This window comes from Typopeltis vanoorti, chromosome 13, assembly GCF_054136105.1.
Source record: "Typopeltis vanoorti isolate ZY-2024b chromosome 13, IOZ_Tvanoo_1.0, whole genome shotgun sequence".
Lineage (NCBI taxonomy): Eukaryota > Metazoa > Arthropoda > Arachnida > Uropygi > Thelyphonidae > Typopeltis > Typopeltis vanoorti.
The window spans coordinates 124247108-124319196 of NC_143561.1; positions in this window are offsets into that span (position 1 = coordinate 124247108).

A 72089-nucleotide genomic window follows, 5' to 3' on the forward strand; every position below is an offset into this window, starting at 1 on the left:
ATTTTCCTTCCACCTGGAAACTGGCCGATGTAATTCCTATACATAAGCCAGGCAAGGATCCTTACCTGCCTCAAAATTATCGTCCAATCAGTCTCATCTCCAACCTAGGCAAGATTGCAGAGAAGGTCATCCTCGCACGTCTTCGAGCCTTAATAAATGAACTAGACATCCTTCTTAAAGAGCAGTACGGTTTTGCCAATACCACAGTACTACTCACCAAATCCACAGAATAGTGGAATACATTACTACCAGCTACAACTGGCGTCAATACACGGGAGCTGTTTTCCTTGACCTATCCAAAACATTTGACAAAATATGGCATTTTGCATTGTTACATAAATTTATCTCAGCTAGTATCTCAATGAAATTGACACATTTAGTTAGTTCATATCTGCAAAACAGGACCATGCAGGTCAAGATTAACGGCACTACATCATCTCAGCGGACCATCTTGGCCGGAGTACCACAGGGATTACTACTGGCTCCATTTCTGTTCTCTGTATACATGTCTGATATCCCGCACAACCAGAGCCGGCGGTAGGGTCTTTGACGCCCGCATGCAATTTCTATCTAAGCGCCCCTGTAACGATCCGGGAGAATGTGGTTCTTTTACGATAATAAAAATTAAAATTATTTGAAATTTCTTAAATAAATTTTGACAGAACAGCCACACGTTGGTTCGCTAAATGTAACGAACCGGGAGTGTTGACTAGGCAGGAAAATCGTAAAAAACCTGTATATTCAAAAAATTCTCAAAAGTTAAAGCAATTTTTGATAAAGCCACTTCACTTTAATCGTTGAATATAATGATACCGGGATTATAGCCTTCTCACCGATCCGAATCGCTAACAAAATTAAAATGAATTTTAATTAAAGTTAAAATTTATTTGAACTAAAGTTTAAAAAATTCTTGCATTTTACAAGTTACTAAATTCTTAGTAACTTGTAATAATTTTTATAAGTGGAACTATCTTGTAGGAAATTAAAAGCTCAAGATAGATGAGAAAATAATAAAAGAATTCAGAAATAATTAGAACATTTAATATAAGTATTCAAAAAATGACATCTTTACAGAATAACAGAAAATAAATTAAATTACATAAATATACTTGACATTTTTTTTATTAAAATTTCAAGGTTTTTGATTTCATATTCACAAATTAGAAATAATGGTGTTAACGTTTAATTCCGCACATATATAATTTTCAATAGCTATTAAGGCCAAACTAACAAGCCTTTTTTGTGACATACTTGTTCTTAAGTAGGTTTTAATCAATTTCAACTTGGAAAAGGAACGTTCACCGCTCGCTACACTAACAGGTAAGGTTAATAGTATTCTTAAAGCAATTGAAAAGTTAGGAAAAGATAAATTATTGGACACAATAAAATTAAGAATATCGAAAGGGCTTTAGAATATTTAAATTATCCTTCTGAAAAATATCCCGGAAAGCACATAACTCGTCATATAGTTCTATTGCATTTACGTCTTTATTGTCGCAGTCCTTCAAGAGAATCTCTAAATCGTCACAATTTTTTCGTAAATCTTCGTTATTAATTTGTAGTAATCTATACAAGAAATTGAAATTATCATAATATGTTTTTATTTGTTCAAAACGTTCTATTAACGAACACATTACAACGTCTATGAGTGTATAAAACACATTCACTCTAAATTTATCTTCTGGCGATTGTGGCGTTTCGTCATGATGCTCGTAGTCAAATTGTCGTGTCTCTTTCGTCGTCGAACTTCCGTACCACTTTTAAATTCTTGTTCTCCATCCACCACTTCACTCAGTTATTTTGCCGTTTTTAGAACTTCTTTAAAATTTGTATCTGATCGATACTCTTGGAAGAATATTTTTAAGTTTTTGATAGATTCTAAAGCAAGCGTAATGTTCATATTTTTTCTTGAAGCATTTTCCTCACAGGGTTTATTCTGTTAAGTAAATCATACCAAGTTATAAGAGAGCAAATTAATTTGTAGTCCTTTATTTTAGCACATAATGTTTTTGCTTCATGCTGAGTTTCTTTATTAAATTATTTAAAATTTCAAAAAGTGCATCATAAATTTCTCCTAACTGATATCGTAGAGGGCGGATTGCATTAATTTTATTTTCCCATCGCGTATCTGAGTATCTGATGGCTGTTTCTATGTTAATTTTTTTACGAACTTTAACACGTTCATTGCCAATCACGCGATATCGCGCGATGCGAGTTCTCACCAAACGGCCAATCACGCGTTATCGCGTGGACGTCGCTAAACTAAATAAAAAAATAAAACAAATTTGCCCACCACACGAAATTCCAATTTTCAGCTTGGCAATGAAAGTGTTAAAAGGATTTTCCAACGTTTGTAAGAGAATGAAAAGAATTGTATATTTCTTGAATAACTGCAAAGAAACTAATTGCATCTGCATTCACTTTGGCTGCATCGTTAATGATTAAATTTAGAGTATGAGCAGCACATGGCACGTAAAAAGCTAGAGGATTTTTGTTCAAAAGCAAATTTTGGAACCCATATTTGCCCCATTGTCATACCCTTGACCTCGCATGTCTTCAATGGGAATGTTCCATTTTTCCAGTTGCTCCATTATTTTTGCACATAAACCATCCTGTGGAATCTGATATATCTGCAAAACCTAAATCGTTTCCCCTGATCTTGACAATTCCATTGTCACAGGAAACAAAGCGAATAATAATGGTCATGTGTTCTGTTTTACTTGCATCAGGTGTGCAGTCTAAAATTATGGAATAATATTTAGATTTTAGAATTGATAATAAAATTGTATCCCTGATTGCGTTACTTAAAGTTTCAAATATTTCATTTTGACTGTCTTTACTCAAATAGTGTACTCTATTGTTTCGTTGTAGGGCTCTTTCAACATGATTTTCCAAAACGGGATCAAACTTCCCAAACAGTTCAACTAATTTTAAAAAATTGCCGTTATTTCTTTCATATAATTTATTAGATGATCTGCGAAAAGCAAAATTTCGGCTACCAAGGAATTTTATAATTTCAATCAAGCGTTCTAAAGCACTCGTCCAATGTTTCTTTTACATTTCATACATGCTTTGAGTCTGGAAATCAACAGTAGTTTTGTTTTTTAAATTTTTATGAAGTTCCTTCCATGTTAAGAAATTTTTCATGTGAGTTAAACTAGTCTCATGTCTATGTAAAGTTGTACTTACATTTCTCCAATCGTTATAACCTTCTACGAGACTCAGTTGGTGATTCAGTTGATTCAGTAGGTGCAACAAAAGCAAAAAACAGAATTTAAAGTTTCGGAATAAATGAGCCATGTTCTTGGCACGAGCTCCTGTTTTCCATTTTTCTATTATAATACGTGCCGCCAAATTCACGACCATATGTATCTCTGGGATATATTATATTTGTATTTTGAACAGGCCCCATTTCAATTAAAATGACTTGGAATTTTTCATCAATATTTCCCCGTTCACCTGGATCTTCTAAATTCTCAGAGACTAACAATGTATTAGTTTCTTGGTCAACTACAACTAAATCTTGTTGTAGTTGACTAAATCCTAACTATTTTTCACTTAAATAATGTTCAATTATCTTGTTCAATAGTTGCAATAGTACCTTCATGCAAACTGGATGATATGCACGGTTCTTCTTCAACTCTGATTTCTGATGTATCGAGTTGGTTATAATCTGCATCAGAATATTTTAATATTTTAACAAATTTATTAAGAGTCCCAGTTTGTTTCTTAATATCTGCTTCTTTCGCAGCGTGAAGCTTATGATTTTGTGCACCGGATAACTTTTTTTTTTTAATTTTTGATTCCATTTCTATTTTATACCCACAAGAAATTATTATGCAACACGACACAGAGACAAAATAATAGTCCGCACTGAGCTACTGTCAGTAGCCTACTGAGATGCGTACCATATGACTGGTTAACTAGCAACAAATGTTTTGTACGAAAATTCGTTTCTGCGCATAAAAACTTCACCGTTTCACTTTAGATAGACTGCAGTAGACACAACATTCTGCAGGAGAGCATTTAGCCTGCTCTAGATGCAAAATTGTAAACAGCCGGCTGATCAAAGAGGCGGCAATATACATTTTTTTTTAAATTTTTATTCAGTGTATACGGCCTCATTTATTTTAATATTGATCATTCTAAGAATTTTTTTGTTTTAATGATAAAAATTTTGTTTCTTAAAAATTAACTTATGAACCATTCCCTGGCGGCGGCGCCTGCATCGTAGCGGCACCCACATGCACCGCTTGCCTGCTTCCGCCAGTCTTGCGCACAACCCAATGACATCCATCATGGCCCTGTAAGCAGATGACACAGCATTATTAGTCAGATCTCTCCGACCACATTTTGCTTTCTAAAATTAGAAAGATGGTTCTCCAAATGGAGACTGCAAGTAAATCCCCTAAAAAGTTCAGCTATTCTCGTCACAAAAAGGTTGATATCTCCTGTAGGAGACATCTTATTATTCAACAATGATATTGTTGAATAATAATTAACTTTTAACTTAATCGCTAAAGTTAACTTTTAAATTAAGTTAAAATTAACTTTTTAACCATCACATCAAGGCTACATGTACAAAGGCATCTAAAGCCATCGTTGCTCAGATCTACCCACTAATAAACAGAAGCAGCAAGCTAAACATCAGAATCAAACTGCCACACCTCCACTACAAATATTATCAAATTGCAACATGTTTCAGAGCAAATGCTTGAGAATGATCCTAAACGCCCTGTGGTTCGTCAGAAATCATCAACTTCACCGAGATACAAATATTCCTTATTTCTCCTTCCTACAAACTTTAGCTGCGAAGTTCTTCCTAAAGACGTCCACTCATCCCAATGATCTAGTTCAGCAAGCTGTAGCCTACAGATACATTCAAATACAAAAGACCAAAAGCCATTTTAACTTCCTTCAGTGATGTATAATCTCCATGCCCATTCTGGGCGAGCAAACTGCTCATAATATTTTCCCTCACTGTGACCGTAACAGACAACAGGGAATATGAAAAGCTTTTTGCTTCACCCCTTAAGTCATAAATGTCAATTGTCCTTAGTGCTGAAAGAATTTTTTTGCTCTCTTAAGTTTTCTTCTGAGTCTAGCTCCTACTGAGGGGATTAAGATTTTTGGAGGTATGGGGCCTTGTCAGTGGATGCTTTTCTCTGGAATATGAGTGGTTTTGCTCAGTGGTGAGTGCGCCTGTCACTGAGTGGAACCAACGCTGAGTTGGACGATCTTTTGGTCACTAGTAGGGAGTGGGCTGGGGGTTCGCCCAATTTTTAGAGAGAACTTTACTTAATAGTTGCCTGGTCTCTGAGGAGAACCAACCAGTTCAAAACAGCTGTCAGGCCAGTGAAGCCTTATCAAAATGGACCAATAAAAGGTGAATGCAGGGCCAATCGAGAAAAAAAAACGTATACACACTTCAGCAAAAGAAAAACCTTTATAAAAATTGTAATACTAAATTTATAGAGACATCAAGGGATGAATACAAGTTACCTTTGACTTCTACAATTATGAATATGAGTGGTTTTGCTCAGTGGTGAGGTGAGCCTGTCACTGAGTGGAACCAACGCTGTTGGACGATCTTTTGGTCACTCGTAGAGAGTGGGCTGGGGGTTCGCCCAATTTTTAGAGAGAGCTTTACTTAAATAGTTGGCTGGTCTCTGAGAAGAACCAACCAGTTCGAAACAGCTGTCAGGCCAGTGAAGCCTTATCAAAATGGGCCAATAAAAGGTGAATGGAGGGCCAATCAAGAAAAAAAAATGTATACACTTCAGCAAAAGAAAAACCTTTATAAAAATTGTAATACTAAATTTATAGAGACATCAAGGGATGAATACAAGTTACCTTTGACTTCTACAATTACACAAGGTGCTCAAAGTTGTTACCATTAGCATCCAGACACTCATTATTATGGTGAACTGCTGCTTGGGCAAAGTTGGCCAGTGTCCAGTGGGATTGCTGCACATGCCGTTTCAATTTCTTTCCAAAGGGACAGCAGTGTAGCTGGTTTTCTACGACACACATCCTTTAGATCCCCCATAGGTAGAAATTCAAGGGTGTTAAATCAGGAGAACGTGGGAAAAATTCAACTGCATCTCATTGTCCTATCCATTGTCCCTGCAAATTCTCATCAGGGTAAGCTCTCACATCTTGGTCATAGTGTGGTAGTGTGCCATTTGTTGGAAGAGAAATTGATCATTCCCATAAAGTGCATGAATGGCATTTAAAATGGATGTGTGTAGCATGTCTAGGTACACATAACCAATAACAGTACCTTCAAAGAAGAATGGTCCTATTAAACCCAAGGAAGAAGGACTTGTTGTAGTGCGAGGCCTCCCAGATCTTCCCTTGTGCACATCACACACACAGTACCATGGGTCTCCAACTTATCACAAATACATGCAGTTGTCAGGCATGTTGCAAACTGACGCCTCTATTGTCACTGAACTTCAACGATGTTCTCAAATTTGAAATACCACTTTAAAATGGTCTTGTGTTCCTTGAACAACCACCATGCCTCGGCCATTTTGTTTGTCCTACCAGTCACGTGTTGGTGCTAGTATTCATGTGAGTAATGACATCTTTTGAGAGAACAACATACTACACATTGCTACTGTAATTTGATCCACCTTAGAAAAACAACATCTGTTCAAGTATGTATACAGTTTTTTGACGGACCCTATATATGGAAGCTTGGGTAAGTGATCATGTCGTCTATAAAGTCTGCACTAGGGCAACTCGTAAATGCCGGTGAGTGTATTCCCATAAGCTCTCTAGTCAAATTTTGTATGAAACTTTCATAGTTTCTACATTCGGCTTTGAAATAATGCTGGATTTAATATCCACTTGATTTATATAATTTTATTTATTATTATTTTTTATTTATTTATTTTTATTTTTTGGAAAGTAAATAGATTTTTGCTAATAGATTTTTTAAATGTGATTTTTATCTAGGGAAAGGTTAAGCCTATCACACATTGCTATGGATACTGGGGGAGAAAGTTAAATAATCCAGAAACCTTTTTGTAGACACCAAAAAGAACTCCCCAAGCATACAGGACTCTAGTAAGCACAGGCAGTGGTCTTCTGTCAGGCAATGAAATACATCTCCCAACCATTCTTAGGCGCTTCAATAATATTATTGTTATTATTATACAGGTATCTCCATGGAGTCAAAAGACTCATCGTAGGAGATCTGTTTATTCACATATTAGCATCATTCACACAGCAACTATCATACTTCTCCTTATACTCTGATGAAGTACCCACAAGCAAAAAAACTAGTCCTAACATCCTTGCTAATAACAATTATGCAAATTCCACTGAAAAAAAGGCTTCAGTGTCAAGCCTATAAAATTCCTTTAATAACTTAAATACTTCTCTCATGTCTCTCTTTTTCATCTATCAGCTAATTTTTGAAGCCTACAGACTTTCAATCTGTTCTAAAAGGGGGCATTCCACAAACTTGCATCAATCATTGTCACTTGCCAGTGAATCCTCTCCACAACTTCATCATCACCATGCAATCCAGAAGTCCAGATCTGTGCACAGCAGTCTAAATGTGGCCTTATTAAAGCCATATATAGGGTAACAATAATGCCTCTCTCTCCTTGCTTGTGTGTTGAAAGTTTATTTTTCACTTGGTTAGAGTATAATAAATTTAGTTTCATCCTTTATCCAAGTGGGAGCAAACAAAGTTTGTGCTTGAAAGTATCTTCAGGACTGTGGTAAGGTGGTACAACACCAGGGAAACTCCTTGCAAAGGCAGAGCAAGCTACCAACACTCCTTTCTCAGTATCTCCCATAATGCAAAACACATCTCCTTGCAGATATGTCTAATGTTATGCATTAAGGGAAGGGCCACTACCCAGACTAGTTTCAACCTTTATTAAGGTCTCTTCAGTGGGAGCCAGGCCCAAGTGGAGATACCAGGCAGAAGCATTAGCAGGTCATCTCTACCTATAGGAGTTGCCAAATGGTGTGCCACCCTTTTTTAATAAATTACTCTGGATTTAGAGAAAGATGTTGAAAGTTTATTTTTCACTTGGTTAGAGTATAATAAAATTAGTTTAATCCTTTATCCAAGTGTGAGCAAATAAAGTTTGCACCTGAAAGTATCTTCAGGACTGGGGTAAGGTGGTATAACACCAGGACAACTCGTTGCAAAGGTGGAGCAAGATACCAACACTCCTATCTCAGTATCTCCTATAATGCAAAACACATCTCCTTGTGGATATGTCTAATGTTATGCATTAAGGGTTGTTCTGCTTTTCAATCTCAATTGTGAATTGTGATTGAAATTGAGAATTGATCTCAATTGTGCATTTGTGGTGTTTGTTTAGGTGGCTGAGGAAAGATTAAAAACACACAACACTTTGTAAACAAAATCAAATATGTCACACTGGAAAAAGATGATTGATTATCAGTTTTGATGTCTCTGCCCGCTTCACAAATGTCCCAATCAATGACACAATCCTTCTATTACAGGACAAATTCCCTCCCGATATCACAGCACTCTTTGTGCATGTACTATGTTCTGGCTATTTTGTGTGGCAAAACGCTTTCTACCTACAAAAAGAAGGCACAGCTTAGGGCTCACCATTACCCCCCCCCCCATTGATAACTTTTACATGGAACATTTTGAGCAATGTGCTCTAGATTCCTCTCCTTTAAAACCCAAAGTCTGGCTTAGATACGTCATTGACGATGTTTTCACGATCTGGCCCCATGGCTGCCAGACATTAGACACTTTCCTCAACCACCTAAAAAAATAACAGGACACACAAATGCATACAATTTACAACTGAGATTGAAAATCAGAACACACTTCTGTTTCTAGATACATTTTTCACAAGTCTTCCTTCTGGCAGTCTTTCCTTCACTGTTTACCAGAAACCGACTCATACTGGCCAATATATATATATATATATATATGTGTGTGTGTGTGTGTGTGTGTGTGTGTGTGTGTGTGCAAAAATTCCTACCACCACCCAACACAATAGGGGTCATTAAAAAACAGGGCTTTAAAGATTTGCTCCAATGAACAAGCACTTAATAATTAATTAAAAGTTATCAGCAATACCTTCCTAAAAAATGGTTAGCCAAAATATTATCAACAAAATTCTGTACAAGACCTCACTTAAAAACAAAAATAAACAAGACTACAATAAAACTGTAACCATTCCATACATTAAAAGGATATCAGACAAAATAAACTGAATACTATAAAAATACAACCTTAAAGCCACCTTTAAACCCTAGAAAATTAAAGAACTTACTCAACTCATCCAAGAATCCACTCCTTCTGCTGGCCCACCCTGGAGTATACCGTATTCATTGCACCTGTAATTTTCCCTATATAGGGGAAACAGGACACACAATTCCTATCAGGAAAAAGGAACATAAACGGCACATTAAATATAATAACTATGGTCAAGTCGGTCTTTCTGGTGATGCCCTGAACAGACTGAATTGACTGGAAGAGTACCTGTTGTTTACCTCACACCAAAACATGGTATGAACGTAAATTTAAGGAGGCCTGTGAGATTCTTATCAATCACACTAATCTTAACAATAATGATGGTCTGTAAATTTCAAGCATATGGAAGGCACATATTCTACCTACTTAACTTTTCTCTCTAAGAGTTAATTATAAATAGGACCATATTTAATCTAGGATCCTAAATCTAATATAGCAATTGTCACGTTAAATCAGGACATCATTTGGGAGTGTTTCAGAAATGAAGAAAAGAGTATTGTATGGTGACTTGTTAGTAAGAGGTGTGATAGATGAGAATTTGACTAAATCGTACTTACCGGGTGTGAAAATGAAGGATGTAAGTGAGAGTATTAGTGCACAGAAGCTGAGGGTGAAAAAAATGATAGGCGTAGTGGAAACGAATGATTTTAAAGGAGATAAATTTGATATGAGAGAGGACATGAAGGAATTATGAGAGGTAGCAAAAGAAAAGAGTGATAGAGTTAGGATAGTGAGTCTGTTGTTGCGGTATGACAGAGAAGAGTTTAGAAGTAGGGCCATAATCGCAAATGACTTCATGCGCAGGTTATGCAGACGGTGTGGTGTGGAGTTTGTGGATGTGTGGAGTGAGTTTGATGGGCGAAAGGATTTGTACAAGATGGATGGCTTACATTTGAATGGATTTGGTGTGCGAAGACTGGAAAAAGTGTTGCTGAGTGAGGTGAGAGTGGATGTGCAAAATCAGGGAAACTAGAACTATTAAGGAGGGCAGGAAGTGGATATGCAGACATCAGTCAGGCAGTTGAGTGTAAGAATGTTTATAATGTGCCTGAGCCAGTATGAAGGACAAGAAATCAGAATGGGATAGTTAGTATAACGCATCAAGATCAGGGTGGGACAAATGGACCTCTGCATTTCATGTATACTAATATTAGGAGTATTAGGAACAAGAAGGAAGAATTTTTGGCCTTGGTTGGCTCTTCCTGGCCACAGTTATTGGCATTAGTGAAACATGGCTGACAGAAGATGATATAGTTAGTGGGCTAGAATGTGTAGGGTATAGTGTGTTCAGGAGGGACAGAGAGAATAAAATGGGAGAAGGAGTGTTATTGATGATAGCTGATGAACTGCAACCAAGGAGAATAGAAGTTGTATTGCAAGATAGTGAAAGGAGCTCATTTGGGGCAATTTGGTGTGAGATTGAGACTAATGGAACAAAATGTACAGTTGAGTACTGCTATAGATCAGGTGATGGAATCGATGGTGGAGATAGTATGCATAGGCAAATTATTATTATTATTCAGGCCTCCATGGAGTCAAAAGACTCATCGTGGGAGGTCCTTCCTAAGAACATAAAGTCTGTCAAGACTCATCGAGGGGAGGTCCCCACTAAGAAACACAAAGTCTATCATACCACTCTTTAAACTCATTGACCGTTCTCGCTCCCACCACCCCATCAGGCAATGCATTCCACAGTTCAACCACCCTCCACACAAAGAAACAACTCCTCACCCTCTTGCTCATAGTTTCCTTTCATAACTTCCAGGGATGGCCTCTTGTCATCATCCTTCCTGCTGTTCAACCAAGCGAAAGAACTCCCCAGTGTCACCCCTGTAACCACCTCTCAACAGTTTAAAAGTCTCAATCATATCACCTCTCCTTCTTCTATCCACCAAATTCTGCAGTCCACATTCCCTCAGTCGATCCTCATAACTATCCTTGTACAGTCCTGAAACCATCTTTGTCATCCGTCTTTGTATCCTTTCAAGAGTTAATTTATCCCCTTCAAATCCTGGGGACCAAATCTGAGAACAATAGTCCAAGTGTGGTCTGATCAGAGACTTATACAACGGAATGATAACCCTATTATCTCTGCGGGTCAGTGTCCTTCTCATAATTGCAGCAATCCTCTGTGTTACCTTCACCACTTTTGCAATATGTCCCCTAAACTTCAGGTTTCTATCAATTATCAACCACAGATCTCTTGTCTCCCCTACTTCCTCCAGTATAACTCCTCCTATAGAGTATGCAGCATCCCATCGATGTTTCCCAAACCTCAAGACCTTACATTTTGCTGCATTAAACTGACACGTCCCATTCATTTGCCCATCTATCTAGCTTATTTAAATCCTCTTGCAGGGCTACCACATCTGCACTATTACTAATAATCCTTCCCAGCTTCGAATAATCTGCAAACAACTGAATATCCCCTTGCAATCCACTGGCAATGTCATCGATATAAAGGTTAAACAATATAGGTCCTAGTACTGAGCCCTGTGGGACCCCATTTGTAACCCTCTGCCTCCTTGAAACTGCTCCACCATACAGAATTCTCTGATACCTATCAGACAGCCAATCCTGAATCCAGTTGACCAATCTGACATCCAGACCCATGTGCTGCAACTTAAATATCAGCTTATCATGTGGCACCCTGTCAAATGCCTTCGCTAAGTCTAAGAAAATTGCAGTATATGCCTTTCCCTCATCTAATGTTCTTGTAACTTTATTATAAAAGACTAGCATATTGCTAAAACAAGAGCGGCCTTTCACAAATCCATGTTGACTCTCACAGATAACATTACCCTCATCTGCCCAATGCAGTCCCTCACTACTTTCTCCAAGATCTTAACAACTACTGATGACACACAAACTGGTCTATAATTAGACACTTCCAGTCTGTTACCACCCTTATGCAATGGCACTATCTTACCTTCCTTCCATTCCCTGGGCACCTTTCCCGCAGCCAGACTTTCATGGAAAAGGCCAGGTTAAAGGCACTGTCAGTTCCCTAGCACATTCTCTCAAAACTCGTGATGAAATACCATTTAGTCCCAAAGCTTTACTGACATCCAGAGTACTCAGTATCTGAAACACACTCTCCTCATGTACCTCTAAACCTCGAACCAGCCCTATCCCTCTAGCATTAAAACTGACTCCTCTAGGATGAAATACTCCAATAAAGTGTTCATTGAACAATTCCACTATGTCCTCTGCATCAGTCACTCTATTCCCATTTTTATCCCACAATATCATTCTTCCACAGTCATTTCTCCTCCTACTGGCCACATAGCTAAAAATTCCCTAGGATTTTCTTTGGATCTTAGGACCAATCTCATCTCATATTCCAGTTTCGTTTTCCTTACCACACTAGTCACTCTTCTGGCCTGCGTCTTATATACTTCATGCATCTTCTCTTCACCTGTCTCCTTATATCTCTTCCATAGCCTCTTTTTCGCATGCAATTCCTGTTTAATATTGTTTGTCATCCACTTTACTCCAAATTGTGTCCTCTTCTTCACTTGTGGTATACAACTTACCATTGCTGCTAACAAATATTCTTTCACAATTTCCCACGCACTAATGATATCCCGGCCTTCCAATTCCTCCCTCCATGAAACTTCCCGAAGTTGACGTCTAAGACTATTATAATCACCTGCATTATAATTCCACATAAGTTCCCATTTCTTTGATACTCTTGCATGACTATTCATTTTCCAAGTCAAAACCATATGGTCACTCTCTCCAACTGGTGGGAGAGATGTCAACTCAGTTATTATCAACTCTTCTGATGCTATAACCAAATCCAAAACTCTCGAACCTCTTGTTCCCTCTGTTACATGTTGCCTAAGACGTTTGTCCCTCAAGAATTCTAGAAATTCCATTCACCTATTGCTACATGCATCTTCCTCTCTCCAATTTTTACTACTATAGTTAAAATCTCCCATAACAATCATTCTTCTTGCACTTGCCAAACTTAGCTGTCTAAACATCTCCTGGTCCCCATCCTCTGTGCTCCTAGGTCTGCAGCAAGCAACACCCCACTAAATATCCTGTCTTGCCTACCTCTACCTCACACCATACACTCTCAAAATCATTTGTCTCACTTCCTTCCAAAGCCTCCACTCTTAGAGGACATAGGTCCTCTAAGAGTGGAGTCCTCTGGTTAAAATGTCTCACCATTTTCTTACACACTATTTTTAAATATGAAATCGACACCCGTGCATTAATCCTTTATTGCTAATTGCAATGTGTGAATATTGCAATTTCATCATCGTTACACTCCTTAACAATATTAGCGCAATTGTCTCAAACCATTACATGAATCTGTTAAATGTGTATATCCCACATTTGTAACATAGCAGAACACTTTTCTTAATCATATCATTTGTACTTTGGAAAATGTTGACATTTCATAACATTGTGGTTATAATTGAAAGTTGGTATCAAGCCAGTGCCCTGTGAAGCTGATGAAACTTTTGATGGTATGCTGGCAGGTCCATACATCTGATGGAAGAAAAATATATTTAGCATCTGCAATCTTGTTTTTAATAGCTACAACTAATCAGCATTAATATCTGGAAGTAGTTTTTCCATAAAGTTTTTCCAGGCATACTGTACTATGAACCAAGTTTGCTATTAGCCTAGTAAATCCTTCATCCTGAACAACTGCATACAGCATGTTATCTAAAGCAACGATTTCAGGATTCTGATTGCTTACTTGTTTTTGCATTCCAACTTATTTCAGTTTTGCTTGTTCTACAAATACATTGTTATGCTGGCTTTGAACATGATTTACCATAAAACTTGTACTAGCATTTTTGATTTTACTATCCTGAGATATTTCTGCTTGTATATTTTACATTTTGAAAATTTTGAATCTTCACATAAATCATAAAAGTTATTCTTCCAAATATTGCTTGTTTTATTATTCATGGCCAAAACTGTACTTGTTTTTAGTATTTTAAGGTTTCAGAATATAAAGTAAATTAACACGGAGAATACTAAAATAAACAACTATAGCAAACAATACAAGCTTTGGTTATGTGGTTGCACAAGATAAGGGTAAGTTTTTTCTGGATTCGTTATGTTTGTGATGACGCATGTGACATGACTTTTTTTGCTTTGGCAGGCCGAATATTTGCAAAACACAATACCGAAGCAAAAGAAAATATTCGGAACATCCTTAATAAATATTTCTGACTTCTGAAAAAAAAACTTTCAAGGAATGCACTGGTGTTTAGTGCTAAAAGAAATCTTCTGATAAATTGTACCGTGGAATGCTCATTAGCTGTGGAACCCCTTCTATTTGAACAGTCATTACACATGTTAAGGGGAGGCATTTCAAATGGGTTGTGTTTGTTATGATGCATTAACAGGAATTTTTCGGCCTCGACTGGCAGAATACCAAAGCAAAACCGAATTTTCAGCGCATCCTTAGTTAAGAGATAATTACCTGAGACAGCATATAATGGATGGGACAAGAGATTCGAGAGTACCTGGTCATAGCATCAGAGAACATATCAATAGCCAATTTAGCCACACTGTCTCCACTTGGGAAAGCAAATGTGTGGTCCTGACCTGGGAAATTGCCAGACAAGCAAAATTTTCTGTTAAGAATGGGTATATGTGTGATTATAAAGCTGGTGCTTATGACAAGTTGAGAAGTCAGCTTTCAGTACTGCCATGGTATGAGAATTTGGAAGGGAAAGAGGTTGATTAGTGCATGGGAGGTTGTTAAGAAGTATTTAAGGAAAGCAGTATTAGACTGCATACCCAGAATCAGGAGGATAAATCAAGTAGGAGTAGGATGAATGAACAATATTATTAATCAGGAGCTGCAGATAAAGAAAGGTTGTGGAGGGAGTAAAAAGAAAGTGATTAGCATGCCCACGGGCAATACAAGGCAGAGGCAAGAAGAGTGACCTGTGTGGTAAGGAAGACCAATGCTGATTATGATAGGAAGCTAGCTGATGAGTCCAATGTAAATCATAAGGAGTTCTTTCTCTACGTGGCAAATAAAAGGAGGAATGATTATGGAAGGATGCCTTTAAAAAGTGTTGACAACAACAGGGAAGTAACAGAAGCAAATCAGTAATTGAGTTACTGAGTGATATTTTGCAAAAGTGTGCCATCTTGGTTGTAATATTGCAATGCCAGATGTGTCACTGACTAATGGGAGAATAGAGATGAAAGAATTAGAGGTGCTTAGGATATCGCACAACTTTAATGTGAACATGGCCATGGGGTTAGATGGCATATTGGTCTATGTGTTACAAGAATGTGCAAAGAATTAACACTTCCTCTGACCAAGCTATTTAATTTAAGCCTGTTCTGGTAAGGTTCAAATAGTGTGGAAAGGAAAGAAAGTAATTCCCATTGCATAAAGGAGGCTGAAAGATAGAAGTAGCAAAAAAATTATAGGCCAATCAGTATATCAGGAATGGTGGTAATCTTGGTAAATCAGAATTCAAGACTAGGTGGACAGAAATATGATACTTTATAAGAGGCAACTTGGTTTTGTGAAGGGTAGGTCTTGCCTTAGTAATTTACTTACTTTCTATAATAAAGTAACAGTGGAGTTGAATAAAGGAAATGCTTTTATATGTGATTCACTAATACTGCGAGACTTTCAAATGCAAAGATTTGAAAGGATTCCACATGGAACTCTGGTGTATTAGTTGGAGCAAATAGGAACGGATCTGAAGCTTGTGATTTGGATTAAAGGGTGGCTAATGGACAGCTATCAAAGAGTGGTTTATGGAGGAGTTGAGTCTAGGAGAAGACAAGTTACTTGTGGTGTACCTCAGGGCTCTGCACTTGGTTATTATAGATGTTTAATTTGTACATTAATGATATAGGAAATAATTTGATGGGAAATATCCAGTTTGATGGAAAAAAACTGGAAGAGCCATAGTCAAGGAAGGTGATGTAGCAATATTGCAGAACGACTTAAATAAGGTGGTGGTAGTACAGGCAAAGGTAAATGGCTGCCAGTTTAACATGGCCAAGGGTGATGCACTCTTGGAGAATGAGATCACATGGTATATACTATATATGTGGAATTGAATTTCAAGAAGTTGACAAGACAAGGGACTTGGGGATGAATGCGGACAGGTAATTGAAGTTTACAGGGGGGATATTATAAAGGTGGCTAAGACATCACATAAAATTACATGGTTGTTGAAGAGCACACTGAGAAGTAGGGATAGGGAAGTTATTGTTCTACTTTATAAGGCATTAATGATGCCACATCTGGACTACTGCACACATATCTGGATGCTTGGATTCCTTGGTGATGAAAAAGTGGTAGAGAGGATTCAGAGGTGAGTGACAAAGATTGTGGTAGGTCTGTGGAATGCTTCAATGAAAATAGATTGAAAGTCTGTGGGCTCTTAAAAGTAGCTGATAGGCATAAGAGAGGGTATGATAGAAGCATATAAGTTACTGAAGTTATTTTATAGGATTGACACAGATGAATTTTTTCAGTACAGTGCAGCTGGGGAAGAATGAGAGGGTCACCAACTTCTAGTCCAAATCTAGTTCTAACAAGGATGTTAGGACTAGATTTTTTGCTTGAAGAGTAATGAATGGGTGGAATGCTTAGCTGGAGGTGGTTGTGTGCTTCTGTGAATGAGTTTAAGGAGATGTATGATCAGGTATCATGTCAGTATAGGGTCTACTGCAGTGAGTTTTCTAACTCCATAGACACTCATATAATAATAACATACCTTATAATTCCTCATAAATTCTTTCCACCTTGCAAGTCAGAACTATGTCATTATCACTAACTGGTGGCAAGTATGACATCTCAGTCACAGTGAGATTCTCTGATGCTATAAGCAAGTCCAAAACTCTTCATTCTCGTGTTTCCTCCACCATGTGCTGCCTAAGATAGTTGTCTCTCTTTCTCTCTCTCTCTCTAGTTCCAAAAATTCAGGTCGCTTAGTATTGTATGCCCAATTGATATTGCTATACTTGAAGCCCCCTTAATGATTACTTGCTTTGCACTTGCCAAACTAATTTGCCTAAACATTTCTTGCTCATCCCTATCTATATTTCCTGGTCTATAGCAACATTCCAATAAATATCTTATCGTATAATCTTCTATCTTGCACCATATACTCTCAAAGTCATTACCACCATCATTTCTGTTCTGATTCTCTACCCTGAGAGGGGTGTATTTCATTTCTTATCATGAGTATCACTTCACCACTACATTTACTTTCCTTATCCTGCAGAAATATGCTATATTTAATTATTTCTATCCCTGTCAGAACCTCTTTCTCAGTTAACCAAGTTTCAATTATATCAACCAACAATCTCTGGAGATAGTTGGTTGGAGATATTATTACTCTCCACATATTTCACCTGGCTATGCAATATAATATACATCCTCTCATTTCTCAAACTACTATCCCCACTATGTTTGGTCTTCGCCCTTACATCCCTGCTCTGACACACTCATATGTCCAGAAAACAAGCCTTTCTGTATTCAAGTGTAATCCATCTATTGCATACATCTCCTTTCTATCCTCAAACACACTCTAATCCATCTACATATTCCAGACTACTCTTCCTACACAATTCTCACTATCATCTCATTCATTATCACTGCTCATCTCCTCCATTCAGCATTATCATCTGAGGCAACATACTCTCTATCATCCTTATGACACACTTCTGCTGCATTATCTTTAATATCAATCTCAATCTCTCCGTGAATTGCCACACGATTCACGCTACCTCTCATATCATTCATGCCAACTTCACTGTCATCTCTTCTACATTTTCATCTTGCTTTATTATCATCTCCACACTATATTATTCCTCCCAGCAAGCACTTCATGCCCTGAATCATTGTCTCATTACATAACATTCTGAACAGCTTGATTCATTCTTCTCTAGTGGCATCTCTGACCTTTCTGCTACTAATCTGTGTTTTCTCAGTCCCACTTTCACTTTCTTCCTTTCCTCTTTATGCCTTGCTCCCACACTCTTTTGACCTTCTCCACTTCCCTCTATTCTCTCGCTCCTTGATCATTCACATCCTTCTCTCACACCCACTCTTTCTCCTCACAACAGCCAACTTCTCCAGACTCCCAATCTCTTTATTCACCTTCCTCAATTCAGTCTTCATTCCTTGCATCTCTGCCTCCCCTTTTCTGTAATTGTCTCTCTATCTACATCCTGCTTTCACCCTGCATTCACTCACTCAATCATGGCCATCAGACAAAACATCTTCCTCTGCCTCACTTCCCAAAGTCAAATCCATGACACATCTTTCATGTTCTCTTCACCAGCTAACGTGCTACTGGTATCCACAGGTCAACATTCACACATTTCTGAAGCACTACCTCTGCTGCTGCTAAATCTAAAGATCAAAACACTTATGTCACTTAGTGCTTCTCACTTTCCACATTTAATCATCTACTACATTTTTTTCACCCACAAAATGCATACATGCAATGTGCCTACAAAATCATTGACCATGCTATGAATAATATAGTTTTTAAATGGTGGCATGCTGGGCGATATGGTGGTGGACAACTGGTATTGATGTATGGATGAAAGCTACAGTTGTGGGCAGTAGATGGCATTAGTGTAGATCAGGGATTCTCAACCTTTTCCATGGCGTACCACTATATTTAATTCAAGATATTAGATGTACCAGTAAGGCAGTGGTATGCATACCATAGGTTGAGAATCCCTGGTGTAGATGATGATGCGGTTTCGTTGTAATTGGTGGATTGAGTGGTGGAGACGGAGAGTTGTAGAGTAGGTGCCCTCCCCTCGATGAGTCTTCAGAGTCCCTGGAAGTGTCACATAATATAATAATGTGTTAGATCTGGCCAGTACTACAATTGAATAAAAGACAGACTATAAAATCTGTAACAAAAAAAAGACACCAGTCATACGAAAAAAAAAAAAAAAAGAAGCAAACTTAAAAACCATTATCGGTTTTTAAGATTTTAAGTTATTATTATTATTATTATTATTAAATAAGACCTCACGGAGTCAAAGACTCATCTGGGAGGTCCTTTTATCACACACACATCTCATCATACCGTGTCTTAAACACACTCAAACAAACTCCTTGCACTTAACACTAATACTTTTTTATAGCCTCATGGTGACTGACTCATTTTTGAATTCAAACCTTTTTAGCAGGAGAGCAAATACAGTATCCATATGGCTAATCAGGCTAGAACCAAATATTCTCAATAAAAATTCCAATTGTGAACATATGAAAATTTATTATGGATATACACATTATTCATACATTCCAAATAAGCTTATGGTATAAGCAGTTGGATAAAGGAAATGGCCACATGATGATACTGCTGGATTTTGCAAAGGTTTGACAGGATACCACATGGAACTCTTATGCAAATTGCACTAAATAGGGATGGATATGAAAACTGGTGATATGAATAAAAGGGTGACTGATGGACAGATACCAGAAAGTAGTATATGGAGGAGCAGAATCCAGGAGAAAGTAGGTGACTAGTGGTGTGTCACAGGATTCATTGCATGGACCACACTGCTGTTTAATTTATACATAAATGATATACAAAGTAATTTGAAGGGTGATATTCAGTTGTTTGATGATGATGCAAAGTTGTGGGGTAATAGTTAATCTGTTGACAACATGCAGGATGATTTAAATAGGCTGACAGTATGGTCAAAACATAATGGATGTCAATTTAATGTGTAAAGTGATGCACTTTATGATACAAAGATTACAAGCTATGTACCATATTGAGGGAACTATAGTCCAGGAAATTGATGAATTCCAGTGATTTGGGGTGGTAGTGGAAGATAGAAAGTTTACGTTAAGAGGACATTTGCTAAAGTAGCCAGTGTAGTTCACAGGATTACTTGGTTATTGAGGAACTAACACGCTAACAAGTAGAGATAAGGGAGTTATCATTCCTCTTTACAAAGCCTTAATACAACCACATCTGAATTACTATGCTCAGGTCTGGTCACCTGGGTTTCTTGGGGATAAGGAAGTGGTGCAGAGGATTCAGAGGCAGGTGACCAAGATGATGAGTGGTCTGTGGAATAATTCCTATGAGGGTTCACCATCATCAAATTCCTGACATCTATCCTCAGAGGGTGTACAGGATAATTATGATAGTATACTTCATGAAAAAGTTACATCATTACTAACTTCTGATCAATAATTTTCCTTCAAATTAATCTGTTATCTGTCAAGACTCCAATATTTTCAGATCCTATATTTCTGTCTTTTAAAGCACTTTTTACTGTATCAATCCATCTACATCTTAGTCTTCCTCTGGGTCTTTTTTCCTGCAAACCTGGCAAAAAGCACTAGTTTTGCTCATCTTTCCTTTCCCATTCTGTTTAAGTGACCATACCAGCTTTACTAACACATTCCTGAATGCTAACAATGGTGAGTTCTTTCCTAATATCCTCATTTTTGATGTGATATTGCCATTGATGTCATCTGTTCACTCCACTAATCTTTCTCAGAACTCTCATATCAGAGGACCCTAGTCACTTTGATCAAGTGTTTTATTTTTAACCCAGCTCTCAGATCCATATAAATTTATTCAGCTGACTTCCTACCATACCAGCTTTACTAATTCTGTTGTCTATTTCCATATTTAATTGACCATCGTCACTAAGTTTTATGCCTAAATAGCTGAAATGTTTTACTTGTTGTATAGGTTCTCCATTCACAGTGCAGTTGATATTTTCAATGCTTCTGTCTATTTTCATTGTCTATGTCTTGCTGATTTTCATACCAAATTTATTACAACAGTTATTCAGTTTAGTCAGGGAATCTTGCAGACATCTGCTGGATTTATTCAGAAATGTAACATTTATTTGCATAAAGTAGGAAAACGCCAGGAGAAGACAATATAAATATAGAACTATACAAAAATGCAGGTGAAAAATTTAATGAAAGACTTTTGAAATTTTTTAATATGGTTTGGATGTCCGGAAAAACCCCTAACTCTTGGAAAAAAGCACTGGTCATCCCAATCTATAAAAAAAAAAAAGGAAATAAAGACAATTGCAATAATTATAGGGGAATTAGCCTGCTGAATACAGGATATAAAATATATGCAGGAATATTAAAAGAGAAACTAAGCAGCATTGTAGAAAACAAATTACTAGAAGAACAAAATGGCTTCTGAAAAGGCCGATCCAATTTTTACTTTAAAATTATTAATAGAGAAGAGAAGAGAAGAGAATTTCAAAAAGAAACACATGTGGCGTTTATTGATTATGAAAAAGCTTTTGACAAAATTAGTCGACAAAAATTGTTTAAAATATTAACCAATTTAAACATACCAAACCAACTTTTACAATCTATTCAAGAAATATATACAGGAAATAAAATAGCAGTTAAATTAGAACACACCTCAGAATGGAAAGATATATCAAGAGGAGTACGACAAGGATGTACCCTCTCACCTCTGCTTTTCAATATATATATAAATGAAATATTACCAATCTGGAAACAGCATAACCCATTTGGTATACAAATGACCCCGCAAATGAAGATGGATACACTACTATTTGCAGATGATCAAATAGTATTAGCTGCATCAGAAGATGACTTACAAAGATCATTAAAATCATTAAATGATATCTCAAAGCAATATAATATGACAATATCCAAAGAAAAAACAAAAATAATGGCATTCAAAGGAGAAAACCCAATAAGAAGTAAAATAGTGATAGATAATAAAATACATGAACAAGTAAACACTTTCAGATACTTGGGATGTGATCTATCATACGAAGAAGAAAAAGACATAGACACTAAAACATCAAGCTTTGTTAAAGTAAATGGCATAATAAATAGTGTTTATTATATAATGTCTTGTCAAAACTAACTCTACTATACGGAAGCGAAACATGGACCATGAAAAGGAAAGATGAAAAACGAATTCAAACAGCAGAAATGAAGTTCCTCAGAAAAATAGCTGGATATACCAAGTGGGACCACAAAACAAATGAAGAAATCTTACAATCCCTAAAAATCAAACCAATTAATTACTACATAAGACAGTATAAACAAAAATGGCTAGAACATTTAAATCGAATGGACAACAGCAGACTACCAAAAATATTATACAGATACAAAATAAGTGGAAATAGAAGAATCGGAAGACCAAGAAAGAGATGGCATGAGACCGGAACAGGCCACATGGCCTATATTCCATGTTAGGAAGAAGAAGAAGAAGATCTGCATAACGTAAAGAGCTAAGATTAACATAACCAATTTTGATATTCAATTTAAAACCACTTTCCTTCATAATGTGATCCATATAGATAATGAATAACAGTGGAGTAATATGCAACCTTGTAACACACCTGATTTTATCTCAAACTATCTTCCTGTACCTCCTTCAAGTCTAACTGCTGACTTACAGCTTAAATAGGGACTATGTATTGCTTGATATAATGTCCCGTTTATGCCATATAACTGTAGTGTTTTGAAGAGCTTTCCTCTTTGCACTTTGTCATATTCATTTTCCAGATTGACAAAACATAAATACAAGTCAATGTTATATTTCCAAGATTTCTCAAATATGTGGCCCTAAAGTGGAAATCTGATCCTGAAAATCTACTAAAGGGCTGTCTATGCTCAATAATATAGCCTCTCGCAATCAAATCATCCCCACCTTCCAGCAGTATAGCCCATTTCCAGAAAAGAGGCTCTGCCAAGCATTACAGCTGCAAATGTATATCTTCCCTAGTTGGAGGAAATGCCAACTAGACCTCTAGTTGGTAGATGTCTTTCATCATCCGGTGAAATACCATGACCTTCCTTATTAGAGATCTGAAATGGCTGCAGCTATATTTGGTTGCTAGAGCAAGGGTTCTGGTTTCTTCCCCCCGCACACACACACTCTTTCCACATGCAGTGAGAGTGATACCGTCAATGACACCAATCTCACTGTAAGGGGGGGGAACCTCCCTCATTCAAGGGTACAGCAGTAAAATGGTTCTGCAGGCCAGTCACTGGTTAGTACATGGGACCCGATCAGCTAGCAACACATCCTGCAACCACATATTTTGCCAGTTCATGACTGGAAGGAAACCAAATACTCTTACATCCTGAATGAAGATCCTTTAAAAGGAAACAATTCATTCAGGATTTAACAAGTCAGAAAAATCAGCTGAAGAAAAAAAAAAAAAAAACTTGTATTCGAGCAGAAGAAATAAAGTACTAACTGTAAATAGAATTAGAATTACCTCCTTTTAGTAGAATTGTAATACCATGTAGAGAATTGTGTACAAATTAATGATTCCATGTAAAAGAAATATTAGGTTAAATTTGTGTCCTATTAAGCTGTCTCAAATAACGAAAAGTGCAAAGGTCGCGTCTGAAACACATGCATCAGTCATAATGCCGGAGGCTACAGCATACATGGAAAATAACATAAACACGCTTTCCTCGAAGACAGCACCTAACAGCAATAGAGAGAGTAAGGATCATCTTAAGGGCATTAAAACTAAGGGTCGTGCAAAAAAATGATACAGCAAAAAGCTAGAACATGGGATATAAGGCAATGCATGCCATATTGCGAGGTTTTTTTTTTGTTCCGGATTTCATCTTGAGGATTCTTGACCGGTGGTTGGAGAAAGGACGAGCCAGGGTTCTATGATGTCGGACAGTGGGCTGTTTTCCTGATTATGCTGAACAAGATTCCATGTGGAGCCATATGCGAATCATCAGCCTATGCAGAAATTGAGCCAGTCGCTGGATGTCCCATTGGAAAGGAGCGGAGATAGCCCTCAGTCGTGGAAGAAAATAGTTTGAGTCCGGCAGCAGTAGAAAGGACGACATAGCCAAAAGCCAGGTACTGAGATTGCCGATCGAAGGATGACCAGAACAACACGTGGTAGTTAGTAGCCCTTTGGAAAGAACTGGGTAATGTAGAGATTTTTGTTATATGTTACAGAAGTGATAGAAGATTAAAAGTTATGTCTGATTAAGTAATGTGGACAATTCTTTAGAGAACTTGGATAAGATTTCGAATTTGAGACAGCAAAATTCTGTTGGACAAAGGAATTGTCATCAGGGCTGCATTTACCACTAGGCGCAAGATGGGGCCTCACTCTCTAAGGGGGGGGGGCTCATTTTAAAACCTTACTCCTCACAAAGAACAATAAAAAAACAGCATAGTTATAGCTGCAAAATAAAATACTTATTTTTAAATATTAAATTTATAATATAAAAACAGAGCCTGTGTAGCTCAGCGGATGTAGCGTTTGCACACCGCCGCGCTTGGCCGCACGAAGGAAGACTTGGTTTCGAGTCTAGTCGGCGACTAGAGGAAATTTTTCTAAGCCTTTTTTCGACCGGTTCCCGAGTTAGTCGATCTCTGGCACGGGCAAGCAGGTTTTTCCTCCCGGAAACTCGGGTTTTTCGTCCTGTAAACTCAAGAAAATCGACCGTAGAACCCACATTATATCAGACATTAAATATATTGTGTTAGGGTTAGGGACCACGAGATGGCGGCACATTTGAGCCGTCTCTCTTCACTGCGTACCGCTTAATTAGTGATAGCCTTGGGCCATCTGTCTCTGATTGGGTACCAGTGGAGATTGAACTGCTCACTCAGTCTCCAAAAGGTTAGATAGGGCTAAATGGCCTCGCCTACTCCCGTATACGGGAATAAAAAGGCGTTAGCTGATTTTTTTTTTTTTTTTTTAATATAAAAACTAGAGGCTGCTGAAAAATTTGTGAGGCTTCCAGCTTCGATTTGAAATACATTGTTCTTTCCATAAAATATAAAACTAACAGGAACTCTGTATTCCATAAAATTCATGTTTGACCATCATGTCCATTAGAAGGTGCGATAATCCTTCACGCTGAAAAGAACACTTAACTACATTACCAGGCATGTGTAGTAAGTACGTTCTGTGGCCTACAGCAAGAAATGCAGTTGCTTGCGTTTGCTCGGAAACCGGAATCTAAGTTATATCAGACTAAATACCTATGAGTTATATTCATTTTGCTGCTTGTTTTTATCGTATAATTATAGTTTTTAATGCCAGCATAAAATAAGAAATCCTTTCATACTTTCTTCACTTCATATTGTATCACTTTGGAAGATCAATGTCACTATCAATTTTTTTTTGCTAATTATTTTAATTGCCAATACATTTTAAAACTCTCCAAGAAATTGATTGAAGATAATTATTTTTGTCAAACAATTATTTTATAAATTCATGGAAATCCGAATCTAAAAATGAATACCGCCTCCATCTGTCCCAAATTAAGTTTCCTATTTTATTCATAATCTTAGTTTGAAGGTTAGTTATCATACGTGAATCTTGAATCATATCATGTAATGCATAATTTTTTATAACGTAATCTGTAGGTTTTTGCATTTCAACTTTCTTGGTTTTCCCTCTAATCACTCACTACAAACCTATGCCTCTCCAGCCTGGAGCCACACCTCTAATACTAACATTATTAAGATACAGCGAGTGCAGAACAAGTGCTTGAGAATGATTTTGAACGTCCCGTGGTATGTTAGAAACAGCCAACTCCACAGAGACACAAATATTCCCTATATTCTCTCTTATCTACAATCCTTAGCTTCCAAATTTTTTCTAAAGACGTCCACACATCCCAACGATTTGGTTCAACAAGCTGCAGCATACGATCCAACGGACATATTTAAATATAGAAGACCAAAAACTATATTAGCCTCCTATAGCGATACATAATCTCCATGCCCATTCAGGGCATGGAGATTATGTTTTACCCTCATTGTAAATTTTACCCTCACTGTAACCACGACAGATAGCGGGGAATATGAAAAGCATTTTGCTTCACCCTTAAAGAATAAATGTCAATTGTCACAAATCGAAATAAACGCAGTTATGAAGTCAACTGTTATGTAAATATTTTCAGCTAATTTCAATATTATGCGGCAGTTTTGAAGTAGTGATATTTTCCCTACAGTTTATCATTTGAAATATGTGTAGGTGCATGCGTCAAAATGAAATTTTATTTCCAAAATTTTCATAACAGAATTAATTTGCCTTTAATGGCTAACTCCCCCCCCTTCCCAAAATTATCACCACACACACACACACTTTCGTTTTGTTTGAATTCGTTATTTTTCTAAAGTAATTGTACTGTTGCAGTTTTAAGCAAAAGACAAAGGCATAGAACTCTGATAAAATACCATTGGATATAAATTAAAAAGACTCTCAGTCGAAAACCCTGAGTAATGCAGTTTAACACCATTTGTTGTTCATAAAAAAAAAAAAATAAATAAATCGTTCCTAAAATTGAAATGTGCGACCCATATAATCTTATTTTGCAAGGAAAGGAAGCAACATGTCGTATTTATTTCAATAAATGTTATTTGAAAAATATAAATATTTCACATAATATTTCCAATGCAAACAAAAGTTTTGATTATTTATTTTCGCACATGTGAAATTAATAAATTTGTATTTTTGTGTTTTTAAATAAATAAACTAGTTTCATTTTGTCACAGATGGTTTTCGCTGGACTACCTTGGCTTTTAGACTATTGTTCTTATCAATTTTATAAAAACTCGATTGTAGCTTAAATATTCCAAAGCACATTACATCGATTTTTTACTTAGGTCAAGTCCCATAAGAATGTTGTAAAAAATAACCTTGTTTGTCTCTGTATATTTTGTATTAGATATTTTTGTAAATAGCCCTTTGGAAATTAACTGTATATACTTCTTTAATAAGAATATGTTAGAGTGTTAAAAACAAAGGCATTGTTTTTCACCGGAGCTGTATGTAATAGATCTACATGACGGCATTTGAAAGGTTGTTTAATAAATTTTGTGTGTATGAGAAAGGCTTACAAGCTCTGCACGTAAACACCTCCGAAGTCAGTCAGAAAGGTTCAAACAACGTTCCGATGGTTGGCAACTTACAATCAAAAGAAGGTACAGAAGAGAACAAAGAGCAGACGAACTTGAAACTTAAGATGAAAGAATCATACCGAATTCTTCGGGGGTTACAAACTTCGTGCGAGGTCTCAGAGAAGGCATAAAATGGGACAGATCCAAACATATAGGGCTTCCCAGATCCAGAAGTCGCTAGAGAGATGATGGAGCTTCCCGTTTCTAGATGTTGCCAGAGAGGAGCTTCTGGTTCCAGTCTTAAGAGAAAGCTTCGAGTTGCCTAAAGAAGATGTTCCAATCGCCAGAGAAAAGCTTCCAGGCTAGAGAGGAATCCAGGTTGACAGTTGGCAGCAATTTGAGTTAGTGGAGGTGGCAGAAAAAAAGGAAGCAGTCATCCAGGCATTTTTGGCGAGCCCAAGCAGAGGAGAAAAGGCCAGACAAATTACCCGAAGCACCTTGGCTTGGAAGTTTTTCTTTGCGCCGTGGGAGAATAACTTTTTGCTGGAGCTGTATATGAGTACCGCAGGGCACAGTTCACAGTCCGCTATTTTCCCGATGAGATATTTCTGAAGCCAGATTTCCTGAAGGAAGCTCAAGATCTGAGATGAGAGAATTGCTTTAGAACTTTTTGTGCAAGACCTTTGACTGAATGTGCGATACAGAGCTTTTGTAAGTTATATACCTTTGTACAATTCCTCTTATAATGTGTTTTAGTTGGACAATTAAGATTTAGATTAACAGCAACAAGAAGTGTCATTAAGAAAATCTATTGGCATATTTGATGTTGATATACAGTTTGTAAAAGTAACTTAATAGAGAGTTAGCTAACCTCTTTGCAAGTATACTAGAAGTTTAATAAGTGGAAATTGTAAACAGAGTAAATAAGTTTTTGAGTTAATGAAAGTTTTTGCAATCATTTTGAAACATGTTCCAGAGACAACAGAGGATTTTGTGTGCTGCTGCTATTTGTATTAATTAGTTGGGTAAGAACAGTTTCTATATCACATAAATAGAGCATTTGAATTTTAAGTTTATTATTATTCACAAATTAAATTGATTTTTCAGTTCATTTTTTGTGCATCAAGATTCTAGTCATTTTAGGGTAAAATGTCGAGTAAAAATGTGGATGTTAGCGAGCACAGCAAGTTATCATTACTATTTATTGCCTCTACGTTTTAACTAAAGCTGGAATTATTATGCTTATTACTGCAACTTAAAAAAATCAAAGCTGGAGTTGAATAAATCTTGTAATAAATAAATGCTGTAATTCCATAAATATGATGATTTTTGCTATAATTTTTATTATCGTAAATTCAAAATTTTTATTTTAGTGAGAATATCTGAACTTTACAGTTCATGAAGTTTCAATTTTTGCCTTGATTAGCAAGCTTCATTTGATTGCATTTAAATTCTTTAAAAAAAAAAAAAACTTTTATCCTTATACTGAATTATTACCATACCTTTTAATATTTTTTTGGTATTCAGAATTTTTGTAACAACTACGATGCTTGTCAACGAAGCTTGTCAAACAAAATCAATGTTCTCAAAATCAATAATCAACACTGCAATCGAAATCTTTCACAGAAAGATTTTAATTACATCTTTCTTTAAATTAATTATGATTCAGTTACATGGAATATTTAAAAATGTAAATAATATATATATATATTTAGAATTACATTAAAAGATTTTAAACTATTTAGAAAATTTAATATTAAATATAAAGTATTGTAGAAGTTGCATAATTATTTATAATCCATCAATATAAGTTAGTCATTTATTTATACAGACAAATCGGCCCTTCAGAACACACACAATTTACAGACAAAAAATACTAGTTGTAGTGGTGGTGGATGTGGGCGGTAGATGGCGTTGATGGAGATGATTTGTAGTAGAGGTTCGGTGTAGTGGTTGAGACAGTTGTAGGTGTCCTATATAAAATGATTTACAAGGTTGCTAATTTAATATTATCAAGATTATGAAGATTTTTTAATATTAATATTTATTGTATGCATGTGAAATTCGTTTATATTTTTGGGAAGAAACACAATAAATAAATTGTGCACCAAAAAGGGTCAAATATTGTAGAACACTAAAGGAAATTCCAAAAAATGGTAATTAAACTGATAGTTTGTTACAGTTATTTGGCTAGTATTTGTAAAGCAGTATACTGTATACAAGTGCAGATATCTAATTATATGGTTAAAGTAGTTGTCGCAGTCGGTAAGAATATATTATTCAATTAATTATTATTCTTATTTTACTGTTACTCATTTATTTTAACAAAACCAAGATACTACTGTTTCTATTTTTGTATTTTTTAAGCTTTTAACGTAATTGTTTATTTTGATAAACAATTACGTTACGTTACGTTACGCTTTTGATAGATTAATACACATAATGATGCCAAGAAAATTTGAATCCGGAGCTAGTAAAAGAAAACGACTTAGAGAAAATGAAAAACAGCTAAATAGTCAAAAGGGGCAATTTGTCTTTCTTGCGTTCTGAAATGAAGAATTTCGTAGAACTGAAGTTGTACTTCAAAGTTCATGGAATTTTATTATTATTATGTGACACCTCTCCAGAGCAAAGACTCGAGGGAGAGTGTACCAACAGTATCGCATGATGGACCTCCCTTCCAACTACTAACCGCTCTCAAACTTACTTAAAGTTTTGTGAGTCTCATTAGTAGCAGAGGCTCTACCAATCGACCAACCTTTCATTATCAGGAGGAGATAAAAGTGAAAATGAAGAACATCAAAATGATGTGGAAAACATAGAAGGAGAGAAAGAAGTAAATAAAATAAATCAAGAGGATTCTGAAGAAAATTTTCAATCGGCGTCTGTACTTACCAGCAACCAAGCAAGCTATCTCTTATCCTACTGATATAGCAGTGTGGCCACTTACTATTAATGAACAGTTTATCGAGCATATTTTAATATATATGCCCCAGAATGTTGATAAAATCGAAAATTTAAAAAAAAAAGAATACACAGAACGCAATAGAATATATGTCAGAAATGTAAATATATAACATTTTTACTGTAAAAAGGCGAATGGAACAAAGAAGAAACGAGAGTGGCTAATTTTTTCAGAAACCAGCAATTGTTTTCTAAGTCAAATAATAACTTAATGAACGGTTTTAATGACTGGGAAAATATAACACGAACCTTATGTGATCACGATCATTCTACTGAGCATATACGAGCGATGTGCACATATCGCAAAAGAAAATCAAGTTCTGTAAATAGTCGAATTGATTCTGAATTGATCAAACAAATACAATCTGAAGAAAATTATTGGAGAGAGGTTTTAAAAAGAATAATAGCTATCATTAAGTTACTGAGTAAACTAGGGCTAGCATTCAGAGGAAATACAAATAATATTGTTTCTGATTCTTGCGGAAATTATTTATCGTGTTTACATTATTTAAGTGAATTTAATGATTTTTTAAAACATCACATGAAAATGTACGCCAACTGTGGTTCTGGCAGATCAAATTATCTTTCTTACCATACTTGTGATGAATTCAATAGCGTTAATAACTTTTAAAAAAAGAGAAATATTAATATAAGAAATTAAGGAAGCTGCTTATTTTGCAATAATATTCGATTCAACGCCAGACATTGTCCATAATGACCAACTAGCTATGATATTTAGGTATGTTGCCGCAAATTCTGACATTAGAGAAACAATTATCGGGTTCATCAGAATTACACAACATAATTCCTTATATTTAGAAGAGGTAGTATAAAAAAAATTAGAAGAATTATCTTTGGATATAAAAATGTGCAGAGGGCAAAGCTATGATAACGCTGCCAATATGAAAGGTATCTATACAGGTTTACAAGCTAAAAAAAACAATTGACAATTGACATTTATGTCTTTAGGGGTGAAGCAAGGTGCTTTTCATATTCCCCGCTATCTGTTGTGGTTGCAGTGAAGGTAAAATTTATGAGCAGAATGCTCGCCCTGATTGGGCATGGAGATTACATCACTAAAGGAGGCCAATATAGCTTTTGGTCTTCTATATTTGAATATGTCCGTTGGATCGTATGCTGTAGCTTGTTGAACCAAATCGTTGGGATGTGTGGACGTCTTTAGGAAAAACTTAGTGGCTAAGGATCGTAGAAAAGAGAAAATATAGGGAATATTTGTGTCTCTGTGGAGTTGAGTGTTTCTAACATACCACGGGGCGTTCAGGTGATTATAGGACGAATCGTCAACTGGTATAGCTGCAATTTGATTCTGTTGCTGAGCTTGCTATTTCTATTAATTAGCGGATAGATCTGTGCTATGGCTTTAGATGCCTTTGTGCATGCAGACTTGGTGTGTTGATTGAAAGATAGCTTTTTGTCGAGAATTACACCCAGGTAATTTGTTTCTGACTGCCAGGGAATTTTAGTATTGAATAGTAACAAATCTCCTACAGGAGACATTGGCCTTTTTGAGAAAAGAACAGCTGAGCTTTTCTGGGGGTTGACTTCCAATCTCCATTTAGAGAACCAACCCTCCAGCTTTAGAATGTTTTCTTGAAGCTTTCTGGTAATGAAAAGGGGTCTGAGAGATCTCGTTAGTATTGCCGTATCGTCCGCATATAGGGCCAAAATGGAAGTCATCGGATTGTGTGGGATGTCTGACATGTATACAGAGAACAGCAATGGAGCCAGTAGCGATCCCTGCGGCACTCCAGCAAAGATGTGGCGCTGGGAGGATGTAGAACCGTTGATTTTTACTTGCATTGATCATTGATCTATTTTGAAGATATGAGTGGATTAAATGAACCATTTTAGGTGAGATAAGCTTGTGCAGGAGTCCAAAATGCCAGATTTTGTCAAATGCTTTGGATAAGTCTAGGAAAACAGCGCCTGTGCACTGGCGCCAGTTGTAGCTGGTTGTGATGTATTCAACAATTCTGTGGATTTGCTGGGTAGTACTATGGTGTTGCCTAAAACCAAACTGTTCTTTTGGAAGGATGTTTAGGTCATTTATTGAGGCCTGAAGTCGTGAGAGGATGACCTTCTCTGCAACCTTACCCAGATTTGAGATGAGACTGATTGGACGATAATTTTGAGGTAGGTGTGAGTCTTTGCCTGGCTTATGTATGGGGATTACGTCAGCCAGTTTCCAGGTGGAAGGAAAATAGTGAAATCTTAAAATTGCATTTATTATACTGGTCAGGTACACTACTGCCCTCCGGGGCAGAAGTTTAATCACACGATTAGTAATGCCGTCTGGTCCAGGAGCTTTTTTGTTCTTTAAATTTTTAATAATGTCATATATCTCAGCAGGTGATGTTGATGCAATATGGTCAGTGCTGGTGATAGGAAGTTTGAGTGAGTGTCTGACCTTGCTGTGAATCTTATTTATGTGGTCAAAGTTAAGGTTTCCATACGAAGGCCTGCACTGCTCTTCCAAGCTGTGCGCTATAGCCTCTGCTTTGTCCACATCTGTGTGAGCAAGGCCCTGATCAGTTAATATTGGGGGAAGGGATCTGCCTTTGTTTTTGGTATTTTTCAGTAGTCCCCAGATGGAGTGATCACTAGGTGAAATGGAGGATAACTTTTCATCCCATACATAGTCTCTATGAGCTTTCAGTGCATCTCTTACTGCCCCATTTAGTCTGTTTAGATTTGTTTTGTCTTGTGGTGCACACGTGTTACGGAATCTTTTTCGAGCTCTGTTTTTATCTCTGATTAAGTTCATGATGTCTTCAGGCAAACGATCTGGTTTGCGGGCAGATTTGTAGGAGGAAGCTACCTTTATAGCAGAATTAATTTGTTGTGTGAGATTTGTAACAGCAGTTTCTACTTCTTCTTTTGTGCGTATGTGAGGAACAGGTCCAATATAATCCTTGAGTGCTGCTGACAGTCTTTCCCATACAATGTAGGAGTGAGAAGGAGGACACAGGAATTCCTGATTTCCCAGCTGCAGCAGAATTGGATTGTGATCGGAAGATAGTTCATCCATAGATATGATACTGTACTGAAGTTTAATATCCTGCAGGATAGCTTTATCCAGGATGTCAGCAGTGCCGAACGTACTGAGATGAGTTGGTTCGGTGGGGCCTGCCACAACAGCGTTGCTTGATCCTAAGTAATTGAAAAGGATGCAACCATTCTTGTTTGTGGTTGAACAATTCCACGCAGGATGCTTGGAATTCAGATCCCCGGCAATAATGGTGGGCCCTCTGATGCCTAAGATGGCATTTAGATCAGAGTGAAGTAGAGATTTTTGGGGAGGGTTGTAAGCTGAGTAGATTTTCAGTCTGCCAGTGGAGCTGGTGACTACTTCCACTCCTGTGATCTCAAGGTTAGTGAAGGAATGCTCACAGAGTGGTGCTTAATGTAGTTTTTAATGAAGATGGCAGTGCCACCGCCTCTGTAGAGTAGTCTGTCATTTCTGTATAGGTGATAGCCCCTTATTGTAGGATTGTCTGAGGGTCTTAGATGAGTTTCGCTGATTAAAATAACATCTGGCTGATACCTAGATGTGAAGGCACGGAGTTCCAGGATTTTGTTTTGGAGGCCATTTGCGTTCCAAGCAACTATTTGAAGAGATGCTGGAATGAGTTTGTTACTATTCATTTATGAAAGCTGTGAGGATGACCTGTGTGTCACGAAGAAATCTTTTAGTGGAGGTTTCAGTAGGGTTTGATAGGCTAAAATTTTGTAGCATGTTTGCTAGTGAGGCCATGATAATAGCTGTTAGGTTTTTAGGTGCTCTTGGTTGATTTTGTTCTGGAATTGGCCTAATTGTACGGGTCACATCGGTATAACTTCTTGTTTGCTTTTGGTTGGAGGTCTCCGACTGTGGTCGCTGAGTCTCCGGTTTTGATGTCTGGGCCGCTGGTGTTCTTGTACTGTAGGAGGAGGGCTGACTGATTGCCTCCATCCGTCTGTTCTTTGGGTGTTGAGTACATCCTTTGTAGTTCGCCGGATGAGGGCCACTGCAGTTGGCACGTTTGGCCGAGGTGGTCCTTGGCTTGGTGCAGGTATTGGTTGGGTGGCTGTCTCCACATTTTAAACATCTATATTCTTCTCTGCATAGATTCTGGGCATGGCCAAACTTTTGGCACCTGTGGCACTGCCCAGAAGATGATCTTTTACGGAGTGGTTCCGGTGTGACAATGAGACCACAGACTGTTTTTAAGTTGTAGATATCCTTATATATTTTGTGAATCTCAACAAGGACTAATGGCATGGGAGTTTTGTCTGCTTTGTACATTCTGCTCACTTTGACTGGTGGCAGATCCTGAGAATTTAGGTCAGCAGCAATTTCTGCTGTGTCAATGTCTTCACAGACACCACGAAGGACTACTTTTAAATTTTTTTCTGAACTGAGCGCAAAGGTATGATACTGGATGCCTCTGTTGTCCAGTTCCTTGGTCAACCTTCTATAGTCTGTCACTGTTGCTGGCTGAATCTTTATGCCTTCATCCACGTTTTTGGCCTTAATGAAGCCAATATGCAGATTGGACATTGTGGATCGTAAAGCTGCCCACTTTTGTTTTTCTCTAAGGATGACCGGAGGCACCTTTTCTTTGGGAGAAGTAGCGGCGTCCGAACCCTGAGAATCCTGTTCCATTACAGTATTGTCATTGTGCGGTTCTTCTGTTGTTCTTCGCTTTTTGCGAGCACGCACTTCTACAAAGTCTGAAGGAGTAGAAGGCATCGACTCTAAATGATCTTCAGCGACAGCGTCTGAGACACATTCTGGGGGAAACGTGTCATACAGTTTAACCTTTCCCGGCCAATTATCACTCAGTAGCTTTCCCAGTCTGAGGAATTCCCTGTAAACTTCTTCGAATTGGGTCTCATTTAGAAGTTTTGTCATTTCAAGAAATTAAAATGTGTTGAGACACAGATGGAGAAAGAGTAGAGGTCCCTCAGGTGCCCAGAGCAGGCAAAGACAATCCTGTGGACTTTTGAGGGTCCACTAGCAGATCCCGTAGACACTCTTAGGTGTCTACCAGCAATAAAATGTTACTCTATATATATATATATATATCCCGTAGATCAAATCGATCTACCAGCAACGGTAGCAAATATTTCACCTTAAAAAACCTCAGAAAATGAAGAACACTTACCTCTGTATATATCATATATCATTCAAAACTATCGCCACTAATTAACAACACTGACTCTTTAATTCCATCATCAATAATACACTACACAAAACACTAACACACGGGCCGCCATTTTTCTCACCTCAATTTCGCAAAGAAATAATGCAATGTTTCGCTAAAAAAAACGTAGTCCCTCTGCACATTATATACTGTGCTCTAGTCATTCCTTAAATTTAATTGGCAACTATGCCGCGGAATCTTCTCCGAAAGCAGTGCAATATTTTTGTTTTATTCAAAACACATATAACTACTTTTCATCTTCAACAAGAAGATGGGGTATACTCCTTAAACATTAAAAAAAAAATCTTTATCAGTTAAAAGACTAAGTGAAACGAGGTGGCCCGCAAGAGCTGACGTTATATTGGCTTTTAAACGTGGATATAAACAAATTAAAGACGCATTACTTGAACTATCCATTTCTCCTCATGAAAAACCTATTTCCAAATTAGAGAGCTCATCATTGGCTGAACATTTTGACAAACCAGAAACAGCAATTTTAACAGTTATGTGGAACAAAATTTTACAACGAATAAATGCTACTAGTAAATCTCTACAAGATCCCGATATGGATTTGTTTTTAGTTAATAATTTGTTACACTCTTTAGTTGGTTTTATTTTAGATATAAGAAATAGTTTTGCTGCTGTAAATGAAGAAGCGAATTTATTAACAGATGAGACAAAATTTAAAGATGAGAAAGAAAGAGCGAAAAAACGAAAAAAAATGTCTCACGAAATTTCACAATCTATCGATGAGATTACTCATATATTACATGGGAAAGAAAATTTCATTGTTAATACTTTTAATGTCATTTGCGATAAGCTAATTTTGGAAATTAATGAAAGAACAAAAAGCTATTTCGACATATTAGATATATTTGACATTTTTTTGAAGGAAGATATAGATCAAGACAAGTACAAGATTAGTATTGATAAAATTTTACAAACTTATGGGACTGATATTGATCCAGAAAAATTTACTGACGAAGTTAAGCACTTTTTAATAATGATAAAGGAAGAAAATTCCTCAATTAAAAATATGTACAAATTTATAAACGATTGGATAAGGTCTGCTTTTCCGAACATAGAAACAATTTTAAAAATATTTTTGACGATGCCTATTTCAAATGCAAGTGCTGAACGCTCATTTTCAGTGTTGAAACGAATAAAAAATTATTTAAGAAGCAACTTGCACCAAAATAAAACAAGTGACCTGTCGTTATTATGCATTGAATCAGATGTAATGGTCTCGATCAATTATGATGACATTGTAGATATATTTGCTAAAACCAAAGCCAGAAAAAAAAAAACTTTTAGTTATTAATTTTTTTATTTAAATTTGAACTGATTTACTTTCATACTTTTTTTAAAATGCAAATATATGTATACCAATGTTGTATTGTTATTAGAATGAGTTATGGAAATATTGACTTATTTTCAATAAACTAAAAAAATGCTTATTTTTGAGGGCCTCATAATGATGTTGTGCCTCAGGCCTCCAAAAGTATAAATGCGGCCCTGATTGTCAGGAGTAAATCTAATTGTATGTGACTGAAGTAATTGTCATGAATAGCATGCATGAGAGAATCTTAATTTAGTGTAATATTGTCTTTGCTCTCTATTGTTCTGTGTGATTAACAAATTGATCTGTCTAGGTGAACTTGATTAATTTAGAATTGTGAAAATTATCTGAGCATGAGATTTAACTTAGCAAGAGATTTAGAAGTTTTAGTAATTTAATTCAATTTAGTTGTAATTGTCATTTAGTTCCAATAAACATGTTTTATTGCATATGCCTGAGTCATACCTGAATTTGAGATATCAAATTACCATTTATAAAATTAGAACCATGGCGGGAGAAATTTTAGATATATATGTTTAAGTAATAGATCATTGGTCACGACTGCAAAGTACCGATATCTATTGTCAAGTGTGTGTTAGAGTGTATGCCAGTGAATCTAGGAATATTTCTCTGAACTTGGATAAAATTCCTGTTATAGGATACAGGCTGGTGCAGTATAAATATAAATTTGCCAGTATCTGAAAAGGAAATATCCCTAGGTGGAATCTAGTTAGGCTACACACCAAGAAAAGATAATAGAGGTTAAACATATATAAAAAAGTAAGAATTAGAGAGAGAAACAACAATAATAAAATATAAAATAATAAAACAATATAACAATACTGTGGCTGCAGGGGTAACTGTCTGTATGGATAGGAGACTAACTGCCCTCTCTGTTTGCAGTATGTTTGTGCATCTGTCACCTCTCACTGCATGCACCCCCCCCCATTTTTAATCAAAAATTCTCCCATACAAAATAGTTTAAAAAAACATAAAAAATCCTATCAAAAATTCATAAAAAATAGAAATCCAAACAAGCAACCCACCAACACTAATTCTTGCCAAAAAAAGTTTCCAAATTCCGTTCACTGACATTCATGGCCTAAACAGCAATATAAACGATGTGCACCACCACCATCTACAGTCATCTAAACCAGAACTATTCCTTTCAGAATCCCAACTGGCAACCTCAACTGTCCAAACTATACATTACATAGCTCTTTCTGCCACAAGGGTGGCACCTGTGCATTCATGAGAACTGTCAGACCTCAAATCCTTGAATCCCCACTGTTTGATCTGCTTTGGCTCAAAATTTCTCTACGAAATCAACCTACCCTTTTCATATGCTCCCTCTATCACTCTCCAAACTTTGTCAACCACTCTGACCCCTTTAACTTTCTCTCCTAAAAGATTTTTAGGTCTAAAAGGTTCTAACGATTTGTAAAATTACTTACAGGGAAAATAATTGGAAATTTCCATGATCAACAGTCCAGTAGCTAAAATACCTAGGAGTAACAATAGATGAAAAATTTACCTTCAACAAACACTTCTCATATGTTGCCGAAAAAAAAACTTGCAAATAGTAAACCTTCTAGCTAAGTCGGCAAGGATAAAGTGGGGGATTAGGCCAACCAATGCTAAAAACAATATATATACTGGAGCTGTACTACCATTGATATCTTATGCTGCACCTGCTTGGAAATATGCACTAAAATCTAAGAAAAACTGACAAAAGTTAGAGTTCACTGCATTTATAGCCATATGAATGAATAAGGGATACAGGACAATATCTTCCGAGGCAGGTTGAGTTATTGCTGGTCCAACACCAATCTGGCTGAAAATGCAAGAATTCTGTCTTATATATGGAGTCACTTCAGGAGGATATAACAGAAATACCACATTGATCCAAACTGCTACAAACTTCTGCTTCACTACAGTAGGTGGCCTCACCCAGCAAAGAAAACATATATTAAAGAGAACAAAAGCTCTGAAAGTGACTGTTTCCATATATACACTGATTGAAGCAAAACCAAAGGGAACATCGATTGTTCTTTCATTGTATATTACAGACAATCCATTATACAAGAACACTGTTCTAGACTGCATCTCCTCTGTCCCAACTACCAAGCAGAACAACTTGCTACAGTTCGTTTGCTTACATATCTCCAGGAATTAGAACTCAATACCTCTCATCAAAAGACAGCAACAATTTACAGTGACAGCAGAAGCACTATAAATGGCATAAAAAAAAAACCAAAACAACCATATAGTGTTAATAGAACAGACAAAAAATCTGGACTGTAGATCACTTACTTTGACTGTCAGCTACTGGACTCCATCCAGATGACCTGAATGCAACATGTAATCACTTCTGGAGACAAGTGGCCAGTGTCAAAACAGAGACTTATAATTCTGAGACTTACTGAGAATTATTTAATTTTGCCAATAAGATCAACTTGCAGTCGTTGTAATGCAACATAAATTACTGATATTGTGTGAAGAATATGTACCTATAGATGTAAAATATAAATATAATATAATATTGATACAAAAATATAAATGCTGATCAGTACTTGGAAGCTACATGTAATTGCATACTCCAATGTATGCAATGGAGCATGTAAGAAATAAATTATATCTTGGTAGGGTTACTATCGAGAGGAAAACGTTAAAAAAAACCCTTCCAACATCTGCTAGGGATGGCTTCATTCTTATCCTCCTATGTGTAATTCCTTCTCTTTGAGAAAATGAAATTGGCATTTTTCATTTTCTCAATCTATCCCAATAACCAAGATTACAGAGTCCTCATATTGCTCTGGTCAATCATTTCTGGATCCTCCCAGTGTCCACATCACAGAATAAAATGGGTAACTAAATCTCAGCATTAATCTATGTATATAGTCTAACAAATGCTTTATATAATGCTCAATCATTTCCATATCCCTATTTGTCAATGCACTCTTTATCACATCTGTAATATAATGTATAGTCTGTAATGTTTACGATGTGCTCTCGAAACTTGTCCATTGTCTCCAGATCGTGAATCTCATCCACTTCCTGAAGCATAGTTTCGCCAATACAGTACATAGCCTTATATCTTTGCACTCCAAAGTGTAAAAACTTCCTCCCACTCATTCATCCAAGCTAAAAGTCTATTTCATTCTGTCTTATACACTCAATGGACAAAACATGACTTCTGCATTACCGAGATAGGGTGGGGATGATGGGCAGTTGACAATGGCATCCTCCACATAGAGTGAAACTTCCCCAAAATGAGTGCAGACAATAAATAGGCAGACATCAGTGCTTCCCAAAAGTGTATCGCAATTGATGAACATGAGTAAATGTGGCAATCTTAGCAAATTTGATCGTGGATATATTATCAGTGCAAGACTCTGTTCTCGAGTGGGGGGGGGGGGAAGAGGGCTTATGGGTTTGGGGTTTTAATATTTAAAAGTTATAAGTTATATATACACACACACACACACACACACACACTTTAGGGCTAAATTAACTAGTTCAGATAACTGTACCCTCGCCAATGAACTTGACCACCTTCACAGAACCTTCTTAGCCAGTGGCTACAATTCCAGCCATATCCAAAAAAAAAATATAACACACATATATATATGAACACCTCCCCACCACAGAACAGAGACTACACCAAAGCTATCACTATTCCACATATTCATGGCACATCCGAAAAACTAACAAAAATACAACCTTTCATCCACTTAACCAACTATATAAAAAATTAGCATCCCTTATCTCTTCCACCAAAGACCAGCCAGTCTTTAGACCTGCCATGTGTTTATCAGTTCCTTTGTGGTTGTAAACTATCCTACTATGGCCAAACAGACAGGACAACTAACATCAGAATTGCTGAACAGAAGGACTATATCTTCTGTTCAGCAATTTCCAATACTACAGCCACTCCAGCTTTCTGACCATGCTTTGGACAACTGCCATAGAATATGCTGAAAGAAAGCCACTTCACTCCATCATGAAATGAAATTTAATGAAAGATTTTTCTTGAATCTATTTCTGCCTCAAGAAACTATCCTAACCTGAACAAATTTGGTTGCATGAAACTGCCCCAAATGTGGGAAACTCTCATCCTCTGTACTTCAGCCCAACAGTGCAAGGTGCCACATTTAGCCGACTGGAGAGTGCTATTTAGGATTTCAGGCCTACTCTCAGCTGACATGCTTGATCTTTATTACTTAGTGTAGTGCCTGCACATACATGTATCTTACTGGAAGTTTTTCCACCTGGTTATACTATAAATTAGAGACACCAAAAAATTATACACTTGGTTTAATCCTTTATCTTTAATTTATAGTATAACCAAGTGGAAAAACTTCCAACAACTATCTCTAACCCAGAGTATTTTAATAAGGTGTGACACCTTTTGGCAACTCATATATGAAAACATGACTTCTACATTACTTCAACCTTAGTATCACATCTGGGTCTGGCTCTCATTGATAAGACCTCAATAAAGGTCAAAACCAGTCTAGATAGTGACCCTTTCCATAATACATAGCATTATACATACCCGTAAGGATTTTTGCTTTGCATTATGGGATACTAAGGCAAATGATATGAAGTCATTAGCTTCTATATAGTTGCCCTAGTCCTGATTATATTTCAGGCACAAACTTTGTTTACACTTGGATAAAGGATTAAACCAAGTATATAATTTCTTGGTATCTTTAATTTATCTTAATTTATTATCTTATTATATTTCGTACCAATTTGACAATTATATTTTTGTAATTTGACTTTGCCAAAATACTGGAAGTATTAATTAAATTTTAGTTAATATTAGTCTCCATTGTAATTTCCTTGAAAAAATACAGTTATCTGACCAATTAATTATATCTACTCATCTTTAGCATGTACACCTACTTCTTGTGTGAAATGTATCAAAATGCCTATGCAAAGTCCAAGAATATCACTTTATGATGATATTATTGGACTTTCTATGTTGCAACACACAGTTACCATCATAGAATGCAAATATTAATGCATGACCTACCCTTCACATGCTCACTGTAGAGAATCCTGTCTGGCAATTCTCTACAATGGCCAGCAATTCTGTATTCTCCAGTCCTGTTTCTAACCATTCACACCAATACTGTGCATATTTATGCCTATCGCTAAATCCAAAATACAACCACTTCTTTTGCATCAAAGAGGTAGCTGTGTCTTTGATTTATTTACAGTGTGAAGGATTTCTAAGGAGTGGAAAGAAATCAAAACAATGCCAATTACATCAAAATATGTAGTTAAATATATTCCATATCAACAGTCTTAACAATGAGCTCACTCAACACTTCATATTATTATTATTTGTCACCTCCAGGGATAGAGGAAATATATCTCTAATTTTTTTCACTTCTAGTCACTCTAGCATTTCGTCTTCCTTTTAAAGTGTTGCACAACATTATTCATACCAGTGTGATATTATTTAATGAGCACATTGTCAATACATACTAATCAAGTGCTCAGTGATCACCTTTCCATCATTATACTTGTCACATAATGTTAGAATTTCCTTTAATTATGCCAACTTTTCTAGCTTGCATTTTATATTTCTCGTACATGTAATGGTCACTACCATCTTATAAATTTCCCCCTCTCTTTTGGTTCAATATTTAGATGTGTTTGCCATTTGGCTGGACCCAGAAGAATCCCTGCTTAGCTTTTTAACCAAAATCAACAGCCTGCACCTGTGTATAAACTTTACAATGATAAAAAAAAAAGGATGGACAATTAGGATGGTCTTCCTCGACTTCCTACTTTGACATAACTCTTCTGAAATACTTGCTACTTCTATTCACCATAAATCTGCCTTCCCAGGCCACTACATACAGCAAGATTCAGCACATCATCAATCTCAAAAAATGGGCATCTTCAAATCTTGGCTCAGCAGAGTATGTTATCTGCTATAATTCCCAAGCTCTCCTACAAGAATTGAATATCATGCAGCACATCTTACTATAGAATGATTTCACCTCAGAGAAGTTTAAATATATCTTGGACTCTTACAAGCCCATTGCCAAAAACTCTGAACCTGTGTGGCAAGTCCCTTTTCCATATATTGCAGGCATCTCTGGGACGATTGCTAAGATCATGATAAGATATAATTCTTACTTTTTTCCCTATCAACAAAATCTCTTGGTTACCATCTAAGAAAGATAAACAGCTCCCCCCCTCTCTCTCTCTCTCCCTGGTGTTTGACAAGTTCAATGTCAGCGTCTCTGCTTGTACTTTGAACAAACAGGATGGTCCATTGAAAAATGATAGAACACCCATCTTATATTAATTTAAGTCACAATTTAAATCAGAATGACTATTTCCAAGATTTGGGAGAATCTTGTCCTTATAAATGGCAAGCAGTAATGTTCCTCCCATTTTAATTTTAATTATTAATTTTTAATACAATGCTGTGTCATTTCATTATGTAATTAAATTTAATTTTATTGCAAATCACTTAATTTTAAATTTAGGTGTTAATTTTAATCTTATTTATCATAACCACCCACTAGGTAACATCTGGCACATTGCTCGGCTCTGTAAATAGGAATAACGTTCTTTGTTGTAGCTTCTCCTTTTGATCATGCTCATACACTGATGATGACTAGTTGGTTTCTGGTTGAAATATCTGCAGTAATAGAATTACTATATTCTTCTGAATAAATGTGTATAATAACTACCATCATATCACTGCCATAACAACTTTTCCTACATTGCTTGCCTAATGTTACTGTTCATCCATTTAATTCCTGATTTTTTCTTATTATTTTCTTATATGTAACTCTCACCCAGAAAAGGCTGCAAACCTATAGTACATTAGTACTATAGATGGGCTAAGGATTTTTTTTTTTTTTTTTGTTTATATATAGCTTAGCATTTAATAAAAAATAAATAAATACATAATTTAGAAACCACACGTGAAACATTTTCAAGCAAAGTCGGTGAGTAGTCCTGCAAAAAGGAGCAAAATTTATCTCCCATCTAAAGACAATCACAAACATCATTTGAATCCTCATGGTAGGATTCAATGTGCCATGGGTACTTATTTTCATTAACAAGCAAACAGAATAAGTGACCTTCTTTCTACATGGACCAAACAGAAGCCTGCCAACTATTGGGTATGTACACATGACATGGACACAACCACTGTCTATACTGGCAGGTCATACCAATGTACCAGATACTTTTTTAAATTAAAAAATGATCATCTCAATTCATCTGAGTTTCTCCCTTTCCATTCATGATAACCATGTAATAGTTGGAAATTTGGCCGATGTTTATTATTATTATTAACATCTGACTTACATGGAGTCAAAGACTCATCATGGGAGGCACACATATCATACACAAAGCTCATCCAACAGTGCCTTAAACTGATTCAGTATGTCTACATTCACAACACACTCAGGCAATGCATTCCACTTACCAACCACTCTCCAGGTAAAGAACCTGGGCCTCACTCTTCTGCTCACCCCCACTCCTTACAGAGTTTCCAGGGATGGCCTCTCCTCTTCCATGACAACCCCTAACTAGCTTATATGTCTGAATCATATCCCTCTCCTTCTCCTATTCACGAGGCTTTGCAATTTACGTTCTCTCAATCTGTCCTCATACTCCACATTTAAAAGACAACTGATTACCTTTGTGAATCTTCTCTGGGCCCTTTCTAACTTATCCTCATCACCATCAGGATATGTTATCTGTCCACAATAATCCATATGAGGCCTGATCAAGGCATTATACAATGGCATCATAATCTCTTTATCTTTATTTCTGTACATCAGCTATTCAAGCTCTCTAGTAAGGCCACAGCATCTGTTTGACTCTGCATTGCTCTTCCCAATTTGTGTCATCTGCAAACAGTTGCATATCACCATTTAAACCCATCCTCATATGATTAATATACAAAATTGAACAATAATGGTCCCAAAACTGACCCCTGTAGCACACCACTAGCGACCTTCCTCTTTCAGGATACTGAACCACCATATATAACTTTCTGGTACCTATCTGACAGCCAGTTACTGATCCCACTCAGAAGTCTCTTATCCAATTCCATCTGTTTCAATTTATTTAACAGCTTGTTGTGTAGCAATCTATCAAAAGCTTTTGCAAAACCACTTTATATGCATCTCTCTTGGCCAAGAGAGGTATAAAATATTTCACTCCAAATAACAAATAAACAGTCACCACTCGAAGTTTGGCATGTTTCATGGGACAGGAAACATGTTGGCTGAGTCCAACCAACAGGTTGTGGGTTCAAATCTTACTGGAGGCATGGATGTTTGTGATTATCTAAGTAGGAAATGAATTTTATTGCATGGTGTGAGACCACCACTTGCCTATTGGAGGCCTGAAGTAGCTTGAAAAAGTTGCATGTTTGGTATCTAGAACAGGGTTTGGTTTCCAGACTATGTAAAAATAACTTTTTAAATCACTTGTCTCTGAATCCTCTTGACCACTTCATGGTCCTCAAGAAACCCAGGTGTCCAAATCTGTGCGCAGTAGTCAAGATGTGGCCGAATCATGGCCTTATCAAAAGGGTTAATTACTTCCTTATCTTAACTTGTGTGGTTTTTGAATACATCATATTCCACCTTTTCAACCCAAAGTGCATAATCTTACATTTTGCAACATTAAATTGACAATCATTATCCTTTGCCCACAATGCCAATTTATTTAAATCGTCCTGCAGGATATCTACATGTACTAAAAATGTACAATAAGTTAGCAAATAACCTTTCATGGGTGGGCACAACATAAAATAAATAAATATGCACACAAAAATACTTAACATTTATTAATAATGATATAAAAATGACGTTTTCAGCTTGCATAAGTGAACTTGTTTTTAATAGTTTATTTTCAGAAGAAAGAGTTGTGCCATGTACAACCTGATGGTCTCTCCAAAGAAATCATGTAACCTAGAATCTGCATGTCACAACCACAGCTGCAGCATGATTTTGCTTCTGAAGTGACTTTGCATGAAAAAATATGGATGTTATTTGAATTTTTCACTCTTACATTAACATAAATACATAATATTAAAAATATGAAGTTTTTTCTTTGTATTCAGTGTATCAATAAGTGAAAGAAATAATGCAGTTAGTACAAAACTGTTCTAATGCTTTTCTCAGCGAAACATTTAGAAAATGAGAAAAATAGTGATCGCTTTATGGCATTTTTTGCATACAATTTTGGTGTGCAGATTGCAGCTACAGTGTTCTAAAGAATATGTGAAATAAAGCTTTATTTCTTAAGAGGTATGTGACAGACTGCCAGGGATTCTTTGTATTTTATACATGCACAACTTCTGCATTTTGAAGTCTTATAAATCACTCAGATATGTTGAATGATTACTCAAATAATCAAATTACAGTGGCACTTATTTATGTAGTTGTAGTTCTCCGTATAGGGTTCTGATTTCTGAATTTCTGGAAATGTAATTATACTAATTCCCCTTTCACTACAGGATTATTATTATTAGACATCTATGTAGTCAAAATTGTCATCACAAGAGATTCTATTGTCCCATACCAAGCTCATCCACTGTACTTTAAATTCATTCACCATTTCTGCACTTACCACACTTAACTCTTCTATAACTGTTATTTATTACTGATGTTACATTAACTGAAGATCACACATTTTTATTTATTTATTTTTTTTTTTGTCAGCTGACCAGTCAATAAAATCTCTAACAAATACAGTTTGATGATTTCATCAAGCAGTAGCTGTTGCATTGTCCAGATTCTTCCTAAGCATATGAAGTAGTACACCATAATTCAATCATAATTAGTGAAAAATGTTTAGTCTAAACCAGTGATTAGATTTGGTATAACAGACTTTGGAATTAACTATCATTTTTAATAAAAGAATTTTAATTATTTTAAATTTACTAACTTTGTCATCATCCTTAGAATGGACAAAATATACACAAAAATTTCATTATTGCATGATTAAATTACAATAAGATAAGACAAACTGATCAACTTGGCTAACCAGTCCACTCTTGATAATAAAATACGCACTAAAATAATTAAGTTATTTAATAAATTTAGTTTAATCCTTTATCCAAGTGTAAGCAAACAATAAAGGTCAAAAGCAGTCTGGTAGTGGCCCTTCCCTTAATGCATAGCATTATACATCTCTGCAAAGAGATGTGCTTTGCATTATGGGAGATACTAAGACAAGTAGTGATGAGAGCTTGATCCACCTTTACCACAAGTTGCTTCAGTCCTGAAGATACTTCAGGCACAAACTTTGTTTGCTTACACTTGGATAAAGGATTAAACCAAATTTATTATAGTCTAACCAGTGGGGAAAAACTTCCAATTAAGTTATTTGTTTAATTTGTGAATCCCATCTGTGGAAGGCTGCACATCAGTATATTATCAGTGGGCTAAGGGTTATACATTCCAGAAATCCTGCTCTAGAGTCCAAACAAACTTTTTCAGGCTTCTAAATAAGCAGGGTGATTCTGGTGCTTGATGCTGGGTAGAGAAATTCATCTTCATCCTAAACATGCACAAAATTTGCTCGCCTGGTTGGCTGAATGGATAGCATACCTGCTCTCTGATCAGGAGGTTGCTGGTTTGAATCTTCTGTGGGCATAGATGTTTGTATATATGATAGATATGTATATGTGTGCATGTGTATATCCTTGATTGGGGAACATATGTGCCTGAAGTCGTGTTATACTACAATGATTGGAGCCAGCTGTTATTACAAAAAATACAGAACTCTTTATTAGCCATCCTATGATATCTAGCATGTACAAAGCCTGGATTTTGGCACAGAAGTAGAGTTGCCTATAATCCCTTGTTAAGCAAGACAAAGCAGTAGCGATAAGATTAAGAAATACATGCTAGCAGCAGCTGTTTGAATGAACAGAAGTTTTATTGATAGCTTGATAACTTCAGTTGTCTATCACTGAAGTAAATACCTGTTTTGTTGGCTGAGTAAACTGTGGTTCCACTCTCTAACCAACAAGCTGTGTGTTTGAATCTCACTGTGGGCACAGATGTTTGCGAATGCCTTTAGGTGGTAAATTAATTTAATTGCCCTGTGAGAAACTGATACCCTGATTATTGGAGGCTTGAAAAAGTTCCATGTTTGGTCTTTAGAGTAGAGAGTTTTGGAACCCTTAGCTTACACACAGTATTCATACAATAGGTTTACAACCATTCATTAGTGATATTCACATATCACTCATGAATAGTGATGTGGACAGGACTGTCAAGCTACTGACAGTCCTGTCAACATCACTATGAACAAGGACTTGGATTAGTAGTTTACAAAGACCTAGAATCCCTACTGGATTCATATCAGTAGATAACATATATAAAAAAAGAGGATGGCCTGTTACAGTTGATGTTCATGATTCTGGGAAGCGCAGATTTTGGAAATAATGGAAATAATTATTTCCAATTTCTCCTTATTGGAAATAATGGCGTGACTCTACTTATGATGACTATGATAATAATAATAGTGTTATTATTCTATTACACAGGTATCTCCGTGGAGTCAGAAGACTCATTAGAAGAACCACATTAACCTTTATACACCACACACAATACCTTTCATCCCTCCTTAAACTCATTCACTGTCAGGGCACTGACAATCTTTTCCATTTATTCATTCATCACTCTCTAAGTAAAAAATCTAGCAGTATCTAGTTCTCTTTTTGTCATGTATTGAAAAATTTCTTTTGTATCTGTCTTATAGAACCCCATTAATAACTTATAAATTTCTATTATATCTCCTCCTTTCTGCTTATTAACTAAACTTTGTGATTCCCCCCCCCCAACACACACACACACCTTCAGTCTATCCTTACAGGGAGTTCCATCGACTTGTCAAGCTTGGTCACTTGTCTCTGGATTTTCTCCATTTTCTGATATATTGGCAGTCTAATATGCAATATGCTGAAGTTTGGTTGAATGTATTAAATTCTGAGAATTTCTTTCACACTTCCTTCTCATGAGATGCAGCAATCAGGTCATCCCTTTATAATCAGTTCTGTAATATGCTTTTATGGATGATCAAATCAAACCCAATTTTTGATGATGAATAAAATGAATGTGACATTAGCTTTCTTCTTATCTAATATTAACTGTGTGACCAGTTTCATTAGTATAATCCATAAAAGCTGGATTATACTAAAATGGCCAAAATTTTAAAGATTGGTTTATGGAGGAAGATATAGTCACAGGAGCAGAATGCAAGGAGTATAGTATTTTCAGAAAGGGCAGAGGATGGGAAGGAACTTTCCTAAAGACAGCAGAAGAACTGAAGTCCAAAAAAGAACGAGTTCAGCAGGAAGACCGGGATGCAGAGGAGAGCAATGCATTTCAGGCCACCTGGTGTAAAATGGAGGCAAAAGAATGAAATATATAGTCGATTGGTGAGTTGCTATAGTCCAGAAAGTAAAAGGTAAAATGTGGATGGGACGTATTGGCAAATTAACACAATCAGTGTAGGAGAAATAATTAGTATGGTGGAAGCAACTTTAGCCATAAGGACAACATGGACTGGAAGGAGGAACAGTAACAGGAAAGGAACAAAATAGAATTTCTACAGCTGCTGTGATAATTACCTGAGGCAGCATTTAATGGACAGAACTCGATGATCAAGAATGCTGGAGAGCGACAGGAACTTGTCAGATAGTTAAATAACATCTGATTAGGATGAGTGGTCAATGAAGTCTTGACCTAGGAGATTGCCAGATATGCAATATTTCAGTTAACAGTGATATAGCATAAACATCTGGAGGAGGAAGATGTTAACAGTGCCTGAGAGAGGACCAATGGATGCTTGAAGAAGAGAGAGGAGTTCAGCTCATGAGCAGTATATGCAGTATACTAAGGAGAGTAAAAGCAAATTATGAGAGAAAGTTAACTAAGCAGGCAAAGAAAAAATCCCAAAGAATACGTATGGAAATGTTTAGGTGTTGTTGATTATTCATAATAGTGCTTCACAGTATAAATGACACCAAGAGAGGAAAAAAAACACGCATTGAACCTACTATTTCACTGGTTTTCTACTCAGCATCTTCAGAGCACAAATAATAACTGTGGCACGCACGCATGCACATACACACAGCACTGAACTAAATAATTGTGGAAAACAATTCAAATTGTAACTGAAACAGAACTAGTGTCTTACCATGGCTTCCTCTATGGACCAGATAGCCAATAAAGTTAATTCAGAAAAGTCAGACTATAGGATTTCAGAATGACCATCTCACAGATCTTTGGCAAATTAATGCAACCATACTTGTTGAGGGTGGGGAAGTACCTCATAGCTTATTATAAAAATAGTCTCTCAGATGACTTCTTTGAAATACTGACGTTTTTTTCCTATGTGAAGATGGTCTGCCAATTCTGACTTGACATGTAATTTTTGTGTTCTTCACTGTGGATGTTAACTGATTATTAGACGCACGTATTCACAAATAAAGAATAATTTTATAAGTGTTTCTTTAACTGGTCGATGTTAATTGATCTATTAGTCTGTACAACGTAGGCTAAATTGCAGGCTCAAGAAAATTCACATGCTTCGGGATGCACGAGTAGATGAAGCTGATTTTTAGGAGAATGGAAGAAGGTAGCTAGCTAAATTCAACGTTTGAAAGTTGCACAAAATTTGGCTTTTTTTTTCTTTTTTTCTTAATACGTGATATGGGTACAGTTTTGCTGTGATCTTGTGAGTGTTGGTTGCAGAAGAGATGGGAGTTGCATGCAGTAATTTATGTTTTATAGGGATTGTAGCCATTGGCTAAAAAAGGTGTTGTGAAGGTATCTGAGCTCAGTTTCAAGGGCTGTGTCATTTGAACAAATAGCTTTGGCTCAGTGAATCAGTGTTTTGAGGATGCCATACTCTTGGTAAGGGTAGTGGTGTGATTGCTTATGCAAATACATTCCTATATGAGTGGATTTTCTGGAAATGGAAAACGATAATAAGCCATTAGGAAGTTGTCACTAATGTATCTAGAAAGGGAGAGACAATTGTTACTTTCTTTTTCTGTGTGGAAGTTTATTTTAGGATGGCTGTTAAGGTGCTCTAAAAATGTATTCCGTGTGTCTGAACCATGAGGTCAAATAGCAAACACATAATTAACATAGCATAGCCAAACTATTAGTTTTCAAAATTTACCTATAGAAGTTAGCTTGGGGGATGGGAAGAATTGCAGTCCCAGCTGTTTTTGCTTTCTATAAGAAACAACCTGATGACATGATGATTCTGAATAATTCAATTATGTCAAGAGAAAAATGTGGCTTAATGAGGTAAAGGGTCTCTGTCACACGTACATTTGTGAATAGTGAATTAATATCAGAACTGACCATGAAGTCAATTCTGTCAAGGTTAGATTTTTTAGTAATGTTTAAAAGTACATAGAATTTTTAATAAGTGAAAGAGAGTTGCCTGTGAAGAGGAGAGTGATATGGATAAATGTTTATAAATGTTTAGCCAGTTTGTAGGCTATCTATCTGATATTTACTACTGAACAAAAGGGGAGTATTAGGTTTCTGAATTTTGGGGACCCATACATCTGGGGTGATCTGACATAAGGTTTAAGCCTTTTTGGTAATCTCTTTGGCCCCCAAGATGCAGTTTTTTTTAAAAACAATTTATATGCTTTTTTTCTTTTGAGATTTTTTAGGATCCCAATCTATAATCTGATAAATAGAGGAATCCTTAAGGAGATGACACATTTTTATGTTGTAATCCATTTGGTCCATCACAACCAGCCTGGTTGACCGAGTGGTTAGCATATCCACTCTCCAGCCAAAAGGCTATGGGTTCAAATCCTGCCATGAGCATTGATGCTTGTGATCGTCTGTGAAACTCTAGTGGTGGGCAGTAGATGGCATTGGTGTAGACGATGGTAGTTGCAGTTGGTGGAGACAGTTGTAGAGTAGGTGCCCTCTCTCGACAAGTCTTTGGATTCCCTGGAGGTGTCATGTAATAATAATTGAGCCTCCATAGCTCAGTCAGTATAGACAAAGCCCCTTGGTTGGAAAAACCTGGGTTCGATTCCTGTCAGTGAGGCGAGGAACCTTTATCTGGTCTCTTTTGACAAAAGGTTGAGTTAGGCGGTCTCATATGGAGGTAAGGGTTTTTTTCACCCAGAAGCTCGAGTTTTTCGTCCCCCAGAACAGGCAAACTGGCCCCGTTAACACACACATCTACAGACATAGGACACACCAGGAGGCACAGAGCTAACCACCTCATCCTCAGGATGGGTATAGTTTGGAAGGGCTAAGGACAGCTTCGTAACAGGCCCCTACATCTAATACGTAGAAAAGAATAATAATGATAACAGTTGCATTTCTTTATTCAGCTATTATTATAATAATTTGTTTGTTCCTAAATAACTTTTTAAGCACTGATATTTCTTTAGTTGGAATGTTATTCTTAGGCGGTTTGGATTCCATCAGAATACTGGCCACATCCAAAGAAATCCTGTTAGCCGTTATAAGTGAAAGATCATCATCTTCCATGCTAGTCATTATTTCCAAAACTGATTGTTTTTTTGGGGAGTGATGGCAAGATTACGTCCTGGACTAAGTGTGTTGACTGCATCGTCTGAGAGCAGCTGCAACAATAGATAGTAAATAGTTACAAATCTGTACAATAGATTCAAATATCATATGCAAGAGGGTTTCGTGAATGCTTCTTCGGTGAATGAGTTCAAGGAGAAATATGATGGGTATTGTATAAATAATGGTTAGTATGAGCCTCCCACGATGAATCTTTGATTTCTTGGAGATTCTAGAGAAAATGATATTAATAATAATATGCACAGTTAACACTGGTAAAGATGAACCAAAATGTCGCATTTTTATAGAACATGGAAAATTGAGTTTGTGATAATCAAAAGAACGATTGGAAAGGAACCTGTTTGAGTTATCTCACACTAGAACAAGGTGGGAAAGCAAATTTAAAGAACATCTGCAGCTCATCAACTAGCCAAGGATGTGAATTTAAACAGTAAGTTAGAAGTTCCTGATCAATGTATTATAATAGGACACTAGGCTGGCAATCCAGCCTGGTTGGCCGAGTGGTTAGCGTATCCACTCTCCAGCCAAAAAAGCTGCCGGTTTGAATCCCAGCATGGATGTTTGCGATTGTATGAGAAAATACTAGTAGTGGTGGTCGGCATATATGGCGTTGGTGTGGATGATGCGGTTCAATGTAGTTGGTGGATTGAATGATGGAGACAGAGAGTTGTAGAGTAGGTGCCCTCCCTCGATGAGTCCTTGGACTCCTTGGAGGTGTCACATAATAATAATATATCCTTTGAAAAATACATATAATTTTCATTACAGCAAAGATATTATAACAAATTACCAAAAAGTCTCATCCTGAATGCCATAAACACAGTGCTATTCTAAAGAAAATTCACTACAGCAGATTATTTACTATAACAAAATATTCCTTGATTCCAACAGGTTTTCTATAGCGAGAGTTACTGGTAATAATCTCTGAAACATCCACAGAATAACATCATTGGTTACATAATATAGTGAGTGTCAATGATCAGTTTGGGTTGAAAACACCAGCACCAGTTCTCATCTTATCATAGAAGTTAAGCAAACCCAAGCCCATTTAGTTCCTGGGAAGGTGACCACCTGGAAATGCTGCTGCTGGAAAATAATTTTTCTTCTTGGAGGGTTCAAGGCTTAGAAATGCATGAGAAGAATGTATTTCAAATACAATGTACTCTGGAAATCAATAACACAGCAGAATATTGGATGGGATTTTGCCATGTTTTAAGAGAACATTATGTGGAACTGACATCTCCACCGATCTAGCTTTTCAATGAAATCTACCAACTTGGAAAATGCCCAAGGAATGGAAGGTAGGTAAGATAGTACCATTGCATACGTGAAGTAGTAAAATGGAGATATCAAACCATAAACCAGTTTGTATTTCTTCTGTATTTGTTAAATATTTCGGAGAAATTAGTGAAAGATTGAATACAAATTATCACGATGAGGGTAATCCATGCTGACCCTCGCAGAGTATCAGCATGAATTTGTTAAAGGGCACCCTTGTCTCAGTAATCTACTTGACTTTTATAATAAAGTACTTTTTTTTATAATTTGTACTTTTTATAATAAAAAATAAACTCCACTAGCTGAAAAGAAAAACTTGACAGAGTACAATCAAGAGCAGCAAAAATTATTATAGGTGCAATCTCATCCACAAATAACTTAGAAGCTCAACAAGAGTGTGGGCTTCACATACTAGAAGACAGAAGAAAACTCTCCACAGTTAAGTTCAACAGAATCAGGAGCCAACAACAGGATCACATCTCACTCAGGGCTTTCGATGCCTGGACCAGAAAATATAGACTAAAGAGATCATCTACTTTACAATATGATCAAGAAATTAGAAAACAGATAGTTTTCGAGCACCTGTCCATTGAAATAAGCAAAGAGCCATTCTTTTCCACTAAACTACCAAAAAACATAATGATTAACTTAAATCTCTTAGAACCATGTTTAAAAAAGGATAAATAAAAGAAAAGGACTTGACACTATACACCACTTAAATAATCTAAACCATGTCACTGCCTGGTGGATCATCTGATGAAGCACTCAACAAAGGAGGGTCAGGGGTTTTTCTAACTCTACCTGGAGGTGAGGAAATGCAAATCAAAACCACAGCTGACAAAATAGCCTCAAACTTCACTTGTGAACTAACAGCCATACAAGCAGCTCTCAAGTTCTCTCTAATCCAGTTATAAATATTACAGAAGGAATAACCATCTACAGCGACTGAAAATCTGCACTTGAAGCATTAAAAATCGGAAAAACAAAACTCACACAGGAAATTCATGAACAACTAGCAACTTTAAATTTGAAAAATAAGAACTGTACACTGCAATGGATACCAGCTCATGTAAATATTAAAGGCAATGAGAGAGCAGATAGACCAGCCAAAGAAGCAAGATACTTACCTCAAAATTAACAGCCACTATCATTAACTGATGCAAACTCTGTCGCAAAAATAAGACTGGTAAAACAAACTATCAAGAAGAAGAATGAAATCAGCGAAATAAATGAAAATAGAGAAATAACCACAATCATCACCAGGCTAAGGACAAAACACTTTAAAGGCATGAAAATTGATCCGGACGGTACTAGAAGTTATGAAGCATGCAAGAACTGTCCAGGGGTCGAACTAACACTTGCCCATTTCTATTCTTATCCAGCAATTACTGCTGCTCTACAGAAAATTGATAATAACCCTACAGAAAAGCTCTACTCCATCAAAGTTCAAGATATTGCCAAAGCAGTTCTACAGGCCCATGGTCATATCTAGAGACTCTCTTCAGTGGACTCGATAACAACAACAACTAGATTTCAGGGAGATATTCAGTTGTTTGCAAATGATGTAACATGGAAGGGTTATTAGCAATCATGTTAATGTGGTGGCCTTTCAAGGATGACATAAATAAGCTGGCTAGATGGGCAAATGCATGGAGATATTGGTTTAATGCAACTAATTGTAAGGTCTTGAAATTTGGGATCCACTGATAGAAGGTTTCGTGTGTAGAGGCTTAAGTGCTGTGAGGACATCATGTTGGAGGCTTAATGGATTTTTTACAACACACAAAAAGAATTAAACTAGAATTTAATACTTCCTATATTTCGTCCTAGTCACTAGGACATCTACGGGGATTACAAAAACAATTAATGTAACATGCACACACAAATCTTACAATACTAAGCCCAACCACGTGGGTGACATTAAAGTCCTATCTAGGTGGAGCGCCCTCTAAGGGCGGTAGTAGGTGGCCTGGAATGTAAGGTGGCACCTCTGGTGATGAGTGTTTCCCAAATCTTCGGAAGCTTAATGCAACCGTATTTATTGAGATTTGGTTGATTTCTGAGAGCTGCTGCTGCTGCTGCTTCTAAGAAAAGTCTCTCTTTCTTGAATTTGCTGTGGTGGAGCACGGTGGTTTTCTTCCATGATACTCTGTGGGTGGTGTCCAAAACATGGTCAGCCAAGCCTGAATGGCCATAGTTATGTTTACATATGTAAGACTCATATTCCTCCAGGCGGATGGATGCTGATCTGCCTGCCTGTTCAAAGTACGCCAGCTTACAGGAACAGGGTACTTTGTAAACTCCAGCCAGCGAGAGAGGAGGGAGTTGATCTTTTGTAGAACGGATGAGGGTAGCAAGTTTGCGGTAGGGCTTATATGCTGTGTGTAGGTTGTACTTTTACAGTATCTTGGCTATTTTATCAGATGTGCCACAGAAGTAGGGTATTGTGATGGCATTTTTAAAATCTTGTTGACGAGAAGGATGGGGGAGGAACTGATTATTTTTTTGATACTGTGTTCGCTGTAGCAATTGGAGAGGAAAGTGTTGTGTATGTGGTTAAGCTCAGTAGTCAGGGCGGTTCCACTGGAACAAAGATTGTGGGCTCTCTTAGTAAGAGTTTGATGATGCCATATTGTTGTGAGGGGTGGTGGTGGGAGAGTTTGTGAATGTATCTGCCTGTGTGTGTGTGGGTTTTCTGTATACAGTGAAGGCAAGTGTATCATTAGGCAGGCGTGTGACTAAGGTGTCTAGGAAGGGTAAACAGTTGTTCTTTTCCTTTTCCATAGTAAACTGGATTCTTGGATGTAGGCTATTAAGATGACTGAGGAAGGAGTCTAACGTGTCTGGGCCATGAGGCCAAATAGAGAACACATCATCTACATATCTCAGCCAGATAGGTTTGAGTGGGGCTGAATCTATGGCTCGATTTTCGAAATCTTCCATATAGAAATTGCCAAGGGGGGGGTGAGGGGGGGGGGAACCCATGGCGGTTCCCTCTATCTGCTTGTAGATTTTGTTCTTCGAAGAGACATACCCAGAGTTAATGGCAAAGGAAAAGAGATCCAAGATGTCTGAGGGAAAAACGTTTTCTAAGAGAGATAAGGTGTCAGTTAAGGGAATATTGGTAAACAAAGAGGAGATGTGGACCTTCCGGTTAGGGGGGTCAGAGAGTTGGCCAGCTGTTTAGACAGTCTGTAGCAAGGCACATTGGTGGCATCTACTATAGGTCTGAGTGGGGGAATTGCGTTTGTGGATTTTTGGTAAACCGTATATTCGGGGAGGGGGGGGGAGAGGGAGTGGAAAGGTTTAAGTTTTTTCATGACATCAGGGGGGCCAGGAGATTGCTTTTCCAAGTAAGATTTTTAATTTCTTAACCTGTGTTTTTGTGGGGTCATGTTCTAGTGGGATGTAGGTAGTGCGATCGCGGAGTATAATGTTCATTTTATGATTGTATTCACTGGTATTAAAAATGACTGTGGCATTACCCTTATCCGCTCTGGTGATGACGTTACTTTTTTCTTTGTGTAGTTTCAGGAGAGCCATGCGACCGGTTCCCGAGTTAGTCGATCTCTGGCACGGGCAAGCGAGTTTTTCCTCCAAGAAACTCGGGTTTTTCGTCCCGTAAACTCAAAATCGACCGTAGAACCCACATTATTTCAGACATTAAATATATTGTGTTAGGGTTGGGACCACGACATGGCGGCACATTTGAGCCGTCTCTCTTCACTGTGTACCGCTTAATTAATGATAGCCTTGGGCCATCTATCTCTGATTGGTACCAGTGGAGATTGAACTGCCCACTCAGTCTCCAAAAGTTAGATAGGGCTAAATGGCCTCGCCTACTCCCTGTATACGGGAATAAAAAGGCGTTAGCTGATTTTTTGAAAAAGCACTCCATATATATATATAACCGTGCCAGCCTGGCATTACTACGCGAGCAAATCGCCTCTCAGTGACGAACGCCGCCATTGGCTCCTTACATTCAGAGCTCTCCACCGTTCTTAACCCAGAACTTTGGTCGATTCTCTCTGGCATTTCGGAAACCTCTGCAGAGAGAGAATTTCAAAAAATAAAAAATAAGCACGTCAAGAAATATAGCAACCTTGTTAAAAATAAACCACAACCACAAATTCAACCGCTCCAGGCAGTAGTAAACCTCTCTTCCAAAAGGCTCAACGACGATGGCGTCAGCACCCTTTGCCTCGGCCGTAATTTTGCTGTCGCTCTGAAGGAAGTGTCGGTCATTGCTGTTATGGTTAACATCGGACGGGGGATCGGTCGCGTACCATCGGAGATAGCCAACAACATCAGGCTTGACGTAGCCAACATCCTCGCTTATTCTTCACCTCCAAAAAGCAACTTATCGTATGCCCAATGCATGGCTCTCCTGAAACTACGCAAAGAAAAAAGTACCGTCATCACCAGAGCGGATAAGGGTAATGCCACAGTCGTTCTTAATACCAGTGAATACAATCGTAAAATGAACGTTATCCTCTGCGATCACGCTACCTACATCCCGCTAGAAAACGACCCCACAAAAACACAGGTTAAGAAATTAAAAATCTTACTTAAAAAAGTAACCTCCTGGCTCCCCCCTGATGTCACGAAAAAACTTAAACCTTTCCGCTCCCGTCCCCTCTGAATATATGGTTTACCAAAAATCCACAAACCCAATTCCCCACTCAGACCTATAGTAGATGCCACCAATGCACTTTGCTAGACTGTCTAAAGATCTGGCCAACTCTCTCACCCCCTAACCGGAAGGTCCACTTCCTATATAAAAAACTCGACCCATTTTAAAGCCCTCACAGAAAAATTTAACCTTGAATAATGCAGACATATTGGTAAGCTTTGATATCTCCTCTTTGTTTACCAATATTCCCTTAACTGACACCTTATCTCTCTTAGAAAACGTTTTTCCTTCTGACATTAGATTTCTTTTCCTTTGCCATTAACTCTGGGTATGTCTCTTGGAAGAACAAAATCTACAAGCAGATAGAGGGAACCGGCATGGGTTCCCCCCTCTCACCCCCCCTTGACAATTTCTATATGGAAGATTTCAAAAAACGAGCCATAGACTCAGCCCCACTCAAACCTATCTGGCTAAGATATGTAGATGATGTGTTCTCTATTCGGCCTCATGGCCCAGACACATTAGACTCCTTCCTCAGTCATCTTAATAGCCTACATCCAAGAATCCAGTTTACTATGGAAAAGGAAAAGAACAACTGTTTACCCTTCCTAGACACCTTAGTCACACGCCTGCCAATTGATACACTTGCCTTCACTGTACACAGAAAACCCACACACACACAGGCAGATACATTCACAAATTCTCCCACCACCACCCCTCACAACAATATGGCATCATCAAAATTCTTACCAAGAGAGCCCACAATCTTTGTTCCAGTGGAACCGCCCTGACTACTGAGCTTAACCACATACACAACACTTTCCTCTCCAATTGCTACAGCGAACACAGTATCAAAAAAATAATCAGTTCCTCCCCCATTCCCCATCCTTCTCGTCAACAAGATTTTAAAAATGCTATCACCATATCCTAATTCCATGGCACATCTGATAAAATAGCCAAGATACCAAAAAAGTACAACCTACACACAGCATATAAGCCCTACTGCAAACTTGCTACCCTTATCCATTCTACGAAAGATTAACTCCCTCCTCTTTCGCTGCCTGGAGTTTACAAATACCCTGTTCCTGTAAGCTGGCGTACTTTGGACAGACAGGCAGATCAGCATCCATCCGCCTGGAGGAACACGAGTCTTACATATGCAAACATAACTATGGCCATTCAGGCTTGGCTGACCATGTTTTGGACACCACCCACAGAGTATCATGGAAGAAAACCACAATGCTCCACTACAACAAACTCAAGAAACAGAGACTTTTCTTAGAAGCAGCAGCAGCTCTCAGAAATCAACCAAATCTCAATAAATACGGTTGCATTAAGCTTCCGAAGATTTGGGAAACACTCATCACCAGAGGTGCCACCTTACATTCCAGGCCACCTACTACCGCCCTTAGAGGGCGCTCCACCTAGATAGGACTTTAATGTCACCCACGTGGTTGGGCTTAGTATTGTAAGATTTGTGTGTGCATGTTACATTAATTGTTTTTGTAATCCCCCATAGATGTCCTAGTGACTAGGACGAAATATAGGAAGTATTAAATGCTAGTTTAATTATTTTTGAGTGTTGTAAAAAATCCATTAAGCCTCCAACATGATAGGAGGCTGCATTGCCTGTTGGTGCAACTATACAAAAGTATAAGGGTGGTGGTATTGAAGGTAACCCAGAGAATTGCTGAAATACTAAGTACATTAGTACTATAGGTTGGATTAGAATTTTTTTTTATATTTATATTTTTATTTTAAACATAATGGATTTCAATTTAATGTGGAAAAGTGTACAATTTATGCATTTTTCGGATAAAAAGATTAGCTGTGTACCACATTAAAGAAACCGTACTCCAGGAAATTGAAGACAGGAATTTTTTTTTTTTGGGGGGGGGTAATATTAGACTTAAAGTAGCTAGGTCAGCTCACAGGATTACTTATTATTGAAGAACACACTACCAAGCAGAGATAAGGGAGTTATCATTCCTCTTTATAAAGCCTTGATACAACCACATCTGGATTATTGTGCTCAGGTCTGGTCACCTGAGTTTCTTAGGATGAGGAAGTGGTGGGAAGGATCTAGAGGTGAGTGACCAAGATGGTGAATGGTCTTTGAAATTATTATTATTATTATTACATAACACCTCCAGGGAGTCGGACGACTCATCGAGGGAGTGCACCTACTCTACAACTCTCTCCACCCAATTCTCCAACTACATTTACACCATCTACTGCCCACCACCACTAGTATTTTCACAAACATCAGAAATTGCAAACATCCATGCCCATGGCAGGATTTGAACCTGCAGCTTCTTGGCTGGAGAGCAGATATGCTCACCACTAGGAAGCATTTGCTGGCCAAACAGGCCAGCAAATGCTTCCTATGAGGATAGATTGAGGGTTTGTGGGTTGCAAGTTGTTTGACAGATGGGGGGAAAAAAGGGAGGGGGTGCAATATAATAGTGGACAAGACAAGAGGTTATCCCTGGAAGTTGGGTACAAGTGGTTGGCATGGATATAAGGACTAGATTTTTCACTTGGAGTGGTGAATAAATGGAATGGGTTGCTAGTCAGTTGTGAGTGTTTTGTCTATTAATGGTTTCAATGAGAGATACAATAGTGCTATTGTGATGATTGTTTGGGTCTCTCATGATGAGTCTTAAGACTCCATGGATGTGGCTATGCAATAATAATCAGGGTTGAAAAAACCCACTCTCCATAGGCAAGTAAACAAAGACAAGTGGTGAGTGAATTTTCAGCCTAATGCTAAATGCATTCAAAATATTTTTTTTTTGCATAATTCATACTTTTTCTTTTCTTAAAACATGTCATTCACTGTCAAGGTGTTTGATCATGGATGGCTGCCAATATATTCAATAGAAAAGTTTTATTTTCAGAAGTTGGAAATAAAAATTTCTGGATCCGAAATCCTTAATTCAAACACTACAGAAACAGTTGCAATTTTAGTTGTGGGTTTTCTCTAAAAGTCATAATGTAAGTCAATCATGTTAGATGAATACATGAAAGATTCAAACTGCTGTATCTTCTTCCCCTAACAGTTGTTCTGTAATCATTGTTGAAACATAACAATTGATAACTTTTAATGTTTTTCTTTCTATATGAAATACTTCTAAATATCTGCTTTTGAGTTCAAAAATTCCCTCCTTTCTCTCACAGCAATATTATAATGTTCTTTGCACCCTATGCAAGCTCCACTGCACATCACACTTCCAGTTTTCATTTGTCAAAATGTGAGAAAAATGAGCTGCCATTAAGTGTAATTGTTATATGCTTAATTGAAAACAGTAAATCTCACACACTTGAAATATGCGAGAAAATTTAAATGCATTCATTTATTTCAATATCAAAGTTACACAGATGTGAATACGCATACATAATAGATAATTTATTTAAATAAAATTAATTGTACTTTTCTCACAATATAATTTTATTCACAAAATAAACCAAAGAAATCTTTTCAAGATAATTGTCACGAGTGCCCTGTGAAAAGTAAGTCTAGCTTCGCATCTGGCGAAGCTAAACTCTTTCTAGTTTTCATAAATTTTATTGTGTTCCTTGTTAAAATATTGTGTATGGATAATTTATATAAATTCATCCTTCATTATGAATAAACAAAAGAAAACATGAGCTGTGTTGTGGTGTATGATAGATTTTAAGCCCACCTTAAAGGAAAGCTTCTTTCTGTATAATTACATGTTATGTATATTGAGAATTAAAGAATGTATTACTTTATCTTTGTGTTGTATTTGGTCACTTCTTAAATATTAAACTGGAACTTTTTTTATTGGCTTTATTAGTTGACCAGAGATTTTTGTAAAATATATACAAGAATTATCTACAAGTTTCACCAGCTGTTCTGTCTGGCTTCTTCAGGACACGTGTAACGGTACAAGGAACTAACATTTGCTAGTAAAAAAGAAGAATGGAGTAATACAGTCAAATAAATTAAACTGACCTGTAACATCATAAGCATGGAACGTGGCATATCAGTCATTGTTTGTTGAGCGAATTATATAGTTTTTTGCGAAATGAAATTCTAGTAAGCTGAGCGAATTTATTAGGCTTTTCCAGATGTCTTTCAGAATCACATTCCTTGATTTCTGTTTAGATTTTCTCCAGAGCAGAGTTACAACCACGGCTTCTATGAAGTTTCTACATCGAAAATTCTCTTCTATATAGGGCATGGAGCTTTTATCCCAATCGATGGTCTGATTAGAGATCGAGAAGTGATGGGCTAATGCTGAAGTATCTATTCTGTTGTTGTTCACGTCCCCTACATGTTCCTTTTTTTCGAATTTCCATGCTTCTTGATGTTTGCCCTATGTAATTTAATCCACAGGAACATGGAATGTTGTATACACCAGCATATTTGAAGAAGGCATTAATGTCCTTTGGTGATCTTAAAATATGGCATATTGTCTTAACAGGTTTGAGAACAACTCTGATGTTGAAAGACTTAAGGAGTTTGGCAATTTTTGTTGACACTGAGCCTGCATAAGGGATGATGATGGACGATGTATGTTGCGTGATAGGAGGTTGCTACTGTGGAGGGTTTCTATAAAGAATCTTTTTGATATATTTCTTGGTATTATTACCGTTGTTTACTAGGGTCTGAGATACAAGAGTGAGTTCATCAAGATCTTTTTCTTCTGAGATAATGTTGGTCGCTCTATTCTTAAGCACACGTATTATGCTGAGTTTCTGTGGATTATGGTGAGTCGATTAGAAGTGCAGGTAACGTCCAGTGTGTGTTGGTTTTTGATAGATTGCGAGCTGGATTTGTCCATTCTCTTGTTTCTTGATTAGTGTATCTAGAATGGCAATTGGCTATTCTTTTCAAGCTCTAACGTGAACTGTATTATTTGGTGGAAGGAATTTATTTTTGTAAGGAATTGAAATAAGGTTGTTTCTGTGCCTCTCCAAATTATGAAATCGTCGACAGAAGAAATTCTCCTACATATCTATTAGCTAAACATCTAGCCCGTCTATTGAAAGAAAATGTAAAAAAATCGGATTCCTTCATAAAGAATTCTAAGTATTTCACTGAAAAATTAAAAGGCATCTCCATCTTAAAAACAGACATCCTCGCAAGCTTAGACTTCGTTTCGTTATTTATCAACGTACCTGTTGAAGAAGTTATCAAGATCCTAAACAATCTCTATCCACATGACACAGCTCAGCTTTTTCGTCATTGCTTCAAATCGAATTATTTCAAAGTGAATGACACATTTTATGAACAACCTGATGGCTTAGACATTGGCAGTCCCCCTATCACCTTCCTGTGCTGATCTGTTCATGGAAAAACTAGAAGCTGACATCCTTTCCAAATTAAATCCAAAGCCACTGGTTTGGTGGAGATATGAAGATGATGTTTTCATAATTTGGAGAGGCACAGAAACCAACTTATTTGAATTCCTTACAAAAATAAATTCCTTCCACTAAAAAATACAGTTCACATTAGAGCTTGAAAAGAATAGCCAATTGCCTTTTCTACATATACTAATCAAGAAACAAGAGAATGGACAAATCCAGCTCACAATCTATTAAAAACCAACACACACTGGGATGTTACCTGCACTTCTAATCGACTCACCATAATCCACAGAAACTCAGCATAATACATATGCTTAAGAATAGAGCGACCAACATTATCTCAGAAGAAAAAGATCTCCTTGATGAACTCACTCTCGTATCTCAGACCCTAGTAAACAATGGTAATAATACCAAGAAATATATCAAAAAGATTCTTTATAGAAACCCTCCACAGTAGCAACCTCCTGTCACGCATCATCATCCCTTATGCAGGCTCAGTGTCAACAAAAATTGCCAAACGCCTTAAGTCTTTCAACGTCAGAGATGTTCTCAAACCTGTCAAGACAATACACCATATTTTAAGATCACCAAAGGATATTAATGCCTTCATCAAATATGCTGGTGTATCAACATTCCATGTTCCTGTGGATTAAATTACATAGAGCAAACATCAAAAAGCATGGAAATTTGAAAAAAAGAACCTGTAGGGTCGTGAACAACAACAGAACAGATACTTCAGCATTAGACCATCACTTCTGGATCTCTAACTACACCATCGATTGAGATAAAAGCTCCATGCCCTATATAAAAGAGAATTTTCGATGTAGAAACTTCAAAGAAGCTGAGGTTGTACTCTGCTCTGGAGAAAATCTAAACAGAAATCAAGGAATGATTCTGAAAGACATCTGGAAAAGCCTAATAAATTCACTCAGCTTACCAGAATTGCATTTCAATAAAAACTATATAACGCGTTCAATAACACCACGTTTCATGCTTATGATGTTGCGGGTCAGTTTAATTTATTTGACTGTGTTACTCCATTCTTCTTTTTTACTAGAAAACGTTAGTTCCTTGTACCATTACACATGTCCTGAAGAAGCCAAAGACAGAACAGCTCTTGTAGACTTGTAAACAATCTTGTAAACTTGTAGACAATTCTTATATATATTTTACAAAAATCTCTGGTCAACTAATAAAGCCAATAAAAAAGTTCCAGTTTAATGTAGCACTTTGTTTTGTCAGCATAAGATTTTTTAACATCACCTACAACAACATTATTGATATAAAGTAAACGGATAGCTTGGGTGAGTAAACGTTTTTTTTCTGGCTAGTATCATAGATTTACATTTTAATTCTGGAACCCTGATAATAATTTTTATTAATGTTATATAAATATTTTTTTTGGTATTTTTATTTATTTTTTACATAAACTGTAAAATCCTGCACTAGAGACATTTTTTGCAGGCATCTTTGACACCACAAAATCTATCAGATTTTGTGGTGTCTAAGATGAACCTCCCGAGTAATATTAATATAATAATATCAGGTTCATTAATATTATTGCAGAGCTGCAGGAAGCCTGACTCCAGAGACTATAAAACCTGCATTGAGCCTCTGAGTATTGTTTTAAATAATTAATTAAACTAATAAAAATAGAATGAATGCATTCTCCTCATTTATTGTTCTCCTTGTGAACTATTTACTTTTATTTTCACTTCATAACATACCCTTATACAATATATTCTGTATAAGGATGTGTTCAGTATACTCTGTTAATCCCCCTCCCCCAGTAACTCGCATCTCAATTACATCACTTTCTTCTGAGTGCATTCCTTTGTTCACACACCCAACATTCCACTGATATTTTGTGTTATCTTTTTGAATGCCAACTAGGTTTGTCCTTAAGAAATGCTATGCTGATTTCAAGTGATCAACTCAATACAAAGAAACTTCATCTTAATTATTCTAGCTGAAGTCAAAAATTACTAAGTGTAGCAAAATAAAGAATTTAATCAAATATTAAAGTGTAAATTAATAAATAATTCACTCTTGTAGACTTTCTTTGATATTAAAAATGTGTAAAAAACAAAAAAGTGTATGTTGAGCTTCACTAAGTTTAATAATTAAACTCATATGTGAAAAGCACATGCAAAGAATAGCAAATATTGCTTTATCACATACTATATTTCAGGAAAAAGTCAAGTAACAGCATTGTCTATTCTCTATGGATAGATTAAGTGAAGTAAGCCATATCACTGTTCCCTGTAATGAATCGGTTTAAAGCTTTTTCACTCATTCCTTTCTTTAACAAGAGAGAAAATTAAACTGAAGAAATTAAAATAGTCCTACTTTCCAGTAGTAAGAGAGAGAACATCCATCCATCAACAGAAATACCTCCTACATTCATGTAATAAGAAGAATGACAATTCTTACATAACAATATGGAGGCACATGTATTAAAATATTTTTATTCCAAATCACCAAAGACAGGAAATATCAGCAATTACTTTTCTTTCATCAATTAAAACAAAGTTGCAATATATCAATTGCCTGTATGGTAATACAACTTTCATTTTATTCCTTAACGAATTTTATGGAAAATCTGGATCCAAATTACCCCTAATATTTGAATTTTCCACCTTCTTCCTCTCATTTAGCCTATCTGCTTCCAGTTATTCATTAGCCATTGTCAGTTAACTTATGCTGTAGAGTGTAGAACATATTATCTTCTGCAGCATGAGTTATATTATATTATTTATTGTCATTAATTTATTATGTCATATTTAAACAAAGCCACTTTTATGTTTGTGGTTCATTTACAAGTGGCAACAACACATAATTTCATAACAAGGACCACATATTTTCATGCAGTGAAATAGGGGACCAGCATAACAAAAATGGGCTCCTCATTATTGCTGACCCAATGGATTCAGGGAAATGATGACTACTGGGGTGTCAATGACTTGGAGAGAAAAGATCATGCAACACATTGTTACTTCTGTTTAAATGTATCCTGATTTTTATAGGGTGGGAGGAGGCACATTTAACATCTAAACTTATAATCTGCCTTGCTCATTATACCTTCTAGCACCTACTATCACTGTTTCTATACTATTTCTGAAGTTATTAAACAATGTTACTATTATTATTCAGATATAAATGTTTAATTCCTTCTTTACCCAATCTTATTAGAGAATTTATGAATTGGCTAACCATCTGAATAACTTAGATCTCAAAATCAACAGTGTAACTTATTAACTCCAGAAAAGAAAACGTGAGTTTTGTTTTTCTATCTTTAAATAAACAAAATTCCGGCATCATATTTTGGAACAAGGAATAGAATTTGTTACTGTAGTGAGAGAGAGAGATGTCCTTTTTTTTTTTTTTTTTTTGTAGAGAAATGAAGTTCACGAAATGAAAGACTGGTGTTTGTAGGCTCCTCAAAAACAATCAACAAATTAACACAAAGAAAAGAGTGAATACATTTTTGGAAATTATGGAGACAACTACCGTGTTTGAATAAAAACTTTAGTTTACTATTACTAAAATTTTACAATTCGACGTTTCGACCTTTATGTCAAGGTCATCTTCTGGAGCGTACAAATATACACAAGAAACAAGCTATACTACAATCATACTGGTTCGTTAAAGACACTGACTAACCGCTACCACAATTGTTGGCCTGACCTCTGGTGAAAAAAAATACATCAACGCTAGAGTCCTATTATTTGTGTTGTCTACTATATACATATATTAACATCATTCCAGCCAGTTGGAGTGGAATGGTTTCTAATACTAGCGGATTGGCTAGAGTCCTGACTTATGTTGAATCTTTCATATTAGGTTGGCTGAATGTGTGCCATCCAGATCCTTGGAATTTTCATACCATCTTTATTGTTGATATTTGGGTGGTTTATCAGGATTTCACAGGATTCTTTAAATTTTCTTTCGTACCATGTTTTTGTGCGGTGTAAGGAGCGTTGATGTATTTTTTATTTTATTTTTTTTTTCACCAGAGGTCAGGCCAACAATTGTGGTAGCGGTTAGTCGGTGTCTTTAACGAACCAGTATGATTGTAGTATAGCTTGTTTCTTGTGTATATTTGTACGCTCCAGAAGATGACCTTGACATAAAGGTCGAAACGTCGAATTGTAAAATTTTAGTAATAGTAAACTAAAGTTTTTATTCAAACATGGTAGTTGTCTCCATAATTTCCAAAAATGCATTCAGATCACCGTGCAAGCCTAAAAGAAAGGAAAAGAGTGAATACATTTAATAGGCAAATATTTTCTTGTTAACCTTTGCTTTGAGTATGCCATATAGATGTTTTTGTAATCTGGCTCCACAATGAAGATAAATTACCTGCCTTTCTAGCAAAAATAAATAAGTCCATGAATTAATTTCTTGATGGAAATGGAAAAGAAAAATGAGCTTTCCTAGACATCTTACTTTCAATTCCATCTCTGCTGAACTAATTACTTCCGTTTATCGAAAACCTATCTTTACTGGATGCTATATTCAACAGCAATCTACTCACCATCCTTCTCAGAAGATTGGAATTATAAAAAATGTTACATCAAGTTTGCATTATATGTTCAACCTCAACAGCTACAACATGAACTTATGGACATCAAACAGTATATTCACCTTAGTGGCTTCTCAGAACGGACTATACAACATATTTTTGATTCCTATAAGCTGAGCTCAAATAATGATGAAACAATACAAGGAGTACCTATCCCATACATTTCTGGTATCTCAGAACCAATATCTGGAATCCTCAAAAAATATTAAAGTTCTTAGGCTAGACTATATCCTCTGGATCTTCCTACCAAATTCCGTGTGACTGTCACCTTTCATATTTCAAACTGGATATTCAGTAGAGAAAAGAGCACAAGATTGCCGATCTTACATTCATAAAAAATTCTGGCCTTGTGCAACATGAGATTAATACCAACCATGTTATCTTATGGTCTGAAACACATTTACTAAATCATTGCTGCCATAAGTTCAAACGTTTGTTTAAAGAAAGTGCTAAAGTTTTACTCCATCTGAACCTTAATCAGAATGATGACTGACTCTCCCTATTGAAGATATATGAGTCTTCTAATCCCTTTTTATATATATATATATAATACTATGCTTACTCTATTATCCATTTGCATTGTTCTATATATGAGAAACATTCTATGTAGAATTGAGGTAGAAAGATGTAACTTACACATTATTATTAATATGTATTATTACATAAGAAAGAACATACATGTTCTTTCTTGTGGTTGTTGCTTTAATGTCATTTTTGTCCTAGGTGTTTATCAGAACTTTTCATGCCCCCCATATAACATATGGCACTTACAATTTTATTTAATCCATTGTTCTTGTTCTACTCTGTATTCAAACTGCCTGAGATTACTGTTGCTGACCTCTAATTTTCAGGCTGAAATATTGGGCTATTATATATACAGCAATCCATCGATTAATGACCCTAATGCGTTCTTTAAAACAGGCACACTAATCGAATATAATAACCTATGGGAAAATGTATAATTCTTCCTCAGATTTCTTTTTTGAACCTTAATTTTTTTTATAAAAGAATTAGGGTATGTCTCAGGGCCTAGTTAAAGGAAAACCATGAAGCTGAAAGACAATAAACCATATTCAGAATATAAATTTATTATTCTGCTTCTTAATAAAGAATTGAGCTAACGTAGTTTGGCAGGCATTCTGTTTCTCTTTTTCATACAACTGACAGTATGGTCCTATTGCTTCTTCTACAAATTTTACTGGTTCCCTCTTCACCAGAGCCAGTCTCTAAGCACTGCTGCTTAAAAACTTAGATTGTACGAAAACTTTTTCAAATTGTTCCTGTGAAACCTCTTTGGGCTTGTCAGTGATTAAATTTTCTTCATGTTCTTCAGGTTCTTCCCGCTGTGCATCTAAATTTAGCAGGTCGGAATACATCATCTTCTCAGAATGAGATTTAATCAACTTAGATTCATTTGAAAAGCCTCCAAAATCATTTGCACAATGTGGAAGAATGTGCTTCCAAACGGCTCGCATATTGCTAGCAGTAATTTCATTCGACTTTGCTACTTTATAACCAGGCTGAGATTTCCCTGATTTGGCTAGAAAAGTCTTGGAAAGCATTCGCTTCCAAAAAAGGCCGGTTTCATCGACATGTTTGTTGATCACAGTAGTCCCCTTCTTACACAATTTTCTTCAAAATCTCTGGATATCTCCTTATCTGCACTTGCAGCTTCGCCTGTGATTAGAACATTATGTAGGCTATTTCTCGTTTTGAAATGCTCAAATCACCCAGCACTAACATGGAATTCTTCTGCTTTTCCATCATTGATAGCCCTTTCTTTCCAGGTTACAAAGAGACAATGCTTTTGATTTAACAAGGCCAGTGTTTAGCAGGATCCGTTTTTGATTACAATCTTCGATTCATGTACGATAATAAAGATGTTTTTAAATAATAAAGTTATTTTTTAATGGCATACTACACTATTTCCATGTACACAATGTTCCAAATTTATCGCCAAAATTTATGTCGCCTGCTTTACTTAGCATTTTTCTGATCATATCTCGTGCAATTGTTTTCTGTACTTTTTTATTTTAAATTTTCCTACAAAGAGACAATGCTTTTGATTAAATAAGGCCAGTGTTTAGCAGGATCCGTTTTTGATTACAATCTTCGATCCATGTAAAAAGAAGTCTAATTCAATTATTATAATACTTTGATTTCAAGTGGTCTGCATGCAATGATGAACTTGAAGCAGCCTTACCTTTCTCTTTGTATTCAGCAGTTGATTCACCCATTTTTGTGTTCTTGTCCTATCTTTGCTCTGGACTCCCCTTGTTCATTTTTCTTTATTATTTCAAGTTTTTCTTCCAATCAGATTACTTTTCGAATCATTTCCACACTTCTATTTTTTGCTCACTAATTCTTTTACTCATGATTAAAGGTTAGGAAAATAATTTAAAATAAAAAAGTACGAAAAACAATTGCACGAGATATAATCAGAAAAATGCTAAATAAAGCAGACGACATAAATTTTGGCGATAAATTTGGAACATTGTGTACATGGAAATAGTGTAGTATGCCATTAAAAAATAACTTTGTAAAATGTTTCAAATCGGTATCTAAATTATTTCATCCTGGTGAGCGATTTTTTAAAATAGTTAGCCATAAAAAATGTATAGATCGAAAATTTTTAAAATCTGTAACATTTATTTTTAAGATGTATATAGGTGCACTAATCGAATTTGGGTATCGAAAAAAATGATGCACTAATCGTGGAGCATTAATCGAGGGATTGCTGTATTGGTGTCAAAAAGCAAAGGACAAACTAAATTTTTACCTATACATGAAAAACGTTTCATGACTACAGCCAAATGTGGATATAATTTCTTGCCAGCATACAAATTAAATTGCAATACATTTCTGACAAATTTCCAAAGGAAATTAACTAAGTACGCTGTTAAGGAATTTAATGTATGGTTTACAGAAAACTATGCAGAGAGACATTATTATTATTATTATATGGTCACCTCCATGGAGTCTGAAGACTCATCGTGGGAGACCCAATCTATCATACCTCTCCTTGAACCCATTAACAGGCAAAGCACTCAAAACGGACTCTGGCAACCCATTCCACTCATTCACCACTCTGCAAGCAAAAAATCTAGTCCTTACACTCCTACTAACAACACCTTTATTCAACTTCCAGGGATGACCCTTTTTTCTGGTCCCTCTAGCCAAGTGCCGATATATTTTCCTTGCATCTATCCTATAAAACCCCTTTAAATAACTTAAATGTTTCTATCATATCCACTCTTTTTTCTCCTATCAACAGAATACTATAGCATTAAAAGCCAACCAAGGAAATGCAGCCATAATTTTGGATACCAGTGATTACACATATAAAAGGATAGCCCCATTGTTATTATTGACTTGCATGCAGTCACAAGACTCATTGTGGGAGCTGTGCTAGTCAACATGAAGTCTATCTATTTGCATTTTCACCAGTGTCTCAGGTAATGCATTCCATGCACCTTCCACTCTCTGTGACATAAAACTTCTCACCTCTCACTGCTTCCTTTTGTAACTTCTAAGGATGGCCTCTTATTCTTTCCCCTTATTCTACCATATGAAACTCAGTGTTAATATGATAATCCTTCAACAGCTTAAATGTCTCGATCGTATCATCCCATTCCAATCTTTTGTCTGAATGCCCTCAGTCTATCCACATAATCAATATCATACAGTCCTGATATCCCTGCACCCTCCCAAGGTTACTTTATCCCCTTCAAATCCCAGTGACCAGATCTAAGCAGGGAAAGTCAGATGTGATCTGATCAAAGCTGTAATACAATTGGACCACTGCACTTTTTTCTTTCTTTTTTTTTTTATCAATATTGCAGCAATTCTCTGATCTTCAATTTCTATCACCCCAAGATTCCAAACTTTCTCTGCTTCTTGTAGTATAACTCCACCAAGTGAGCATGAAACCCTCTCTCTGTGGATCCGAAATTTCAGAACCTTTCATTTGATTGAATTAAAGTGACATCCTCATTCATTTCCCCACATTTCTCACTTA